Genomic DNA, 72,089 nt, shown 5'->3' on the forward strand with positions numbered 1-72,089 from the left:
CGACAGATAAAACTTAGCCATGCCAAGACTCAGAGTCAACTAACAGCAAAATGTCAGCAAAAAACAAAAAAATAAAAACAGCTTGAATAGTTATTGGTTCATAATTTCTTCTAGTGGAACATATTTCCTTGTCATTTTCTTCTTAAGGCACCTATGTTTAATAAACATAAAAAAGTAATTTTACGAGAGTTTTCATATAGGGATAGTTTTCCTATAGAGGCCTCCAGATCAGAACATCATGTAATGAGCATATATTGGGCCCTCCAGGTCCAATTGCTCATCTTCTGAACATTCTACACACACTTCATTGAAAGTTAATCATTTACAGTGTCATTTACTGTGTGATACAGACTGATCTGTGTTGGCATTCTGACAATATAAGAGGGTAAAGAGTTCTAGAGCTGAGACAACCATATTGTTAACATTTCAAATGGTCATAAAGACAAATGGGGGTTTGTGTAATGAGGAGGGTTTGAACTCTAATCTGTGCAGGAATGCAAAGTCATTCAGAGTTGAGTGTATCAGTATTGTCAGTGTAGCAATGGCTCTGACAGGGATGTACCACACATTCAATTTTTCCATCCCAGCTACCAAAAATGTTCCACTAAAGATATGTTTTACTAAAATTCTCATCAAGTCAAAAAAAAAAAAATGTTACTAGTAACAGTAACATTTAGTAACATTTCAAAATAATAAAATCAAATAAAATCAAATAAACACTAGATGGATTCCAACTAAATCTTTTATGTAAAAAAGTTCCAAGTCTTGATTCTGCATCACTTTTATTGGACTCGTGCTAGGTTATTTAGGTTAGTTCAGTGCTGGTGATGTGGGATTGAGGAAACAGATTTAATTTAGGCTTTATAGATTTATTGACCTTTACTAGACTACAATGCAAGCATTTTGGGTTAAGCATCACAATTGCGCACAATAAATACCAGGAAGATCATTTTGCCCTACACTTTATAGTTCATGAGAACTCTTTCCATTGTATAATTATGAAAATGTGAGGGAATCCAAACAAGTATTGTGATAGGCAGGCAAATCATCATGAGAGATAGCTAGTTGGTATCGTTCCAAGAATGAGAAACAGAACTTCGGAAACTTGCAGCATATGAAAACATTTTATTGTCTAGTTAAAAGAACAGATGTTTACATGCAGAACATTTCATGGGTTTTAATAGTAGGTACTGAAACATGACCTTTCAGGGAGACTTAATGATAGGAGTTAATTAGTTAGAGCACTTTTTCAATGAGTTCAAATTTCTGAAATGTGTCTTTGTTTTGAGAACTGAATGAATGGTTTGGGAAATTGTGCCAACTGAATCAATTATAATGTGTTAGCAATTAAGATAACCTGTAATGTGATTGGAGCGTAACTGAGTTGGAGGAGTGGAGTTTCCCAAATAGTACAAGCAGGTATTGACTTTTTAAACTTTACTCTTAAAGTCAAGTGATCTTACAACATGCATTCATGTGTCTGTGTGTCAGTTGTTACTGGTTATTGGCGTATCACAGGAAGTAAAATGAGGAAACAGAAACAAAAATAATTGTAAAATGGAAGTTCCCTGAAATGTATCAAATACTAGTGCTGTCATTCTTCTTTTATGATGCTCATTGTCTCGTACCTGCAGCTCAAATGCTCTCAATAATAGACTCTATGGAACACATCCGAGCCATTGATTTGATGTCTTTTCCTCGGGGGGTTCTATACCATCAGTAAATGGTGTAAGTGATTGTTCGGCGAGATTACTACGTTTGCATATGTTGCTTGTTCCTAAGATACATGGGACAGAAGTTGTATGTGTGGCCAGTCATTCATCAAAAGAACAGGACACAGAGAACCGGGATAAATCCTTGAGCCTTAAATTAAAGCAGAAGAAAAACAGGAGTAAGTTCTTAAGGTTATGGTAAACTTGACAGCTGTACAGCTGCAGTATTGATTAAAAATATGTACAGCCTATAATAATTTACAAATCAGGGGTGATTTTAATCAAATAATAAAATAATAACCCCATGCATGAATCAGATCAAATAGTTTTGCTTTCGTGTTGTAAAGTAAAACTGTTTTAAAGCATGGGATTCATTCAGTAATAAAACTAGCGGTACACAGTGTACAAAATAAAAAAAAGAAAAGAAAATGAAATGAAAACATTTAAGCTGCTTTTGTTTTAAGAAGGTCGTTGTTTGTTTCTGAATATAACGTTTAATTATTCACTGATGTTGTTATGATATTTGGTAAACAGAAATTAATCATCATATATCTTCACTTCCTTAGGTCAGTTAAAAAAATGCATTCACTGGGAAGTCTTTTTCCAGGACAAGGAAGCCCATTATTTTCACACTAAATATAAAACTTTGTCCTTATTGTTCTGGTTTAAATGGAAGCATCCGTTAATGTAAACAAATAACAAATGGGTGTTGTTAGAAACATTTTTAAAGCATTCTCATGATATTGCATAGTTGACAGACACTTTACTCCATCTCAGTGATACCAACATAATGCAGTATCTCAAGAAAAAATTTATTCCAGTAAAATTTGTTCACTTGAGTTCTATTGGGATATTCTATTATTAGAAAGAGGGCACTGAAATGTAAAAACACAAGGGAGATGAGTATATATATGCAGTCCTATCCTATTACACTGAGCAACAGTCAAACAAAAGTAGACCAGGGATTTCCTCCTAATTTTTACAAAATGGGAAAATATGAATTAAATAGAAAGCATTGCAGCTTGAAGCTCAAAGAGTTTATCGGTGCATAACACTCTCCTTCGTTCAAGTGACAACTCTCTGTTTGATCAGTTGTGCTCAGGACATGATACACCTTTATGGCTTTATAGCATGCAGGTTGCCAGAGTGACAAAGGTTACTTGATCCTCAAATATTTGTTAGAAAGCTGCTCCTTTGGCCACCTTGCTTACTGGGACAGATACTAATTTAGAAACCTACAACTTTCTTGATAAGATGAGTGCTGAAGTTACTTTGAAGAGTTAATTTTCATAGCAGTGTTACCGTGGCCTAATGCGTGACGTAAATGGCTACAAAAGAACAGTTTATGGACTTTGAACCTTTTGAGTGACGTTTAATCTGAGACAATTGAGACAATTCAATAGCAGGTCTCAAATTATTGAAGATTCTTATATACTTGGAAATTGATACATACATATTTGAAAAGTAATATTATGGATGAAAATGTAAAAAAAATAGAGGGACACACCCACCAATTAAAAAAACAGGTCTAACAAATTTTTCATACGCTCAAATGACTTCACTCCTCAAACAAAATGAACAAAGTATCTATTGATTATGAAGCTGAATTTATTACCCAGAAACGAACAGGGCCATACATATCTCTGTTGACTATAATTGTATTAAAACTTCCTTGAAGTTGTAAAATATGAGAAAATGGTTAAAATTAAACATAAAATGGGCCACAGACAAGATTAGGAAATGATAGTGATCTAAATGTCTCATAAACACTTTTAAAATCAAATATTACTATTTTAAATGTAATTTCTTTCTGTGGTGGCAAAGCTGCATTTTTAGCATCATTACTCCAGTCTTCAGTGTCACACAATCCTTCAGAAATCATTTTCAGAACAACATTTGGAATAGAATAGAATTTTTTTGTAACACTATAAATGGGTTTACTGTCCCTTTTGATCAATTTAATGCATCCTCGTTTAACAAAAGCAAAAACCTGTTTGCTAAAGAAAATCAATACTAACCACAAGAGATCCAAAATTAACCAGATTTGTCCTTCATTCACATTCAAGGGCAAGTTGTAACGTGGGAACTGTTGTGAACCTCTAACTTCATAGATAGGCCTTAAAAACCAAGTTGTACAGGGCTGGGTAGAGAGCTATAAAAAACCTCAACACAGTCCACACTCCACCCTGATACAGACATTACCTCATGATGCTGCAAGTGATGAGATACCAGGGGTAAAACACAATACTTTTAGCATTAATTGCTCAATTTTAGAAAAGTTTGCCTCTTTGTAATTACGTTAAGTAATTAGAGTAAGCTAATTGCTCTCATTGTCACCCTAGCAAGTACCTTGATTTATAGTCACCATGATGACAGAGCAAGACTCAAGATTAGATTCATGTTCACCCCTACTTTTGCATTAGTGCTTAAAAGTCCACTTAAGTCTTCAGCTCAAAAAGATATGGTATGTTTACCAAACAAGATACATGATGGGGTGGATCTCTTACAGTACTATATGTAAAAATGTCTTGTAACATCACACACTAAAAATAAATCCATGCGTCCGGACACACTGATCTCAGCATTTTTATTGTTTTTCCTAATCAATAAAGTCAAAATGGACAGGTATAGTCCTGTGTATCAGATCACAAGAATCTGTAATAAAATAAGACAGGAGAGAAAAAGATCATTAGCTACAAATTTGGCATGGTGACAAAAAAAAAAAAAAGGGGGGGGGCATAAAAAATTTACATGCAAAAAAAAAAAAAAGTAGTGTTATTAACTATGTAAACAAAATAAATACTTTCAGGAATATACAGCAAGAAGCCAAAAAAGAGAGAGAAAAATAGAACCTTATGGCGGCAACCACTGACAGATTGATGGCTGGCATTATTCAAGCCACACAGGATATCATTCAAGGCTTAACAGTGTCTGCGGGGCTTTACACATTGAACCAGAAATTATATTTCAGCTGTGCTTCACATCAAATCATAAAACAAATTACAGAACAAAACTGCAGGGCACAGGATGAATTTAAAACAAAAATAAATGCAAAGTTAATTGACATTTGAATAAAATTCGTTTTCAAATCATCGCATCTTTGGATCTCCTTGACCTTAGTTATTGAAACAATACTAAAGTGACCAACGTCAAGAATCTTTCAGAAGTTCAGAAAATTGTCTCTGAAAAGGAAAGAAAACAGGAAATCCTACAATAAAAAAAAAGACAAGATTAATGGCAAAGGGACTATTTGAGGCGTTTTTTTAACGGTAGCCACATCAGTCATGCTACATACAGTCACTCTTTGATATCTATCCCTGCTTCGGTGACCAGTGATACGAGGTATAAAAACATCAGCTGTGATGATTTCATTTTAGTCATCACACTCCTCATTAATGTGATTATTATTACTACCACTGTTGTGAACGGAGTACCCCAACCTTCCTAAATGAGTCCTAGTGGTCAGTTTGTGTTCCCTAAGAGCCGTTCGCCTGTCAAACAATCTTGCATGTGGTTCTGTCCTTTTAGGGATCGGTAGGTAAAACAGTAATTCAAGGACAGTGTAACAGCAGCCAACAGCGCTGATGGAAGACAGTTATTGATCGTAAAAAAAAAAAAAATTACAATAATACTTGTACAGTACAAAATCAAACATATAAAAATGTAGTTCAAGGTAATACTTTGCCCTGCATGCACACTGCAATAAGTTTTCTGAATTCCTTTTGGGCTGTTCAGTTGGTATATATTTAGGACCAATACTATATAAATTACTAAGAGCGGGACTTTTTACAAGTCGCCTCTGGTGAAAGGCTTGGTACAACAGGGGCCATTTTAACACAAAGCACATTTTCAAATACTTTTGAAATAAAACAAAAAGAGGAAAAATCCGCCTCTATAACCTGCCCTACATCCATTAGAACCTGGGAATAAAATATAAAAAAAAAAGACCCTACGCGCCCACCCCAAGAGAAGCCCACCCTTAATTCCAGCAAACACATCCCATTGAAACTAAAGTTTTCCATTAGAAAGACCTCATCGTTGGTCTTTTCAACATAATCTGCACTTCCTAAAATGAATCCCACCCCTTTTCTGTCCACTGCCTCCTTTTAAAAACAGCATGTCAGTTACATAGTTCACATTCTGTGTGATCAGCCTGGGTAGTTTCATTCACCGTGTAAAATAAACAGGATCAAAAAAGTGCTAAATGGGATTCTTTCTGACGAAGAAGGGAAAGGAGGAGTGGACGGAGGGAGAGAAGGATGAGCAAGCAAGACAGGCGCAGAAGAATCCCATCATCTGGCCTGTGCCAAGAGGCACTTACACGCTCACATGCAGCGCCCTCTAGTGTATAGCCCTTGGCTTCGCAGTCCAAGGGAAAAAAAGAAGGACAGGGTGAAGGGGGTTTATGTGCTGTCAGTCACAGGCCTCCCTTCACAAGCTCAATCCCTCTTTATCTCCCCTCCAAGTCACCTGCCAGTCTCAAGAAAGAGTATGTTATTTTACATACAGATATTCTTATAAATATATATTTATATATATATATATATGGCCCTTACTGAAAGAAAATGTGAGCATTTCACATTGACAAAAGTACCATAATCTCTATACAGCTAAGTGGAAAGTGGTGTCAGTGTAATTTAACAGGCAGCAATTTGTCTTCTACTTGTTGCACTTATTCAGAAGAATTAAGAAAAATAAATCTCTCCTGAAAAAGCTCTTTGTATTTGCAAAATGTCTGCCTCTTGGATGAATGCTTGCTACCCTTCTAGATTTGCCGTCCACACGTTTTCCTGAGTAATACTTGAATCACTGTAACAGACGATTTCAGTTCTAGGCAACTCCCTGCCATTGCTTTTTCATAGTTATTTTTACACGCTTGTGAAGTCAATTGCTAAAATGTACATGAATGACTTTTGGAAAAAAGTAAGCAGAACTAATTTCGCTTGCGTTTTCGTCTATTGATCAACAGAGCAGGACTAAAAGTCTACGGAGCATTTCCGAAGGAAATTGAAAAAAAGAAGAACGTAATAATGGAAAATGTATCGCAGGCCAAAGGAGGGTGAAATTTCATATGAACATAATGGCAGTGAGAACAACATTACTTAAAAACATGACAATTTCATTGAAGTAGGAGAACTAAACAACAATATTAATAATAACAATAACAACAACAACAACAAAGACAGCACGACAAAATAAAAATAGGGAACCTCCATCTGAGCATCTAGGCACATGAGCCCATTCACCTGTAGCTTTGGCTTGTTGGGGTTTTGGAGCCACTGCTGACTGGGTCACTGGCATCAGCCAAGAGATTGCTATACCCTGAGAATTCAGAGACTGATGTCTGTAAGCGGTGAGTCACCTCTCCCCCCGAGTCACTGCTGAAGGCCAGGGACACACGGCCCCCTTTAAACTGCGCCCCGAAAGCCTGGGCAAAGTTCTCGATCTGATAAGGAGCCTTGGCTGGGTCCAGCGTGGCCAGGTCCTGGGACGCAGCCAGGGAGAATCCTGCAGTGGTGGCTGCGGCTCCGTTTTTCGGCCCTTGTGGTTCCTTCGGACCACCCAGGTCGGGAGGCTGAGGTGTGATCTGGTAGGTGTTGGTGTTGGGGGTGTGTGGAGGCGGCGGAGGGGAGGTGTGCTGCTTGTCCAGCTGTTCGGTGAGCTCCTGGGAAGGTGTGAGCTGCTGCGTGTGTGCAGACGGCTCCAGGCTGCTCAAGTGGAAGCCCGTTGGAGGCGATGAGCCCTCGAGAAGACCAAAGTGGGACTTTGGCACAGACGAAAGGGAGGGTGAAGATGACACAGGTTGAGAGAACGAGTACTCGAGAGGTGAGGAATTATACACATGCTTGTCTGACAAAAGCGGGCTAGGGCCTGTAAATGGTCCCGTGGTAGTCACGGCAGAACCAGGACTGGAACCCAACGGGAAGCTTGCACTGTGACTGGTCCTCTCTAATGCCTGTAGGAGAAAACGCGAGTACTCATGCATGATTACGGATTTGTCGCCACTGTTGGGACTCGTGGGGGTGTCCTCGGTTCCCAGTGGGTCTGCAGCATCTGTGGCGGCTGGCTGGAGCTCGATGTGATGAGGATCGGTGATGTCGAATGTCACATCAGGCTTGTGAGCGTAGTGGTCCAACAAGCTCTGGAGAACCTCATCTGGGATACCAGACTTGTCCTGCTTTATATCTCCCAGAGGGGACGAGTCCAGGAGGCCCAGTGTGGCGTCGCCATCTAGGACCCCAGAAACGACACCCTGGATGACCGTTGGTTGTGACTGCAGGTGACTGACGCCTACGTCGTAGTCTGAAGCTCCAGAAGCAGCGCCCCCATTGTTCGGCACATGGAGGTATCGCCTCTTCTTCAGAAACTGCATGGCATCATCATAGTTACTGCTGCTGGGACCAACTTTGGCCCCAGGACCTGGAAGAAGCCTGAGGCCGTCCAAGACTCCTCCTGTGGGCAACTCCATGCCTCCTGGTTTGGACTGATCCATGGGGTGAGTATTTTTCTCCAGGGATTTCCTGTTTCCCTTCTTAAAGGCCATCTTGGGAGCCCGGCCGTGTTCACTGTGCATGCTGGGGCCTGGCTGGGCTGAAGATGAAGTTGTTGATACCCCGAAGTCATGCATCCCGTAACCATCCGCTCCCTGACTATGCGTCGCTCCCATAGACCCGGATGACTTTTTACGTTTTCGCTCACCCCCCTCACCAGCATTTTTTGTCTTGCCCCGTTTGCGGCTGGGCATAGCTGCATTTCCCTGAGAGATTCCGTAGCTGCCGTGTTCTCCGTCGCCTGCTGAGCCCAACTCGTGCTCTGCTCCATCCACACCCTTTTTAATCGCATCTCCACATGTCCGCTTGTGCTTCAGCAACCGGTCCGTTCTGGAAAAATACTGAAGGAGGAACACAAGTGTGAGAACATAGTACTGCTAAACAGAACCGGTCGAAAGTCATGCATGAAACGCACCTGTTGGCAGGTGTCACACTTATATGGCTTTTCTCCACTGTGAGTTCTCTTGTGTCTTTCCATGTGATACTTCTGAATAAAACGCATGTTGCACTGGTCACAGCTGAATGGCTTCTCTCCTGGCAACCAGACATGCAAAAAGGAAAATTAAGTTAAGGATCAAAACAAATTTGGTTTGTAAATTTTATAATAAAAACAGAAGTGGCTGTGAAGCATGATCGACATCTTGATAACAAACAAGCCATAAATGAGGAAATGAAAGCTGAAGTTGGTGTGAACTTGAGGAACTTACCACTGTGGATCTTCTCGTGTCTCTGTAAGAGGTATTTCTGAATGAAGCTCATGTTACACTGAGTGCAGCGGAAAGGCCTCTCACCTGTAAATGACATGGAGTGTCAAGCATTGATGCGTTTATAGTGACTACAAAGGCAGCAATACAACATGGTGGTTTTTAATGGGGCCAATACCACCCCTAAGTATGAGTAAAATAATTGTATCAATTACAACTGAATCTGAAGTATACATTAGCAAACCTATTTGGCTGCTGTTAAAGCAGTGGTTCTGAACGTTTTTGACTCCAAGGGCCTTGGTTTGTACAATATACTTTTTTGTCAAATAAAATAATATAATATAAATAGATGGATATGAAAAGTTTATTTGCAAAACAATTTTTTTTAAATTTTCAAAAACCATGTTTTTGTGTTTTATTGTGTTAGTTAGCTGTATTTTTAGTTATTTTTTAATCTAATAATAAAAAGCAGTTTGATTGAATTAATTGGAATGCAAAATGAAAAAAACTTGATCTTTTATCTGTTTTTGCTAATGAACTCTAATATATAAAAAGTTAAAGTAACTTTTTTTGGTTAAAAACACCAGCCAGTGTTCAAAACTATCGCCTTACTTTAGCCCGATTCACAGCGGTTACCTTATAAGAATGTTTTCTAATTTGAGTGGTACGGGTAGGTTTTTTTCGCAGGAAATTCGAGCATGGCACTACGTCACGTCTGAAGTTGTCCCGGCTACTTGGCTATCGCACGTGAGGATGCTGCAGGAGGCGAATCGTTTATAGCCTTTTCTCACAGCAGCTAGAATAACTAAATGTATCGGATTGTAATCCAGAAAGGATTATGTGTTTATGAAACACGTGAATGAAATTAAATTATATTCCAGTTTTAAATGTGCTTCTGATTACAGATAGCCTGGGATTACACAAGATTTGTATTTTAAAGACAACCAGTTCGAAGGGAGCATAGTTTGCTTTTGGGGTTAAAAGAATTTCTTAATATGAAATTTGAATGGTATGACAATTGGAGATTAGACAGAAATTTAAATCTACAATTTAAAATACACACTATACTCAGTCACGCAATGCTGATGTTGCTAACATTAATAATTTCAGAATAAAGTATAACGATCATAATTTGCACAGTTTGATGTGATATGAGCTAACCGATTGTTAGATTTAATCACCATTGGTAGCACAATTTATGGTAATGCTTTTTTCCTCAGTTAGGCAGAACAAACGTGGCAGACTTGTTACTTGTTCAAATGGCAATATACTGTGAAAATTCTTATTTGGGTCATATATTCCAAGACATAGGCTAGAATCTGTGATTCCTAAGTACAGTATCCACACCGATGCGGTGACTGACTGCCACACATACTCCTCAAAACATTAGATTTAGCTGCGCTGAAGCCGAGCCAGAGTACAGCCCACGCAAGCAAGATAATTCCACAAGAAACTGCAATTCCATTTTCTCAAACAGAGATGGCGACAGAGGCAAAACTTACAGACTGCAACTTTAAGAAAAAAATAAAATAAAATAATAATAATATATATATATATATATATATATATATATATATATATATATATATATATATATATATATACACAAATCTGATTGGCTGATATGAGTGCGATATTACAATGATAACAGAGCTGCTCCAACTGTTTCACCATTTGTGTCAGTCTGCTTGCCGTTTTTCTCACTGCGAATGCCGTGGCAGATGCCCAGATCTACCATAATTTAAAAATACTATCTCCATATATATCTCTTTCGCAAACCTATTTTCATGATAAATCATTTAAAATCTTTAAAAAATTATTCAAACAGTTTATCCAAGTACGAAACATTTTCTTTGTGTAATACAAAAATAGTTTTGCCGTTTTGTGAACTTGACAAACCAGCTATTTTAGAGTGCAAGTACCCTTAATCTCTACTTAATACTGGCTGTTAATCCTTGGAACAAATTGTTTTGTGATGACACTGTGTGCACAGGCCAATCTCTACTAACATATGCACGCACTTGTGTAAGTGTACACGCATGCTGACCTGTGTGTATAAGCACATGTCTGCGTAAATGATAGGAGCTCCGGAACGCTGCATTGCAGTGCTCACAGATGTGCGGTTTGGAGTTTGGAGACAAGCTTCCTCCATCTGGATCCAGCATCATTGACTGCAGGGAAAACAATTCTCAGCATTAGACAACACTAATATTATTTTATAAAGGGAAATCCTTTTTAAATTTTAACAATAAGCACAGCAGTGAATTATAAATACATTTTATGTTAATGAAGTGTTTGTTTGCACCTTCGACTCTCCTCGTTTCCTCCGTGTCTTGCCCTCCTGTCCCTCACAGTTTGACCTTCGACCTTTCCTCCCTGAGGATTCCTTTATCAGCCGTCCTGACAGCTGGAAGGATAACAAAGATAGAATGGGATTGGGAGCAGACTATATAAAAGACCACAAAATCCCATTCATTCACACAACATTTGTGAAGCACAAATCTGTTTTTCATTTTATATGTATGGCATATTTAGACTTGTGAATCAGAGACACTTTGTGCCTTGGATTTAAAAAAATAATAATTTAATTGAAACAAACGCAGATACAGAAATCTGACAACTCTATATGCACATACTAGATGAGAAACTAGTTTGAATATTGAAAGTATTGGCTAATGTGTATGTGGCAGAAGGCAGGGTGGGAAATCTGTTATTTATGAGCCTCTATATCTATCCCAAAATCAATGACACTTTCCCTTTTCCACATCCATCTATGGAAAAACACCATATGCACATCTGAATATAGTCTCACACTTGAGCAGTATAAAACAACAGAACGGCGAGAAATACACACAAAAAACCTGTTGAATGGAGATTAAAATATGAATTGTCAATTTGACACTCATTGTTCTGAAGGCTATGGCATATTTGACAAAAGAGAAAACTAGAGCGAGAAAGGTATGAAATTTTAAATTGCACCCAAGGCTAGCCAACACAAATTTTACTCTTTGCTCTAGTCTGATGTCTTTAAAATGACCTCTCCTTTAACAAAAAAAAAAAAAAAAAAAAAAAAAAAAAAAAAAGCATGAGGAAGAGTAAATGGGAGAGAGTCAATCCAACCAACCACAAAATAAAAGACAGAACAAAGACATCTTGCATGTTATTTCTTGGCGTGCCACTAGAAATAATCACAAATTAGCACGAGCCATCATTTTCTTAATGTAATCACAGCTGCCTTTGGCTACTGCACAAAGACAGAGCCAGATGCAGTCTCAATGCTTCAGCCTGACTTCCTTTCAGTCATCGGTGCGGATGAGATGATCAATAACCCTTATAATGATTAAATGGGTTCACTGCCCTTATAACCTCAGAAAGGACTTAATTATCACAGTATGAGAAGCAAAGGTGCTGTTTTGCATTTCCGCACACACAACTGCATGAGTCCTGTTGCATTTGACCTAGTCAAACCCCTCACTCATGCACAGAAATGAGAAGACATCACTGACAGAAAGGACAATTTCTGCCCTACAGTATTATTGCGGAGTCTGCATTCAGCTCAGCTTGGGATAGAGACTTCCACGGACCTTAAACACAAATATGGCTTAACTCAAGAGTCTAGGGAATTTGGATATTTAGATATCAAAAGAAAAGTACTATAATAATACAATATGACAAAAAGAAAAAAAAAACCCCTATGCACTCCAAAATTAAAAAAATATGACCATTACATTACTGGATGCAGGACACCCACTACTAACACAGTGAGTGAGTGAGTGAATTCATTTTTATAGGACCCTTGCTCAGGGCTGAGGCTGAAGGCCATTAGCTATATTTAATTCATAACGTGTGCTGTTATTGACTAGGGAAAACACTATGATACCTTATTAAATATCTGAGACTATATAACAATCTCTGAAAATCTCTCTTTTAAAGGTGCCATAGAATGAAAAACTGTCTTTACCCTGGCATATTTAAATAATAACAGTTCTGTACATGGAAATGACATACATTGAGCCTCAAACACCATAGTTTCCTCCTTCATATGTAAATCTCGTGATTAAAAAAGACCACTGAAAAACAGGCGAATCAGAACATAACACCGACTGTGACGCAACAGTCGGGATCACTACGCCCCCAACATTTGCATAAACCCGCCCTTGTTCTAAGCCGGCCGAACCATCAGAAGCTCTGCAGGTATTGTAAATAAACAAGCGCGGACAACAGCGAAAATAACAAAATAAATTTTATGTTCCAGGCCGTGCAGGGGGTGTGAAGTGCAGGGATGGGTTGGTGTCTGTATTCAGAAAGGCACAGAAAGCAAATAACGCGAGCCACTAAAGGGACATGGTTAGCTCCTTGCTAGCGGTAGCCTGTTACAGTACATAAGATTTCACTCTCAGTAAGGAGAGATGAGGATGATGGCGAATGACTTACAGATCCTGAGCACCACTGACAAGCATCTGATCTTGTGAAATGTGTGGTAAGTACTGTTGCTCCATAATGTAAACATAGTTTGTGTGATCGCGTCTCTTGAAAGTGAAACTATAACGCGATCGATGGATCGTTCAAAAGCAGTTTCAATGCCTCGCATATTAATAACGGCTCCCTGATGCCCGCGTTTTATATACAGTATAATTACCCGACGATATAACTGCGAGAGAAAGTATTTAAATATATATTTTCCTCCCTGTGCTTCCTTCTTGCTGATGAGCCGTACTGTGAAACAGCCAATCAGAGCAGAGCTCATTATTATTCATGACCCTGCCAAATAAGCCAATAACAGACCGTTTCATTCTAGGGAGAAATCCTAGGGTTGTAAATGGACATGTAAAATCGTTTCTGGAGTTTTTTTGCCCTTACCTAAGCCACATACCTTCTGTGTAGATATCAGAGAACAATTTAAAATACTGTATCAATGCATTCTATGGCACCTTTAATACTTTCTTTAATTTAGCCCCAAAGGCTATGCAAATGGCAAGAACAGAATTAAAAAAAAAACAATGACAAACTATAATCAGATATTAAAAAAAAAATCATTATACATGGGCACACTTACGTTTCCCAGACTGAGGTCGTGCACCACCAGGTTCTGATGGTTGCCCAGCGAGACCTCCAGCAACTCTCCTCCACTTCGTACTCCAGTTCCAGCTCCACCTCCCGGGTAGAGAGGCAGCCTGTAATCATGTTCAGATATCTTCTCCTGTTTAATGCCCATGGCATGAACGTAATCTCCCACGCTTCCCATCATCCCTCCTATGCCACCTCCACTACCCATGCCTCCAGCACTCAGCCCTCCTCCTCCACAGTCCGGCGAGTCCCTCTCCTTCTTCAAGATCATCTCGTGGGGCTGCAGGTCAGCCATAACGGTTTGACTGGCCAGCCGGGTGAAGCTAGTAACAGGGGGCAGGTGACTGAACATGAGCATGCCTGGACCGAAGCCTGGCTCCATGCCACCGTTAGAGCGGAGGAACTCATTGCCAAGTTTGTCCTGGATCAGGCTCATGTTGAAGGGGCAAGGCTCAGAGTGTTATCACACTGACGCTGATGCTGGAACGGGGGGCGACGGGGTCTGTTTCAATGCAAGGCCACCTCACTCATCCTAAAGACATAAAAAGAGACCAAATAATGATGCGACATTCTTTATATACATGAAGTTCTCACAACTGTGCCTGATTACCCAAGTAGTAACAGTTATTTTTAATATGTAACATACTGAGTAATAAAAGAAAATAATTTCCTGTTTTTTTTTCATTCACAAATATAATAATATAACAAGTGGGAGGCACATATGCAAACTGTTGTAATTCCTACACCGTTCTCCTGATTTGGATGTAAATACCCTCAAATTAAAGCTGACAGTCTGCAGTTAAAGCACATCTTGTTCGTTTCATTTGAAATCCATTGTGGTGGTGTATAGAGTCAAAAATGTTAGAATTGTGTCAATGTCCCTATATATATATATATATATATATATATATATATATATATATATATATATATATATATATATATATATATATATATATATATATATATATATATATATATATATATATATATATATATACATATATACACACACACACACACACACACACACATACATATGAATGCCATTCTGCAGTATCAGTGTCAGCAATTAAAAAAAATTACATTACAAATTCAATCCCGCCATTATTATTTTAAAGCAGCAATGAAATCTTGGCACAACAATAGAAAGGTTTTAAAAGCTGAAATTTAAGTTTCAAAAGCTGCAAGAGTGTGAATGTGTCATGGGCAACCACATCAGTCATGTGAGTGCTAAGACTCTGACTGCCTATTGCATCTATTTTTGAACGTTAAGGATTAAGAGCCTGTTATAAATACAAACACCGATGTTGTGCCCTGTGAACCCGTCTAGCATTAGGAATGTTAGTGGATTGTGGCCTGTGGGATATTCCTCTTAAACGTTTATGTCCAGTGCAATACGTGTGTGTGAGTGAGTGAGTGAGTGAGAGAGAGAGAGAGAGACATTTGTTATTAAGCCTACAATCAGTTGTGGTGGTTATTTTAAACGCAAGTATTATAAAGTTTGAGGTCTGAAGACCGGACATCCTGCTCTGACTAATTATAGTTGATGTATAATGAAGTATAATGACTGAGTCAGATGATGATTCAGTAACTGCTCTGAATGACCTAATGTATGCATGCATACCAGCAAACAAGTCTCAGTTTGTTTGTGGATTGGATTGGATTAGACTGGTCGCACCTTACATAGGTTTTTGCATGCAACCTTGACTATAATCAATGTAATAGCAAGATGCGTTTGTGGAATATAATCAAAATTTCATTACATTAAACTGACTTACGACTTGGGTAAAATATGGTCAATAAAAGATACGAAGAATAAAAAAGATAGTGTAAAGAACATTGACTTCCATTATATTGTACAAACAAACAAACTAAAAAAAAAAACCACTAAGACATTTCTCAAAATATCTTCTCGGGGCTCACAAAATTTCTAAATCCCTGGTAGTCTTCAGATTTGGGTAGCCCGAAAATGTATTTAACTAGCCCAAATTAAAAAAAAAAGACCATAAATGTCAATACACAAATATCAATGAACAAAGAAAGAGTTTTATTTGACTATTTACATTTTTAAATTTTTTAAAATCGATTTAAAGCAATTTTTAAGAGCTGCACAAGTAAAATGAACACCGTATGAGCGGGGTTAGACATATCAAGCCATAAAATGACATGATTTACAATTTGGATACAGGTTTTCACAAAAACAAAAATCTTATAAAATGGTATTTCAGCCTTTAAATCATTTTTATGTAAAGGGACAAGTCAAACATATGAATTATTAGATTAATTTAAAACATAAATATAACTGTCTAAACTGTTTCGATCTTTAGAAGGCACATTAGCTTCTTTAACATTTACAGCTCTGTGTGTTTGCTGCATAAAAACATGGGTCAATATGCACAACTGGGCATTGATCTAAACAGAAGACAGGCTTTTTGGAAATGCAAATTCATTCTGTCACGAGGTGGCGCTTTAAGGTCTCGCTGTAGTCAAATATTTTATCCCTTAAAACTTTGATCATCAAAATGACATATTTAAATGTTTTTCCTTGTGAAAATTATTTTCTCATGCCTTAAAATAGCTTTAATGTAACTCAACATCCTTGCCTCATTTACTATACGCGGATCTATGAATATGCAAATTAGCCCCGAATCCACTGAACTGTAGTAAACACAAAACAATGGCATACACGGATAATGACTGATAAAAACTTATGTTTGGTTTTGGTATATTTTGCATGCTAGTGATAAGAATCGATCCCTTGACGATCCCTCATATACGCTGTTTTATCAATATACTAGACGCCTTATTAGCGACTGTTTCTATGGACCGCTATACGTAAGCCGTCCGCCATATTGCAGCGCTGAACTTGACCTCATTCACCATAGTAACCACTGAACATTCGAAAGATGCCACAATCCTGCACAGAACGGCTCTCTGCGAACCTACAGTATGGTGAATGACGTCAAAAATACCGTTCCAAGATGGCGGCCGCATATACGTGCCTGGAGCGGTCGAATGGTTTTATCAGGCAAGATTAAATTAAAAAGCCAACGAAACGTTTCTGAGGACAGTCGGTTCTCTTCAGAGATACATTCACAAAGACATCCGTGCTGTGTTTTGATATAATTGCCTTTTGAAGTTTAATCCAGCCATATCACGATTCTTGCCTTTCCACCCCCAACTGCAAGACCTCTTGAAATTATAATTAAGACTTTTCTTATACCATGTAACATATTTAAAACTCTTCAATTTAGTTGTATCAAATTTAAGCACCCGTGGGAGCCCTGCTTCTTTTATGTTACATTAAAGAAAGCAAGTCATACAGGTTTGGAGTAAATGACACTTTTCATTTTGTGTTGAACTATCCTTTTAACTGGAGCATTATTACTCATCATTGCCATTTAAAAATAAAATGGAATAAAATAAAAAAAAGCTTCCCATCAATGTATGTTTGCCATAATAAAATACAGTGGTTTTAAAATTGTAAACGAGAACTGGTATTTTGCAGAAATGTTTGCATGTAAATTATGACGAGCACTATAGATTGGTTTCCACATCTCTCACATCTGCAGAGGGTACATCATGTTTCCGGGAAGTCAATGGCCAATTGCTCTTCTTTAGCTCTTCCTGCGCCATCCGATGATTCATACTAATTCATTTCCCCTCAAAAGGCTGCTGGATCTGAACCAGATGCTCTAGCATTAGTCAGAAACACGCCATCCACATTCAAGGAAAAGATGAAGTCTAACTTCAAGAACCAGTAGGAGCCCGTTCATGTCCAACATTTAATTATTAGATTCAAAACATGTCTATTTTTCTTGTGGTCCAACATTTACTTATATCAAAAATTTTGAGGTGGAATATGGGTAATGTTAGTGGCAGGATTCACAGTATGATTAGGTTAAGAGTAGGTTTAGGATTAACAATGTAAACACAGAAATTAAAGATTTTTATATAAATGCAACCTAGAACATGCATGCGCAATAAGTGCCCTGCATCAAACGATTGATTTAAATGTTAGTCCATAGCGATAAAAGACACTTAATATAAAGTGGGTTCAAACATATCGTGGAATAAAGAAATGCGAAATAAAGGAACACTTTGTCCCAGTAGAGGCGTCTTTTATCTTGTTTAGCAGCACACAGCTCGCGCCTCTTTGTGTTGAGAGTGCGCGCAGACGGCACGCGACGCAGATGGTATGTAAATAGCGTGCATACGTTAGCCAACGGAGCTAGCGCATCAATCAAAGACATAAATCATTTATTTCACACGTTCAAATCAACGAGAGTCCCAACTCGGGACGCAGTGGCCACATTGGCCAGAAAAACAACACGACTTCGTGGCACGGGACCCTGAAGTCTATATACTGTGGACGTGGGAGATTTAAGTTTTTGTTAGTAAGGCAGGACCGTTATGGTGGGATCCATATTAATAACTTCATGCCGACTCACAAAGGGCCTCGCTGCTAACGCGCTAGCTAACCGGCTAAGCGACGCTTAATAAATAAATTAACAGTTAACAGTTACACTTGCGAAGTGCAGAGCATGGAACGTATGATCACAAAAAATAACAAAACATCTGCAATAATTTATTAAAAATCACTTTGCAAAGTGTGCCTTTGTTTTACACCACAAGTTCGCAACAAAAAATGAAGGCATATAGAATATGCACAATGGCATATTACCCATAATAAACAGCCCCATGCAACTCCAACGAACAATTGATGCTCCGCGTCAAGCTACGCGGCTACATGCTACACTGCGCTGCGCTTTGTTGTCTGCCCCGCTTGCGTGCGCCTCTCCGGCGCTTCAAACTTCAGGCAAAGCTGATCTCAGGATTTCGCTTACCAGTGCATGTCCACTGTTGGCTCTCTGTGTGTGTATTTTTCCCCCTCGATCGTTTCTTTTAACGTTCAGAGTCCAAACATTGTTCTCCCGCAGCTGCTGCGTTCCTCCATCTTGTCTGAGCGCGGGGAACTGTGGGTAGCGCCGACGGGTCCTGCGAGGAGACAGACTGACGCTGTGATCCAGGGCATTGGAGCAGCGTCCGATAGTGAACTATCGCACAGAGGAACACACACTAGACCTAGTGGGTGCTATTGGGAAGATTTTCAACTCATTCACTTTTGCATTATAGATTGTATCAACGCTCACAACATCCACTGTGAACAATTCTCATAGGCTACTTTTTTGTGGCAACTTTATCGCATCCGTGCATTCATAGAAGACGTCTGCATTGACTGCTTTTCATATTTTTCTCTTTGAAAATCTGTTGAAGTTTCTATTCCCCGTCTTATTCTCTCAGACGGTGTTTGTCTCTCAGAAATATGGTGGTATCCCGTTGGGTCTCCCAAAATTAGGACACAGCACATCCTACCGTGTAATATGGCTCTCAAATTAATAGGATGGCTGTGGCACAATTCATTAGGCTAAAGAAAAAAAAACAATTCCTCAAATAGCCTCTTAATTAACTTGACTATCCTAATTGCAAGCGGAGACGGTGACACTAAGAAAAGATCCAGAGAGAATCAAAGAAAGAGACAAAATAATAAAACAAAATAAGCTAAAAAATTATGTGTTTTGGAGAACAGAGGCATTGGTTGATGAAAAACATTTACCCAAAAAGCTGACAATACCAAAACAATCTACAACAACAACAAAAATAAAAAATTATTTGAGGTATTTGTATAAGGAACATATAACCTCAAACAACAGGCCCTGGCATGAAGGTCCAACCCTAAATCTGTCAATATGACATAAAAAGATTGTATGTAAACATAGCCTACGATACATATGAGACTTTACAAATTCATTCGAATTAGTCCATTAATGACAATTTGTGACTAATTTATGTTTTGGTGAACTGACAGTTAGGATGGGGTAGGAGTGGACCTTCATGCTTACCTTCCTAAAAATTATACATTTCCATCACCATACAAATGTGTACAATATCACCACCTTCTAAAATAGTTTTTTTTTTCTTATGAGATGGAGTTGGTTGCATTTCCTACAATAATTGTCTGTTTTATGACCCATTTATTCCAGACTGAGAGAAATGATGGATAGACTGACACTTTTAAAGGTAAAGGTTTTAAATGTTATATTATTATGATAGTCTTTACACTTAGGAAAACAAATAACCACTTGGATTCTCAGAACGACAGTAAACAGTTCTTTAATAAATTCTTAGAATATTATAATAATCAAAAGAACCTTTTGGCATTATAAAGAAACTTTTGTACATTAAAGGTTCTTCATAGAACCATCAATGCCAATACAAAAATAATACTTTTTTTTAAGTCTAAGATAATTTTTTTCATTCTCTTCTTGCAATTTCCACAAAATGACAAACTATTGCAGCCAATATTTGTGTTTTTTATTTTATAATTTGCTTTTTAAATGCCTGAAAAATGTATGTGACATTACTGCATTTGTTGCAGTTTCAATATAGGGATAATAAATTCTTTCAATCTGAAAGTGTAGGATTTTTCTTCTTCTTATTCTGTGAATGTCATGTGTGCGAGGAGAGGTGTTTATTTATTTCTCTATACCGGCGTCTATGAAATCTCTCCCATCTCTGGACTGGTTAAATATACATTGAACATTCTTTTCAAATGTTATAGTCTGACAGTGTTCTATCACAGAGTGATCTGTGTGTTCATATGTATTTAATACTTCACTGTATAATTCATTTGAAACATTATTATGACTAGGATCAGACAGTAGTACAATAACCAACCACAACAAGCTAATTATAGAAAGACCTTTAGGCTCCAGACTAATCTTATCACAGACTTATTGTTCTCTTTTACATTAACGTATATGCAACAGAATTAAAATGCAATTATTACATAGTTAATCAGAAGCTGTACTATGATAAAGTTACTGCTAAAGGTTGTCAGATGTGTATACAATTATTTTACAAAGATTAGGTACATATTATTATTATTTTTTATTAATCAAATTTATTACATAGCCTTCAGCTATAAGATACACAGAAGAAATGGAATAAAAATAACAATGTACTTTATGTTTGCCAAATGTTTCCAATGTTGTAGCTATTATTGTAGCTCAGGGTTCCTCAAATCTTACCCTGGAGGTCCAATCTGCTGCAGAGTTTAGCTCCAACCCTGATCAAACTCACCTACCTGTGATTTTCTAATGATCCTGAAGACACTGATTAGCATGCTCAGGTGTGTTTGATTAGGGTTAGAGCTAAACTCTGCAGGAAAGTGGATCTCATGGGCCAGATTTGAGGATCCCTGTTGTAGCTGTTTAATTTTGAACGTACGGCTCATGACTGGTATTTAAGAAAACAGGTCATGTGATATTATGTAGATGTCATCAATTCTTAGACCTCATTCATTATTCAAGAGCTAGCGTGTATTAATACACTCACTATTTCCATCTCTGCCTTTCTCCTTCTTTTTTACATTTCCAAATCTGAAGAGCATTGTAACTGCAACTGGTGTTCTAATACTATATTGTGTTATTTAGTTATCATGGAGAAGAATATATATCAATCCCACACTTCTATGCATCATCCACATGGGGCCAGTGAGAATCTGGAGGGGGGCGAAACTGTTCCTGTCAATCATAAAGAGAAGACCCTGATTTTTTTCCAGCACTGTTTTCTTCACTGTTGTTTAGTTATGTGTGCTTGAGCCTTGGCTATTGGATCACACTATATATGATCAAAGACATGTTGAAACGATCACATAAATCATTGTAGTTTGCATATTAGTTCAAAATAAAACTAAATATTCTATAACAATGTTCATGGGCACCAACAGGCCCCCATAATAAAAATACCAGACACTGCTCCATATTTCATTACTGCTATATCTCATTCCCCTGATAAATGTGTTTAATAATGTTTTTAATCCAAGACAGAGACAAATACACAGTGCCTCCACTAACAAGAGAGATGTTTTTTCATCTGTGTTCAATATTCCTCAGAGCCAGAAGAGTTGTCATTACGAGGGACTATAATGATTTTTAATATAACGCACAAATAGATATACTGGCCTGATGGCTGCCCATGTATTTGAGATTCCCCAAAGGAGCAAACAGAGAGAGGAAGAGCATGCAGTTTCAAATTTCTCTGCAGTGAATAACTGCACAATAACCAAAAAATAAACATGCCATTAGACTGGTGGGAATATTATGCTCATGTGTTTCCACTGCTCAGAGCTATAAGTTACAGCCACTTATAAAAAAGACAGACAGTGCCTTTCTGTTAGCATTAACACCATCAGACTCAGCACTTTCTGACTGGCTGACTTTTTACACGCTTTTTATACGCTAGCTCAAATTTAGGAAATGTTTTGATGATGTTACTGATGGCATTGTTTAGACACTCTGCAAGCAGTTTGTTTAACCCTTTCCAAATAATCAAGAAAAAGAGCATTAAAAATAAAATAAATAAATTCAGCTAAGGGTGCTTTATATGTCTTCTAAAAGCACACTTAAAGTAGTTGGAGAATGAATAAATGAATGAATAATTGTGCCTTATATATATATATATATATATATATATATATATATATATATATATTAAATTTATTATTATTATTGTGCATTTCTAATAAGAATAAAAATAAATGCAAGAAAACGATGTTAAATTTCTTAAAGTTATAAAGTCACAAATATTTATAAGAGGCAGAATATTTTTATTTTATTTTATTTTATTAAGACAAATAACTTTCAGATCGTTTTGTTTTGACTTTCTTTGAGACTACTTATTATAGGAATAAAATCTCGTAATAAAATCTCGTAAAACCTGAATGAATGAATGAATGAATGAATGAATGAATGAATGAATGAATGAATGAACGAATGAATTAAAAGCTATAGTTTGTTTCAGTGAATGGTGTACTCACGCATCTCAGTCAGCAGATGGCGCTGTTAGTATGATTAATTGACTGCGGAATAACGTTCAGCTTTGAAAGGAAATTATGATTTTATTTTTGGCTTTAATCACAGAAAAAGACACTTTTAATATTAATACTAACATGACAATATAAAATAATCTGTCCGCTTTAACAGGACACCAAAGTAGTCGACTGAGTAGCGGATATTGATTTCAACATTGAACTGGAAATCCAGTCTTCTTCCCAATGCCGGGGAACACACAACACCCACACACACACAAGAATCTTTTCCAGTGTAGAAAATAGTATTTCGCTCACCCAAGCCCCCCTCCTCCCACCCACTCTCTTTCTCTCTTATTCTCCTGTTCATGCCATATTATGTGCAGAGGAGCACAGACAACACAACCCGTGCATTTCACACGGACATCCAGAGAAGAAGAGAGACTAGTTCAGAGATCCTACAGTAAACTGACACGCGTCTTCCGGACTACATTTACAGTCCAGATTTACACAAGAAAAAAAAAGTTGGCAGAGAGACCTTGTCCTGCCTCGCGAGCTTTTGTCATCTACTTTTGAAAGTGCAAAGGCACCGAAGCCATGCTACAGAGAAAGTAAGTTTCCTTTTTATATTTTAAAGATAATAAACTCCCAAATGCGCTGAAGTTATGGCAGCGCTAAGGCGTAAATTTGGAGAGGACTACCAGGTGGTGAACACGAACAGAGGCGCGACTTTCCCGAGCGCGCCGGTGAAGAAGAAGCGCCAGCGCTTCGTGGACAAGAACGGACGCTGCAACGTCCAGCACGGGAATCTCGGCGGAGAGACCAGCCGCTATTTATCTGACCTGTTCACCACGCTGGTGGACTTGAAGTGGCGCTGGAACCTTCTCATTTTCACCCTCACCTACACCATCGCCTGGCTGGTCATGGCCTCGATGTGGTGGATCATCGCGTATATAAGAGGGGACTTGAATCATGGCCATGACGCTTCGTACACTCCGTGCGTCGCCAATGTTTACAACTTCCCTTCGGCGTTTCTCTTTTTCATTGAAACCGAGGCGACCATTGGCTACGGTTACCGCTATATAACTGAGAAGTGCCCTGAGGGCATCATCCTGTTTCTGTTCCAGTCTCTGCTGGGCTCCATAGTAGACGCGTTCCTCATCGGCTGTATGTTCATTAAGATGTCCCAGCCCAAGAAGCGCGCGGAGACGCTCATGTTCAGTCAGGACGCGGTGATCTCACAGCGAGACGGAAAACTCTGCTTAATGTTCCGCGTGGGCAATCTGAGGAACAGCCATATGGTGTCCGCGCAAATCAGGTGTAAACTCATAAAGGTGAAAACACACACTGCACACCTACAGCTCTACTTGGCCTTTAATACATCTAATTATTACACAAAACACAACCAAACACAAAGAGTGCAAATAACAAATTTTTAAGAAAGGCACTAGTTTAGACTTAGGATATTTTCACTCGTTTTTTTTTTAATCATATTATAATTTTCTTTAACCTCAGCCATTTGACTGCAAAAATAGTAGGCTACATTTAGCCTATAAAGCTGGCAGCTTACAGAACATTACGAGATTGTATTGTGGTGACTGTATAGCCTATTCCACAGTTCCATTTGGTCATTAAAATAGCCTGTATAATGTCAATTCCAACCTATTTATATCTAAATATCCCAAAATGTACTACCAGTAGGCCTACTAGGTAGCCTGAAGACAGCATGCAAAATACCATTAGTAACACAAAATTCTCCAATATAATGCAGAACAAATTTAAATTTTAAGGCTGGGAATTAAAATAATGTGCTTTTATATTTTTTATTTATAAAACATTTGTGACAATATTTTACTGTAATATGATGCGTTTGATATGGTAGTGACTTACAGTTAACCAACCAACAGGATTTTACTAATTTATTATAAAATTACTTAAATTTTTACACTGTATGTTCAACAAATTGTTGCTTGTGTTTAAATCACCAAGCTGTTTAAGAACCATTCCTTTACATTTCTATTCATTCATTCATTCATTCATTGTTTTTTTTTATGTGCCAAGATGCAATACTAAGACCTCCTAGTTATTAATCCTACTATTCACTTTTAATGTTGTTGTTGCTGTCAGTATGCACATAAATAGGCTATGCTGCAGTTTATTTATTTGTATTATTTTTATTTTACTTTATTACTCTTTAGCTATTTAGCAGTGTTGTATCATTAAGTTTTATCTAGCTTATTTATTTATCTCTTTTTTTAAGAGTTATGTGTATTTTGCTATATTTAAATATGGTATGTGTTGTAGGTAAGGGAATCCCTTTTGATTGTCAGAAATTCAGTGAGCTTTAGTGGTGCTTCACTATAGCAAAGTTTGTCTATGAAAAATATTTAACACGGGTAAGTGGTGAGGCAGCATTAAACCTTAAACAGAATGTGCGTCAGTTGTGGAAATTCATATATTTACACCAAGCTGGCAATATGTTTTTTCATTTTGTGTAAAGCATTGAACTTCAGAAATATCAGAAAATAATTATAATTTCAGAAAGTTATTATTTGCTTTTCTTTTTACCAGGAAAAGAGGATTATTCTTGCATATAATTTAATAATATTTTGCATTGTTGAAATCAATAATGTGCCAACAAGTTAAATGATTAAAATAGTAACTTTTTAATTTTAATCATTGATATTGAGTTTCTCTGGAATGGTAGTATATTTGAATATTTTTTCATATTTGAATTTTTCCTCAGAAATGTGCTGTCGTCTTTCACAGAAAGCATACCGAGCAAACATTTTTCAGAATAAGTGACAATCAAGGGACCTGTGAAATGTGATTTAGCAGAAAGTCAGTACAGCTGAGAATTCGAGACGTGTGGGTACACCTTTCACAACTGATTACCAGTTACATGAAAAGGCTTGAAATTTTATTATTGTAATCTCGACATGGACAGCCATCGTCACAGCTGAACAAGATGAGACTCCATTGACAAAAGGCTCAGATAAGAGAGTTTTACAGATGGCTAATTGTGTCCAACATCTGTCACTCATAACCAGTGACATTTAACCCGACCTGCTCGCTAATTGGAAGGCGGTTCCAAGTCAGCGAAATTTCTCTCGGTTTTAGAGGGTTTGTTCCAAAGTGCAAAGAGAAAAGACAATGTCTCTGGGTTTTGAGCTCATAAACCTCTCTAAGACTCCTCTGGGAGCTGAGGTCACAGCCAGAGAGATGCCAGAAAATTTGCATTTGCACACTTGTGAAGGAGGACTTTTTGTGGCTTACAGCCTCAGGAAATAACTTTCAGAGCCTTAGAAAATGTAGTAGAATAATTTATAGAAGTGCACGTGAGACCACTGCTAGAGTTGTACAAAATATATTCTGAGGGGGAGAGGAGTTGCTCTTGTCAATGGAAGATTTTTTCTAGAAGAAGATGCTTACATAACAGCTCTAGTAGAAACATCCTATGCGTTTTTACACTGCTCTTTGATGCTACTGTGTGAGTGTGTCTGCTGTTCCATATCAGCTCGGTCAACGGAAAGGCTTAAAATGAAATGAATAAGGCATGAAAAGTTGACACAAGGACAACACACTCACACAATAGGAATTCCTCCTAGAAACTGATGAATAAGACTGTCAGTCAAAGGTTGCTGATAAGGTGAACAAAGAGGTCAGAGTAATAGAACTGACCTTTTATGGCCCATATGCTTTAAAATTGTCTGATCATCTGAATCTATCCAGTATAATAACTGATCTCAGCCTACAGAACAATTATAGAGTTAAATCCGGTGAATATTCTTCAAAGATACGGATGGATGACCTTTCAGTCCCACTCCAAAAATATTTTGCAGAGCTCACACTAATTATCTAGTGCCAAGTGAATGCTGTGATTGATTACGAGTCTTTGGTCAATGGCGTCTGACTTAATGAAGCAGACTGTCAGTATAAGCTATGCTGAAGTTTTTCTCTCCATGAGAGAAGAGCAAGGGGAATAGAGCATAAACAAGGAAGGCAGAGTAAGTTAGTGAGGGACAGTGTAAGGTTTTCCCATAATGGAATAAGGTTGGGACGGAATCAGGGAACACAAACAAAATAGACAGTGAGAGAAAGAGAATTGGATTTATTGGAAGTAAAAGAAGCAGAAAACTGACTCAATAAAAAGAAGAGAGTGATGAAATGTGAACATAAATTGGAAAGAAGAAATCTCTTTCTCTCATATAACCCTAAATCTTTTCTCATCAGTAGTTTTTCCTTGTGCTTCAGGGCTATTTAAGCAGCCAAGAGTTTTTTGTTTTTTTCATCTTTAAAGATCCCACAGCCAGAGCACCGAAGATGTGGAATATGAATACAGAAATAACCTCCATAGTTCTCAGAACAATTGTAGAAAAGAAGTGGTTACAGAACAAATATAATACACAAATCCATAATATAATATAAAATAATATATGCATGCTATTTGTGCCTGGACTACTATTCTATTCAAATAATATAAATTTATATAATTTTATATTATAAATAAATAAATAAATAAATATATATATATATAAAATAACAATCTAGCTGAATGTGCACTAGAGGGGCTTGCCTATAACTGTGTTTAACTGCTGAAGGAGGCTACTTGACACTTAAGAGCACTTAACATATACCTATCTAAGCTGGCATTGCTTTCTGTGTTTTAATCACATACAAACCAGCTCTCTCTCTCTCTCTCTCTCTCTTTCTCTCTCTTTTTCCATCCTGCCAATTTTTTTGTTAAAGCCGGCATATCCAGTCCATTTATATTCAGTCGCCCACACACGCTCACACACAGTCTCAGTCATTCCCAGTCACCTTTTGTCAGATCATGTTTCATCAAGCCAGATAAACAAAGCAGAAACATTTCAATTGTGCTTTGATAATATTGATCATGCATTTATAATTTCAACTGTGAGATGCACACTTAAAGGGACATGCTTAAATGTTATAATTGAACATGAAGATTTACATTAGATGCAAGACATGTATGGTGTGGTGTTTTGTGTGTGTGTACTTGTTGTACATCATTCACTGGAGATGCAAATAACACACTAGAAACGGTCATACCAGACGGACCCTCTCACGGTTCATCTTATATTCTCTCTAATATGCAAACATAGAGACATAGCACTAACCCTAAATTCTCTTTTAAAGGAAGAGTCCACTTAAAAATTCTCTTTACTCACTCTCATGCCATTGAAAACATTATGCTATATTTTATGTAAAATAATGACAGAATTACCTATCCCTGTAATACTTTTTGCTTGTTCTATTGCTTATTGCTGTCTTTCCGTGTCCTCCAATTTGAAAGAGGCATTGCCATATTAATTTTTTCCATCTTTTATTGTATCTTCAGTTTCTATAACAGTCCACTATAACCATCCTCTCACCTAATTCCAGTTCTGAGTCACTGTCTCTATTGTTTGTGAATTGATTGAACAGAGAATACATAGAGAGGGTAGAGAGAAGAGAAAAAAGGACAGATGAAAAGAGCAGAAAGATTAAAGGAGACAAAGATCGTTATCATAAGGGACAAAAAAAGAGAAAATACAAGACATGAGTTGGGAAAGAGTGGGAGACCGAGATAGAATTCAGCCTTCTGTTTCAGGAAGACACAAGAGCATTCTAATGCAACATGGTAGAAATGAGGAACAATGAATATCTCTCTGTCTTGTGTGAAGGTCTGGGTGAGCTGAGCAAGGAAACATGAGCAAGATGAGAGGACATTGGACACGCGAGAGTACCACAATATGAATAGAATAGAATAGAATAGAATAGAGTAATTAAATGTGATAGACACTTGAGATTATCACAAGAATAGAATAGAATAGAATAGAATAGAACAAATGCAGTAGACATTTGAGAGTATCACAAGAATTAGAATAAATAAATGCAATAGACACTTTAGATTGTCACAAGAATAGAATAGAATAGAATAGAGTAATTAAATGCAATAGACACTTGAGATTATCACAAGATAGAATAGAATAGACTAATTAAATGCAATAGACACTTGAGATTATCACAAGATAGAATAGAATAGACTAATTAAATGCAATAGACACTTGAGAGTATCACAAGATAGAATAGAATATTAGAATACTATTTAAGTCAGGGTTTCCCAGACTAGTTCATGAAAGAACTGTTTACGAGCTGATGAAAACCTAATAATAACACTTAAAAATGTAAAACATAAATGAAAAAAGAAACACTTACTAAACAAAGACAAACCATTTTATTTGTTAATCTGCATGTCATGTGATCATTAACCACCATTAGAAAACCGTGAGCATGTACGTGTTGTTAAATTATTGAAATACTCAATTCTATACAATTATGAAACAGACACATTATGTTTTTACATTTTTATGTGGCTCCAGAAGTAATAACTATAATGAATAGTACAAATATAAAAAATATGCAGTAAAAGCATTTTGTGTAGCTTTTATCTGTTAATACTAATCGAAGGTGAGTGTGCACCCTTAATTTACATGAGCAAAACCTCATTTTTTTGCCTTCTTAGGAAATGCCCCTTCTGCACACACAGATTTGCACCCATTCATTCTCACATTTGAGGTGATGTGATTACCCAGAGAGAAAACCCATTTACATTGTACGACTGAATATTCTTATCTAAACACACACACACACACACACACACAATGATCGTGATGATAACAAAGCGCTAATTGTGCAGCGAGAACAGATGTTTGCTGTTGTGGAGATAGTCACATGTGCACTGTGATGAATGAGTTAATTGCTGATAATTCGATTACAGGAGACAGGCTTTGACTCAGGTTGACTGTGTGGGTGTGTAGTGTGTAAAGGTCGTTATGTGCTTATGTGTTGCTCTCTTTTGTGAGCATAAAGGTCTATTTTCAATTAGTGTGTGTGTGTTTATGCTTGGCAGTATGTTTGACATGAAAGAAAAGGTTTAGAATTATTTATAAGGTTCATGCACATAACCTCAAACCGCTTGAATGTATGTTCATAGGACACAGACATGCTGGGACCTATTTATGCCTTTGTATGAATATGTATGCTTTGGTGTGTTGTGTTGTGTGTGTGTATGTGTGTTGCAGGGCTGGCAGTGATGCAGGAAATGTGAGGTGGACAGCATGTTATTTGTCTTGTCACTGACAAGATGGCGCCGCTGTGTTCGGACGCCGTTCGGGTCGCTCCGCTGAGATTTTGCTTTAACTTTCTTTTTTACTTACTTTTACTTTCTCTTTTTACACATTTCACGTCGGCACTGATCACCTACAACATAGAAACACTTTTGGACATTGGAAACCGCTACACCAACCTGTTTAAGGACACTTTATCCACGAAACCTGTGTGGCCTCTGGAGATTCTTCGGAACGCGGAGATAAACAATAACCCCCCGAGGCGACGGATCAAGAAAAACCGCGGGAAGCGCGCTGGAATTCGAGTCAGACTCAGGAAAAGGGCTCACAGTCCTCCTCTTCCAAGCATTCTCCTCGCTAATGTTCAATCCTTGGAGAATAAGATGGACGATCTTAGAGCCAGGATTAGTTTCCAACGGGACATAAGGGACTGTAACATTCTTTGTTTGTCAGAAACGTGGCTTTCGTCCTCGGTCCCGGACACTGCTGTAATGCCGAGTGATAACTTCTCTTTCGGACGGACAGAACAGCAGAGGCCGGTAAATCCAGGGGTGGAGGAGTATGTTTCATGATCAACAAGAAATGGTGTGATCCCAGGAATATCTCCATTCTGTCACGTTCCTGCTCGCCTCATCTGGAACATCTTTCCATTATTTGCCGTCCATTTTATCTACCCCGGGAGTTCTCATCGATCATTGTTACTGCTGTGTACATTCCACCACAAGCAGACACCGGCTTGGCTTTGTCTAAGCTTCACGATGTGCTCAGCGGCTACATTAACAAACATCCTGATGCTGCCTTTATCATCACGGGGGACTTTAACAAAGCCAACCTCAGGCAGGTCATGCCGAACTTCCATCAACACGTATCCTGTCCAACTAGAGGACCAAACACACTGGATCATTGCTACACTCAGTTCAAGGATGCCTACAAAGCCTGCTCACTACCGGCTTTTGACAAATCGGACCATACCGCCATTTTCCTAACACTGGGATATAAACAAAGGCTCATTCAGGATCCTCCGGTGCAGAGAGTAGTGACGCGCTGGTCCTCCCACTCAGAGACAATGCTGCAGGCGGCGCTTGATGACGTCGACAGGGACATGTTCCGGGCGAGTTCTTCTGACGTCAGCGAGTTCACGGATGTAGCATCAAGCTTTGTAAACACGCTAACTGAGCAAGCTACAGAAACAATAACGATAAGGACATTCTCCAATCAGAAACCGTGGGTGGACAGAACAATCCGTGCTGCAGTTAACACACACACTGCCGCTTACAATGAGGCTCTTCTGTCTGGGAATACGAGCGAGTACAAAGCATCGTGCTATGCTCTCCGACACGCAATATGAGCCGCCAAACACAGATACAGAGAGAGAATTGAGTCTCATTTCCAGCTCAACGACGGATGTGGCAGGGACTGAGGACCATCTGTAACTTCGGAAACAAATCCTCCGCAGAGGTGAGAGCAGATCCGTTGCTGGCCGACGAGATAAACATCTTCTACGGCCGCTTCAATTGCAACGGCGGCGGCGCGTCTCTGCCGACCAGCGCATCAGGAAGCAGCAGGCAGAGCAGTGATGATCCTGTAATCACCGTGTCGGAGGATGAGGTTCGGAGGGCGCTAAAGAGAGTCACATCTTGCCCTCACATCTATAGTCATGAAGGTTTTTGAGAGACTTGTAAAGAGCCACATTTGCTCCTCCATACCTGATACTCTGGACCCTCTTCAGTTTCATCGCCCAAACAGATCCACGGACGATGCCATTTCTCACGTCCTCCACTCTTCCCTCACACACATGGACAGCAACAATGGGAATTATGTAAGGCTGCTATTCATTGATTATAGCTCAGCTTTCAACACTATAGTCCCCATCAAGCTGGCATCTAAACTCACAGACCTCGGCCTAAACTCCTCACTCTGTGACTGGATTCAAGACTTCCTCACCGGCAGACCTCAAATGGTGAAAGTTGGCCAGTTCACCTCAAACTCCATCACTCTGAACATACAGTAGGTGCCCCACAGGGCTGTGTCCTGAGTCCCCTGCTCTACTCTCTCTACACGCATGACTGCGTGTCCTCTCACAGCTCCACATCTATTGTCAAATTCGCTGATGACACTGTGGTTCTGGGCCTCATCTCCAACAATGATGAGACCGCATACTTGGATGAGGTAGAGAGTCTCACATCATGGCGCCAGGACAACTGTCTCTCTCTGAATGTGAGCAAAACTAAAGAGCTGATCATGGACTTTAGGAAGAGACAGCAGCAGCCCTACACTCCTCTTATGATCAGTGGGACCCCTGTGGAGAGGGTGAGTAGCTTCAAGTACCTCGGTGTAAACATCTCCGAGAACCTGACTTGGACTACACACATCCAAACACAGGTTAAGAAAGCCAGGCAAAGACTGTACCATCTGCGTCAGCTGAGGAAATTCAGGGTCTCACCAGCAATCCTGAAAACTTTCTATTCAGGGACCATAGAAAGTGTATTGACTCAGTGCATCTCAGTGTGGTATGGAAACAGCTCCAATCAGGACTGCAAAGCACTACAGAGAGTTGTGCGCTTAGCTGAGCGCATCTCAGGGTCTGCTCTCCCCTCTCTGCAGGACATCTACCTCAAACGCTGCAAAAATAGAGCTGTTAAAATCTTCAAGGACTCAAATCACCCTGGTAACCGTCTATTCACTTTGCTTCCATCTGGTAAGCGCTTCCGTAGCCTGATGGCAAAAACTGAGAGGCTTAGGAGGAGCTTCTTCCCCCAGGCCATCAGGCTCCTAAACTCTAACTCTGTGTCATAACATAACTTGACTCCATGTAAATATCACCATATCAATAAGATATTCATAATTTTTCTCCATGTAAATATCATATATCAATAAGCTATTCATAATTTTTCTCCATGTAAATATCATATATCAATAAGCTATTCATAATTTTTCTCTACCTCATATTGCTGCTATTTAAATACCCTGTACAACTTTTTTGCACATTATTTTTGCACATTCCTCTTATTACTATTTAAGTCAACAACATACTGACCTGCACATTTATATTTATATTTTTTATCTTATCTTATCTTTTATTTTATTTTATTTTATTCTTTTATTTTATTTTTTCTACTTTTATTTTTCTTAATATTTGTATACTTTATAATTGCACTGTCCTTGGAGCGGACCTGACCTACATTTCACTGCTGGTTATACTCTGTATAATTGTGTATGTGACAAATAAAAACTCTTGAATCTTGAATCTTGAATTTCAGAAGATTGTTTTTCAAATAATATGCTGTTCTTTTAAACTTTGTTCATCTAAGAATCCTGAAAAAAATATATACAGTGCCCTCCAAAAGTATTGGAACAGTAAAGACAAATTGCTTTGTTTGCTGTGGAGTCAAGACATTTACAAATATGCTTAAAAGATGAATATGAGACAAAACTACAGAATGTCACATTTTATTATTGGGTGATTCAACACAGATGTTTTACCAGCTAAGAAGTTCAGCACTTTTAGAGTTTCATCCCCCTATCTGATGTGAGCATAAGTTTTGGAACAGTTGCCTCACAGGTCTTTCTAAGTGATCAGCTGTGTCCTGTTGCATTAATTCTTCAGATATTAAAAGCAGGGAATGTGTCGTATCAGTTATATCCATTACTTCTGCTTTCTGAATCTTGCATTTGATGATGACACACACAAACCAGGATGAAGATGAGGGAGCTGACTTTGAGAGAAAAGCAAGCAATTTGGATGCTAAAAGAAAAGAGGAAGTCAATTAGAGCTCTAGCAAAAATAAAGGGTATGGAGAAGTCAAGAGTTTGGAAACCACCAACAACCAACAATGACCTGATCAGCTGAGAAAACCAGTAGTCGATGACAGACAAATCATAAAAGCTGTGAAAATGAACCCTAAAAGACGTGTCTGTAAAAAACAGCTTCCAGAAAGCTGGGGTGATGCTCTGACAATCTAGTCAAGTCAAGTCAAGTCAAGTCTGCTTTATTGTCAATTCTTCCACATGTACATACATACATACAGAGAATTGAAATTGCGTTACTCTCAGACCCTTGGTGCATACAGTTAACATTTAAAACACTGACAGTAGACGTTCAAATACAGATAAATACAGTTTAAACATATGTACATACAACTATACAGATATACAAATGAGGACATTGTAGAAAAATAAAGAAAGAGATAGATAAAGTGGCATAAGGCACATGGCAGATAGAGTGCAAACCAGTTAAATGGGGGGGGGGGGGGCAAGGACGGGAGGGAGTTCAGCTTCCTGACAGCCTGATGTATGAAGCTGTCCTTCAGTCTGCTGGTCCTCACCTGGAGACTCCGCAGTCTCCTCCCTGAAGGCAGCAGAATGAAGAAGCTGTGTGTCGGGTGGGTGGGATCATCTGCAAAGCGGAGGGCTTTGCGGGTGAGACGGGTGCTGTAGATGTCCTGGAGGGAGGGGAGAGAGACACCAACGATCTTCTCAGCTGCTCTCACTATGCGTTGAAGTGACTTGCGGCAGGATGCGTTGCAAGCGCCATACCACACAGAGATGCAGCTAGTTAGGATGCTCTCAATGGTGCCTCTGTAGAAGGTGCACGTGATGGAGGCCGGGGCTCTGGCTCTTCTAAGTTTGCGGAGGAAGTAGAGACGTTGCTATGCTTTCTTGGCCAGTGCTACAGTGTTGTTAGTCCAGGAGAGGTCCTCTGTGATGTGCACACCCAGGAACTTGGTGCTGCTCACTCTCTCCACAGTCGCGCCATTGATGGTCAGAGGGGCATGCTGAGTGTGTACTCTCCTGAAGTCAACAGCAATCTCCTTCGTCTTCTCCACATTCAGAGAGAGATTGTTGTCACTGCACCACCCGGCCAGGCGGCTCACCTCGCTCCTGTAGTTTGTCTCATCTCTGTTGCTAATGAGAGCCACCACAGTCATGTCATCCGCAAACTTAATGAAAAGGTTGGAGTTGTGTGACGGTGTGCAGTCGTGGGTCAGCAGAGTGAAGAGGAGGGGGCTCAGCACACATCCTTGGGGGGCCCCAGTGTTCAGTGTGATGGTGCTGGATGTGTTAATGCCGACCCATACTGCCTGAGGTCTCCCGGTCAGGAAGTCCAACAGCCAGTTGCACAGAGAGGTGTTGAGCCCCAGCTGGACCAGTTTGTGAGTGAGCTGTTGAGGGATGATTGTGTTGAATGCTGAACTGAAGTCTACGAACAGCATCCTGACATATGAGTCTTTTTTGTCCAGATGTGTGAGGGCTGGGTGGAGGGCACTGGCGATGGCATCATCGGTCGAGCGGTTGGACCTATATGCAAACTGGAAGGGGTCCAGGGAGGGGGGGAGGACAGACTTGATGTGGTGCATGACTAGCCGTTTAAAGCACTTGATGAGAATAGGAGTGAGTGCTATTGGACGGTAGTCATTAAAGCAGGATGGAGATGACTTCTTCGGGACTGGAATGATGGTGGTAGCTTTGAAGCATGTGGGGACAACGGCCTGATTTAGCGAGATGTTGAAAATGTCTGTGAAGACTTCACTGAGTTCCACTGCACAGTCTCTCAGTACACGCCCAGGAATGTTGTCAGGACCCGGAGCTTTGCGTGCATTGATCCTTCTGAGGGATCTTCTCACACTGGCCAGGGACAGCGTCATCACCTGGTCGCCGGGAGGAGGTGGAGTCTTCTGTGCAGTGGTGCTGTTTTGTGCCTCAAAGCGAGCAAAGAAGGCATTCAGCTCGTTCAGCAGGGGATGGTGCTGTCACAGGTCTGTGGTGGGGGCTTGTAGTCCGTAATGGTCTGTATCCCCTGCCACAGGCTCCGAGTGTCTCTGCTGTCGCTGAAACGATGAGCTATCCTCCTGGAGTACCGTCTCTTGGCCTCTCTGATGCCGCAGGAAAGGTTGGCGCTAGCTGTCTTCAGGCCCTCCTCATCTCCAGCTCTAAAGGCAGCGTTCCGAGCCTTCAGAAGTCTGTAGACCTCCCCTGTCAGCCACGGCTTCTGGTTGGCCCTGACAGTGATGGACTTTGTGACCGTTACATCATCAATGCACTTGGTGATGTAGGCAGTGACAGTCTCTGAGTACTCTTGGAGGTCTGTAGTGTTATTGTATGTGGCAGCCTGTTTAAACATATTCCAGTCAGTGGTGTCAAAACAGTCTTGAAGTGCCTCTGACGACCCTTCCGGCCACACTTGTATCTGTTTGTGTATTGGTTTGATGGCTTTAACGAGCGGTCTGTATGCAGGCATTAGCATGACAGTGATGTGGTCTGAGGCTCCGAGGTGGGAAGGGGAGGGCCTTGTAAGCTCCTCTCTGGGTGGTGTAAACAAAGTCCAGAGTATTTTTTCCCCTTGTTGGAAAGTCTATGTGTTGGTGTATTTTTGGGAACACACTCCTTAAGTCTGCGTGGTTGAAATCCCCAGCCAAGATGAGAAAAGCATCTGGGTGGGCTGTCTGCTGCTCACTGGTGTGCTGGTACAGATCATTTAGTGGCTCACTCCTGTTGTTGTTGTTGGAGCTGGGAGGGATGTATACAGCAACGAGCAGTATGGCTGTATATTCCCTCGGTAGATAGAACGGCCGGCACTTAATAATCATAAACTCCACCAAGGGTGAGCAGTGTTTGCAGACTACAACAGCGTCGCGGCACCATGCATCATTGATGTAAACACAAAGCCCGCCGCCGCGGATCTTACCTCCCTCGACGAGAGCTCTGTCAGCTCGATAGCATGTTAGCTGGTCGAGCTGTATGGCGCAGTCCGGTACGCTGTTGTTAAGCCATGTTTCTGTAAACACAAAAAAAAAAAAGTCTCTTACAGTCCTCTGAGTAGAGCGAAGTAGTCGGATGTAGTCCAGTTTATTGTCCAAAGTGCGTACGTTCGCCAGTACGATGGTGGGGATAGCTGGCTTGTGTGGGTTGGCCGCTAGCCTAGCTCGGATACCTCCACGCTTACCCCTCTTCTGCTTCCTCTCACGCCGCTTGTAGCGCCTCCGCTGTGGGCGAGATGCAGTAGTGGGGGTCGGTGATGGAGTAGGCCTTCGGAGCAGACCGAGGTCCCACAGCTCTTCGGCGTGCGCTGAGTTTAACTCTTAAAAATGTGATTCTGCCGACATCGAGCAGAAACTCACGACTGTATGTGCGCTTAGAGACAGGTAGACGTGACGAATATGTACAAAAACATTGTGACTTACGAGAGAAGCCGCTGCGTCTGTGCGCGCCACCATGTTGTAGTCATATCTACTGTCCTCAGGAGAACTGCTCTACTGTCCTCAGGAGACTTTGACACAGAATTGCAGATGCTACACAGCAAGATGCAAACCTCTGAGCAGCACCAAAAATAGAAAGGCAAGATTAGAGTTTGCAAAAAAGCACAAAGGTGAGCCAGAAGAGTTTTGGAACTGTGTTTATGGACCGGTGAGACCTTTATCTAAGTGATGGGAAAGCAAAAATGTGGAGAAAAAAAGGGAACTGCAAATGATCCCAAGCATACAGCCTCATCTGTAAAGCATGGTGGAGGTGGTGTCATGGCATGGGCATGCATGGCTGCCTCTGGAACAGACCCTCTCAACTTTACTGATGACTTAATGTATGATGACAGTAGCAGAATGAATTTGGAAGGGTACAAAACCATCTTACCTACCAATATTCAAGAAAATGCCATCAGATTAATTGGGAAGTGCTTCATATTGCATCAGGACAATTACCCCAAAACACCCTGCCAGTTCAGTCAAGGAATTTATAAGGGCAAAGAAATGGAAAGTCTTAGATTGTCAATCTCCAGATTTAATCCGTTTGAACATGAATTTCACCAGCTGAAGAAGAGAGTAAAGGCAGAAACTCCCCAAAACAAGCAACAAATGGAATTGGCTGCATTAAAGGCTGGGAAAAGCATTTCAAAGGATGAGACCAAGAGTCTGGTGATGTCTATGGGTCACAGACTCACTGCTGTGATTGTGTGCAAGGGATCTGCAACTAAATAATAGCTTTTAATCTTTTATATCTGCCTTATGTTCAACTGTCCCAATACTTATGCTCACATCAATGAGTGGGATGAACTCTAAAAGTGCTGTTCTTTTTATTTGGTAAAACATGTATGTGTTGAAACGGCTAATAATAAAATGTGACATTCTGTAGTTTTGTCTCATATTCATCTTTTAATCATATTTGCAAATGTCTTGACTCCACAGCCAACAGAGCAATTTTGTCTTTACTGTTCCAATACTTTTGGAGGGCACTGTATATCATGGTTTCCACAATAAATATATAAATAAATTAATAAAGTAGAAAAACTTTTTTCGTTTTCGTTTTCGATATTAAAATAAAAAAAAGTTAATTGTGATAATAGTTCACAATATTAGTGTTTTACTCTATATCTCATCAAATAAACCTTGGTGAGCAAAAGAGACTTAAACATTCAAATTAAAATGTTACAAAAATCCACCCCAAATATTTTAACATCAACGTAAATAAATGAACCATTTACTTCGAAAACTTAAAGGGGTCATATGATGCGATTTCAAGTTTTGCTTTCTCTTTGGAGTGTTACAAGCTGATTGTGCATAGATAAGATCCCTGAAGTTGCAAAGACTAAAGTCTCAAACCCAAAGATATATTCATTATCAAAGTTAAGACTCGTCCACGCCTCCCTAAAAGGACTCGTTCAAACACGCCCCCACATCTTGACGTCACGATGTGGAAATATTTGCATAATGCAATGTTGACGCGAGGAAAGAAGGCTAACTGCAGTTAGTGTTGGTGCAGCCATGACAGGGAGCTGTGTGTTTCTAGGTGAAAGCAAAAGCATTTTATGGATGACTGTTTCCTGAACCTAGGAGAGGAGGTAATTCTGACTTTGCTCTGACAATCTGGTGCTTCTGAATCAGAGACCGTATGTTTTGTTATTAGTTTAAGTATTTACTATTGACTGTTTAAATGCGGAATTTTGCGCGTCTTGTGTGTGTTTGTGTGAGAGAGAGATAGAGGGAGATGGTCACACAATCGCGGCTTGTGTTCAAACACATATGAGCTTCATCACTGTGTCTGTCACGCGACTCTGTTCCCCTCTCGGGCTTGAACTGATGGTAAAACTAAGGACATTATTAACTGTCTTTCTTTACTATAATTTTGAAAGCTGAGGTTTGCGATTGTGGAAAGGGGCGTTACGCTTATGGTGTTCGGCCAATCACAATGCACTGTGACAGTTGGCCAATCAGAACAGACTGTGCTTGTCGGTTCAAAGCTGTAGAAAACAAAGCTTTTTAAGAGAGGCGGGGCATAGAGGACCTACAATAATGTACAGTATTTGAAAAATAATGTGTTTTTTGAACAATAAAACGTCAACATTTTCTGTTACACCAAATACACAAAATAATGATCTTTAAAAAAGCATAATATGACCCCTTTAAATCCAGGTGCTGCATTACATTTTTAAGTATAATCAAATTGGCTCTACAAGTCATTTCAAATTAAAAATATATTAAAACTGAAAAAAGGGCTGAATTATGTATTGTAACTTAAAAAATTAAATTGGAATTGGTTAAATTAATTTAATGTGTTAAAGTAGTGTGAAAACATATGTTGACTGCATTTATTGATCAAATCATTTTTACAGTGTTGCATAAAACAGAATTAAATATAATATCATATTTTACTCTATTCTGTTGCGTTCAATATATTAGAATAGAATAGATGTGTTATTCTGCTGAATCCTATCTTATTCTGAAAGACTGAAGACTATCTTACACTGGAAGACTGAATACATCATATATTTCTATCTTAGAGTTTAATTTTGGTTATAGTATCATCCTGCTGACGGTGTGAAAGTCCCATCTATTTGCTTCTGAGTACCCCTCCCCTCCTCAAAGCTCTGCTGTTAAAGCCACTGTGAGTCAGAGGAAGGCAAAGGAGTGAAATCCCAGCTTTTATTTACCCATGAACATGACTGAAGTGGTTTCGATCCACCTCCTCCTGTTTTCCCTCTTCTTTAAGACTCTCTCCTTTCTATCTCTCCTCTCTTTCCTGTAGGATATGACGAAGAATGACAGGTTTGATCTGGCAGCTCTTTAGTCTACAAGGCACACATAAACACACACAGATAAATGTTCAGGCACATTTGAATGATAGCTTTTTAACTTCAATCACAGAGGTGTTGTTTTTAAGATTGCTTTGGCTCTGTGTAGCTGTGTGGCTTAAAAGCCAATGGATACTGAATTAAGACAAGTACAGCCTTTAGCTTGACATCAGTCAGCGTTAAGCATTAGTTGTAAGCATTAGAGCTCATCAGACCCATGCAAACATCTCATCACTTAACATCTTATTCAAATTAAGTAACTCGCTCATCTTAAACAGTTTAAGATTATCACCACTACCCACTGTGATTTGGTGTGAATGTGTGTATTTAGCTGCATTTTCCTGAAATGTGTGGGAAAGACGATGTGTACGATTTGCTGGTCTGTTTCTTGAACTCAGTAATCTGTCTTTTCAAGCTTAACTTAAAGAGACAGGAGTAAAACATTTGTGCTTCAAAACAGCCTGCTGGAAAATAGTGTAATCCCATTCATACTCAATACCACAAACCTCCCAATGAACCCCACATCATGTGTATGGCAATGATGGCTTGAGTCTCATGCATTGTGTATTTTAGTAACATGACCGGGAGGAATCTGAACATCAGAGCATTAATCAAAGGAATGCTGACAGGTTTGAAAAGGAGGTGATGTTCTTAAATATTTTAGTTTCTCATTGTTGTGATAATCTTTCTGCCCCAGCATTTGTGTTCAAAATACATTGGAAGGAGAGCTCAGGGCATCAATATCCTCCTTCTAACAGACCAAAAATAGCAAAGATGGCATTATGTTTTAGTAGGCAGAAGTACCCTGTCCAGGCTATTGTTAGAGAAATAACTACGATAACACTTTAGTATAGGGAACAATTCTCACGATTAATCAGATGCTTATTAGCATGCATATTATAGCATAGTGGCTGTTTATTTTAGCTTATAAAGCACATATTCTACATGACCATATTCTACATCCATACCTAAACATAACTAATTAGCAGTAATTAGGAGTTTACTGAGGCAAAAGTCGTGGCTAGTTAGTTAATGGACCTTAAAATAAAGTGTGACCACAACTATTTCCAAAAATCTTCCCAAAAATGGAATTTCTGTCAATACTTACCTTCATGTCATTCCAAATCTGCAGAAAGAAAGGAAGAAAAAGAAAGAAAGAAAGTGAATGTAGGAGCCACATGTCTTTATTTGAATTGTTTACAAACAACATTAAAGCCGATAATATAATATTTTGGTCTGTTTCTTCAAAATATCTTTGTGTACCTCAGAAGAAAGGAAATCATACTGGTTTGGAATGAGGATGAATAAATGACGAAAAGTGTCATTCTGGCATGAACTATTACTTTTTTTAAAAAAGGGAAAAAAAGCATTTTAAAAAATAAAAGTAAAAAATAACACAAAGTAATAGCGATGGCTAACTTGTAGCTAACAAGATATTCATGGTAAAACTATTTTGATAGTAATGTTGAACAAAAATGATTACATAATCAGAGTAATTCTTATCTGCTGCAAAAAAATGGTGATCAACTTTATATTAAAAGTTAAAAACATTAGCTGACACTCAAATTACTATGTTAAGAACATGGTAAAATGTAACATTTAACTTCATAAAAGCAGAGGTTCACTGCCATTCAAAAGTTTTTTTAAAGAAGTCTCTTGTGCTCACCGCGAATGCATTTAAAGTATACAGTAAAACAATAATATTGTGAAATATTATCACAATTTAAAATAACTTTTTTCTAATGTAATATCTTAACATATAATTAACATGTAAGCTGAATTTTCAGCATCATTACTCCAGTCTTCATTGTCACATGATTCTTCGGAAATCATTCTAATATGCTGATTTGCTGCTCAAGAAACTTTTTGTTTTATCAATTTTGTTTTATCAAACTTAATATTTTTTGTGGAAACTGATATCTTTTTCAGGATTCTTTGTTGAATAGAAAGTTGAAAAGAACAGCATTTTCTCTAAAATGAATGGTACCTCCTAGTACTAATTACATTACACAATTTTTGCCATACTGCTTCGTTACTGCTTGGCAAGTAGTTGTTTGTTTTTTTGTTTGTTTGTTTTTTTTACTGTAAATGTTTCTATATTTTAAAGCAACTTAGTTACTGACACACTACTACAAAAATAGTCAAGTTAATATGACTACTTTTTTGGGGAGAGCCGTTTACTCCCCAAAACCAGTCAATGCTAGACTGATATAGTGTGGGATGGAAGACAGGAGAGCTGCTAAATAAAAAGCAGTAGGCACGTCGATTTTTGGCAGGGATGTTTGTGTGTGTGTGAGCAGGGATTCACTACTGGATATAGGTAGTTGGTGTGATGCAACTTCACGGTGGAAGTGTTCCTTGTGGGTTGATAGAGAGTTGAGGAGACATTTAGTGCTGCTGCTCCAGAACCTTTGTGTGGGTGAAGGTTGTGTATCTGTGTGTGTGTGTGTGTGTGTGTGGGATGGTCTGATTTCAAAAGTATGTTTATATTCTTGATCTCTCATTCTGAGGCGGAAATGTTTGCACAGCAGAATCTACTGTATGTGTAGAAATGTGTATGTTTGTGTACGAGGTTAAAATAAGTTTTACATCAAAATATCACCTTGTATATCACCTTTGAGCAAATAAATAACAGTTAACACTCAATATGTAGTTTTTTTAATTGTTGATGTGTTCATTTTTCATGCTGCAATCAATATAACCAATCAATGGATCAACCAGCCTTACTGGTTACTGGATCAATTCCACATTAAAGCCTTAATCAAGTCAATTGACAATTCAGTACATCTGATCAATGTAGGGCTAGTGGTTCTGGCACAAAAAACAAAAACACAGCTGCTATCATATACTGCCATGAAAATTAGACATATTTTCAGAGTTTGATCTGTGTGTGTCGTCTTGTGGTGAAATTTCCCTCACTGTTAGCCTTGTCAAGAATGTGTTTGCAAGAGAAAGTACAAAAGAGAGAAGGAGCAATAAGAGTGAGATGGAGAAAATAATGGGGTAAGAGAGAGATAGAGAAATGTCATACTGTGTCTGTATGAGAACTATTAAATTTTTCTGCTTGGGCGCACTGGACGTAGGAGTGATAGGTCCTGTCCAGCAAGCCTTCCCTGCAACCAGAGTTCAAACTCACCTAGCAACTCGATAGATTCACATGATATTAAATAAATATTCACCTTACTCGCCATATTGGCTTCAGTTTATTGATCAGCTGATATCAGATTTGGATTTGAATCAGCTATGTACAGATCTCACAGTCAGTTAGCAAAGGTGGGCCGTTTTAGCTAATTTGTGTTTATGTAATGTCTAAACATGCAAATATGTCTGCTTAAATATATATAGTATATCAACTATTATTAAGATTCATTATTAAATATTAAGTCTCTTACTCATCAAGGTTGTATTTATTTGATCATAAATACAGTAAAAACAGTATATAATATTGCAAAATATTGCTAAAATTAGAAGTTTTTTTAATGGTATTCTATTTTAATATATTTTTTTCCTGTGATGACCAGGATGCATTAAATTGCTCAAAAATGAGTGTGAAGACATTTAAAATGTTACAAAAAATAATGTTTTATATTTCAAATAAATTATGTTCAAGGAACTTTCTACTTATTGAAACATGAAAAAAAAATGTATCATAGTTTTCACAAAAAAAATAAGATAATAATAAGAAGAATCATTATTAATAGAGTACCAATAATAAATAATAATAGAGCACCAAATCAGCATATCAGATTTCTGAAGGTTCATGTGACACGTCGATTTTTGCCAGGGATGTTTGTGTGTGTGTGAGCAGGGATTCACTGGATATAGGTAGTTGGTGTGATGCAACTTCACGGTGGAAGTGTTCCTTGTGGGTTGATAGAGAGTTGAGGAGACATTTAGTGCTGCTGCAAAAGTCTGAAACACTGAATGACTGCTGAAAAATCAGCTTTTCCATAACAAGAATAAATTACATATTAAAATAAATTAAAGTGGTAACACTTTATTTTAGGGTCTCTTAACTAGTTGCTTATTAGCATGCATATTATTAGAATATTAGCCATTTACTAGTAGTGATTAAGCACATATTAATGCCTCATTCTACATGACCTTATTCTACATCCCCAATCCTACCCAATAACTAAACTTAACAACTACCTTACTAACTATTAATAAGCAACAAATTAGGAATTTATTGAGGGAAAATTCGTAGTTAATAGTGAATAATTGTTCCCTATTCTAAAGTGTTATCATTAAAGTAGAAAATAGTTATTTTAGCCTGTAATAACATTTCACAATTTTACTGTTTTTATTGTATTTTTTAATCAAATAAATGCAGCCTTGATGAACATGTGCATTCTGTTTTGTTATAATACAGAATTGTATGACTTAAATTTAATAATAAAAATGAAAAATACTTAAAAATAGTGTTAAAACAGTATAAACTACAGGAAGGTTAATCAAGAGAAGAAAGAAGGAAGAATAAAATGACAATTATAAATTCTTAGTTATCATCCTTTCACCTTTGTAGCTCTTAATGCACGTTGGCTCTATTTAGAGATAGCAATAAACATTAAAATAAATTAAAATAGAAAATAGTTATTTTAGACTGTAGAAATATTTGCAATTTTACTATTTTTACTGTATTTTTAAATCAAAATAAATGCAAATGAACGTGTATTCTATTTGTTATCAAACTGAATTGTATGACTTAAATTTAATAATAATAATTTAATTTAGGAAGTTTATTCAAAAGAAGAAAGAAGGAAGAATAAAATGACAATTCTAAGTTCTAAGTTATCATCCTTTCATCTTTGTAGCTCTTAATGCACTTTGGCTGTATTTAGAGACTGAAAATTCTTCCCCAGTTTTGTGTAGTTTACATGGAATATGATTCCACGTGGAAGCTTTTAATGCCCCACTGAGTTCCAGTGTTTTGAGTAATGGGCCTATTTATAGAGGGTTGTTGGTTTACATCCCATGAGGCTGTTCTACAGCTGTAGGGCCCTTTGGAGATGCTCCTAGCCTAAACAGCTCCAGTAAGACCACTGCACAGAGTGGATGATATGGAGACTTAAGTGAGAGGACATTCGCTGAATGTTAGAATGCTTCCCCCCCACTTGGTATTCAGAGCAACATTTTTGAGAAGAAAATTAGCGTGTGCTGCTTCATCCTCTGCCTTTCCACATACAAACCCAAACCCCATGTGTAGAAAAACATAATCCTCACACTGGAGTTTCCTTCTCTTTTTCAGTTTGACATCGCCCTGTAAATCATCCGTTCTGAAATTTCACTAGCTCTCTGAAGATTCACTCTTTTTTAAATTATAGCTGATACAGTGCTTTGTAGGCATTTTCTTATCTCACCCCAGCCTCCTCCTTTGCTCCGTCTGTGTTTTATTTCACTGTTCTGAGCACTCATGCTTGTCAGAATTCCCCATTCACTCCTTGCCAGCCACAAACACTCTCTCTCTCTCTCTCTCTCTCTCTCTCTCTCTCTCTCTCTCTCTCTACTTGCCTAAAGAGGAATATTTCTCTCACACACTAAACGGCATGAATATTTCCCCCAATTTCAATATATTCTGTTATTTTGGGTCTGATTACCATAAACTCTATACAGCAGAAAAATTGTAAATATACATGCTGACATTCTTCTTTCAATTTCTTATTTCCATCTCCATTTCTCATCATCCTTGATTATCTTTTTTTTCAGATTGATTTTTCCTGCTGTAATCTGTCTCAGATATTGATGTTTTTGATGTGATGACTGCTATGATGATGATGACTTCACTATCTCACACCAGTCTCGTCAGACCCCGGAGGGCGAGTTCCTGCCATTGGATCAGTGTGAACTGGATGTGGGCTTCGGAACAGGCGCTGACCAACTCTTCCTGGTCTCTCCCCTCACCATCTGCCACGAGATCAATCCCAAGAGCCCTTTCTTCGACCTGTCCCAACGCTCGCTCATGAACGAGCAGTTTGAGATTGTCGTCATCTTGGAGGGCATTGTAGAGACAACGGGTGGGTAGCATCTTTCACTACAATCTCCATTTCTTTTGGAACAATATCTGGCTTAACGCAATTGTTTATTTACAGTGTTGCTCGAATCCCTTCAGTTATTTTGCGCAGTCATTTTTTTAAGTTTTCATGTAAATAATATCAGTAACACTTTACAATATGGTCCATATATGGTCCAAATACAACTGTTTATTGTTGGATCATATTTATGGAAGTCAAATTAAAAAAGTGACTTTTTATCTCAAAATCCAATTTTATATTTCACAATTTCTCATAATTCTGTTTTCTTGTTTCTGCCACAGAATGAAATATAAAAAGGTAATTGTGACTTTTTTCCCTCAGATTTGAGTTGTAATTCCTTTTTTCCCCCCTTCCACTGAATAAAAAATGTAATAGCGATTTTTGTTATTTGAAGAATAGTCAGGAACTCACTGTGTCTTCAGAATAGTCCAAAAGAGATACGTAGACCAAAAAATAAATAAATAAATACAAAATTCCAATAAGTAGAAAGAGTCTGTACACTCTACCAAAAAAGGTAATCAAGTTCAAGACAGAATCAGTATAGATTTTATTGTATTGATTTTATCTTGCACTTGATGACTTGTTTTTTTTCTCTCACAATTCTCAATTCTTTTAAAAACCTATAAGCTCAGAATTGAGATATGAAGTAAGAATTATGAGATAAAAAGTCTGAATTACCTATTCATTCATTCATCCATTCATCCATTCATCCAACCATTTATTCATTCATTCAATATATGGGAAATAAGATCCTCAATGGTGGTAAGAATTTCGGACATCGGAAATTGAAATATGTCTGCATGTATATTTACAAGTTTTCTGCTGTATGAAATGAATGGCAGTCACACCTAAAATAACAGAATGTATTAATAAATGCTTTAAACATTTATATTGTAAGTTCTTTTTAACTAATGTTAACAAACGGAGCCTTATTGTAAAGTGTTACCAAATTATTAATTATTGTTATAAAACAATAAAAATATTCCCTAAAAAACAAGATGAATATAAGATTTCTTTTCACACTTTTTTTTTGACAAAAACAAAACAAATGTGCCAATGACAATTTAATTTTGTTCAAGATGTATTCTCTGAGAACAAGTCTCATGCAAATTTGCTTCCCAAGTAAATTTATCTTGTTTTAATGACGTTAAGATTTTAATGGAAAACATGACACAATTACTAATTAAGAAAATAATTGTTTCTTCATTCTTCATTTGTCATCATTCATCTTCATTTATCAGATCTAATTGAACATATCACTTTTCTCATACTTTCTTTGTATGTTTTTACCTTGTAAACTGTGAATACTTCTCTGTATTCTTCCTGACACCCCTCAGTCTGAATGGATGCAGTAGGTACAGTCAGGTCAGTAGGGGTGATGAGTGGGTTGTGAAAGAGTGTCTCTCTCATTGCATTATCAGGCCTGTGCTGTTAGCAGCGCCTTCTGCATAATAATTTTTTATTTATTTATTTTTTGTCACATGCTTGTCAGTTTGATGTATGAGCTGCAAACCTCACTCGAGTTCGATCTGTTCCTGGTGTCTTTTATGCAGGCAGAGTGTGAGGAAGTTAAGTAACTGAAGAAGGCAGGATGGGATTTTCTTTTGAGGATGTAAGAGTAAGAGAAAGCGAGAGCCGTTCTTTAGCATTCTTTTTCACTGTATAATTAAACAGAAATATAGTTAGAATTTCCTTTCCTGTCTCATTCTCACCCTTTCAATCAAATATGATTATCATTGTAATTTTATTGGTGTTTTCTAAGCATCGCTATTCCAAGTGGCCATATTTAGGGTTGGTGATTTGAACAGTTGCCCTAAGTAATAACTTTGATCCATAACTCATCTGACACAGTTTCTGCAACAAGGAGGACACTTCAAATCATTGGAGTGGTGCATGCTATTAATTGCGTTTCTAAATGATATGATTCATCTAACCATAAAATTCAATATAAAAACATGAAGTACCCCCAGTACTGCACATTTTATATGTCTTCCTATATCTGACACACCCACTTCAGGTCTTGTAGTCTCCACTAATGAGCTGATGAGTTGAATCAGGTGTGACAGATGAGGGAGACATACAAAATGTGCAGTACTGGGGGTACTCCAGGTCAGGTTTGAGAACCATTGCCTTACATTCCCTGCGTCCCAGTGTGCATACTATCCACCCTATCTGCCCTAAATAGTATTGAAAATTACTACTATCACATAGAATTTAGGGTGGATAGTATGCACATTGGGACGTTGGTATTATCTCGTTCTTCTGACTTGAGCTAGTAAGCGACATTGATATTTTGGTAGCATTTCAATTGTATTTTTATTTATACTAGCATTTATTAATATGCTGAATTTGCTTTCATTTTTTATTTATGTTTATTTGATATTTATTTTTTTCAGTTTTATTTCTATAGTTGAATTTTTCAATTTTAGTTATTACTTTTAAAAAAAACTAAACAAAATAAATATTGTCTGGGCAGCTAACAAAAATAAAATATGTTATTAGCCAATTTTTTATTTTTTTATTTAAACTTTATTTCAATTAAAGAAATACATATTTAATTCTATTGCATTTTTATATTGAGAATAATGCATAAAAGGGGCAATAATAACAAAGTATTAACAAGGAAAATAAATAAATAAATAAATATATAAAGACAGTAAGCAACCATATATTAATAATTATTAATATATTTAGAATTATTTTTGTTGGTTCTTTCACACTATCTAACCTTTCAGAAGAAAACAGGAAATTTAATTCAGCTTCATGCGTTATTAGTTGTTTCATTGTAAATTACCTCTGATAAAATGGAACAACTTGCAGAGGGCCTTTCAATTTGAACTCTCGCTCTCTCCGGGAAATGATATGAGATGGAGACAAAGCGAGGAAGGGTATTACATAGCCTCTGTGTCAGTGATGCCCATTATTACAGGTGTAACAGCAGTGATAGACACACACACACTTACACGCACACTTATCAAGCGTATCAGTGCACACTAGAGGAAGGCTCCTGGTAAACCATTTATTCATTCACTCTTTCATTCAGTAATTAATTTCTTGTCAGGCCAGTGATGGGTCATATAGTGATTTAAAACAGTTAACCACCCTGCTGACCGAGAGCTGAGGCCTGTCATGTACTCATAAGTGCTTATTGATCCACTGAAGCCCTGGACACAGACAGAAATGTCAAGTTAATCATTTTACACAGTGGTACAAGACAAAGCAACAGCTCTGTATCACTTTAAGGGCTTTGGATGAATATTTGCAGCTCACAGAATTAAAAAGTCTAATTTTAATTAGCATCTTCTCTTTGTAAACCCTAATAAGAAACAACAAAGAAAGAAATATGTGCAATTTAGTCAAATAGACTAAACGCATATGTGAAAGTGGGAAGCATGAGACTTTATTTAATCAATATCATAGATCAGACGAAAGGGGACGACAAACAGACTCTAATTATGTATGCCGACAGAGTATTGCACAATCAAGAGTCTTACTGTGAAGACTGAAATTTGGCTTGCTTTAAATGAGAGCTTAAAAAGCTACTTTCAGCTGAACTGCAGTAAAGCCATTGATACGTTCGCAAAACCTCTTCCAGCATTGATCCATCATTTAAGCCTTTAGATGAAGCCATGCCACCCCATTGCTCCCGCTCAGCACAATCACTCTGGCAGCAAAATATGGGATTTTCAGTATGATTAATTTCACATAAACTGGTTTAATTACATGGGATGATGTAGTGCCAGCAGAAACGCTCTTAGAGAGTGAGTTGTTGTGATCTTCATCCTTCATTTTTGAAAACTGAGGCTTGTTCATGTTTCATATTAGGTGCTGCTAATTAGTAGGCTATTTAATGATAATTATTTAATCATGAGCAGGCCCACACAGAAGCTCTGCAGACACCTGCCACTGATGATTTTTTACATATCCCCTGCCTTTGCATATTTGCCTATTACATATTTGGCTAATTCGATGCTTATGTAATACACCCAAGGCCAGTTTAATGCATTTTATAATTTTTACATTCAATGGAAATATGCAGATTTTTCTTTTATAATAATTGCTAAAACTGTTAAAAGACTGCAAAAGCCTGGGCCTGATTATGAATAAATAACTGTACAGTATCACAATAGCAAGAGTTCTGACACATTGAATATCACTAATGATGTTCATGCCAACAAAACCTGTGCTCATGTGATATTGCTTTTAAACAGTTTAATAAACTATAAGTAACTTACGTTTTAGATAATATTTCTGGAAACTTGGTGTATATTTGATCTATCAACAGAAATGAATCAGTGGTTTCAACAAATCATTTGAATAAATAATTCAGTGTCTCACTCATCACTTTCTTCATTCATGAATCAGTGTTTTTAATAAAAATGTTGAGTGAATGATTCAATGACTCAGACATGATCACTTGTTCGGTACAGGAATGAATCAGTGTTTTGAGTAAGTGATTCATTGACTCACTCATAATCACTTGTTTTGTTTGATAATGAATCAGTGTTTTAAACAAATCATTTGAATCACAATTTTACAGATCAGTGGAGTGAATGATTCAATGACTCCCTCATAAGCACTTTTTCATTCATGAATGAATCAGTGTTTTTAATATAAAAAAAGTTGAGTGAATGATTCAGTGAATCACTCATGATCACATCTTAGGCACAGGAATGAATCAGTGTTTTGAATAAAAATGTTGAGTGAATGATTCAATGACTCGCTCATAATCACTTGTTTTGTTTGATAATGAATCAGTGTTTTAAATAGACCAGTTGCATGAATGATTTAGTGACTCACTCAAAATCACTTGTTTTGTTAATAAACAAATCATTTGAGTGAATGATTCAATGACTTACTCATAATCAGTAGTTTTGTTCAGTCATGAGTCAGTGTTTTGATCAAATCATTTGAGTGTAAATATTATTTAATGACTCACTTATGATCACTTGTTTTGGTCCTGAATATTTCAGTGACACACTCATAAGACACTAAACAACCTACTGGCATATGGACATAACCAGCAAAAACAAAGACACTGCAATAGCCCCAACACTACACAGACTAACAGCCTCAGCCAATTAAATCTGAGGACTGGATCTATTGCATAATATAAGCATATAGCCTAAACACCATTTTGTTTCCAATGATACAAATGTTACTTCAGCATGACAGCATACATTTTCCAGCTCTATTTTTATTTACTAGTTTGTGCCCATGAAAATAATAATTCCAGTTCTGCAGAAAATTAAAACAACAAAACACAATGCATTCCATAGGTAGCTGTTGGCAGTTGTTTAGTGATTTCTCTATTGATTGTTTTTAATTTTATTGTGGAACAGATTGGATTTTCAGTCTTCCTGGCCGTGTTATAAGCGAAAGAGCCTGGCCTTGTAAAGCTATGGCTCGGGCTGTGTTTATGACTCACTGAATGGCCCTCTGGCTAAATTATGATTGTCCTAAAACTCTGCCTTGCATGGCCTTCTCACGCACATTATGTACTGAGAGTCTGTAAATCACATTCTTGGAAGACAAAGGTACAGGGCAGTATAAATCATTCTCATGGCCAGGCTAACCTGACAATGAAAGCCTCCTTATTTGTAATACACTGACCACAAACCTTTCCTCTCCATTGTAATGCTTGTTTATTATATGCTGTTTCTCACAGGTATGACATGTCAAGCTCGTACCTCGTATACAGAAGATGAGGTGTTGTGGGGTCACCGTTTCCTGCCCGTCATGTCTCTGGAAGAGGGCTTCTTTCGGGTGGACTACTCCCAGTTTCACAGCACCTTTGAGGTTCCCACTCCACCCTACAGCGTGAAAGAATACGAGGAGAAATCCTCGCTCCCCTCCCCACTGGTCACGCCGCATCGGGAGCGAGTGTTTTCCATGGACTGCCTGGAAGCAGGTGAGGAAGGGGTGCATCCTGGAAGCGCTTCTTGTAAGCTGCCCAGCAAACTCCAGAAAATGAGCTCGTCTGGTAGAGAAGGTCTGCAGATGAAGGTGCTACGCTTGAGCTTGCAGCAGTCCGAAAAGGCTTCGAGCACGGGGGACCTTCCTCTTAAATTACAGCGACTCTGCTCCAGCCCTGAACAGGTTGACGGAGAGGCACGATTCCACCTCAAAGCCCTCAAGGTGGGTTTCCAGCCCATGGCCATGTCCACGGGGGACCTCCACCAGAGAAGTCTGCCTCCCACCCCAGCTGCCATCCCCACACACACCCACGGTCCTCCACACACACCTGGTGGCCGTCCAGAGGACAACCTGCCTCTCAAATTAAGGAAGATGAATGCAGATCGCTGACCTAGAAGTGCTTTTAAAACTTTCTCCTAATCTGAGAGCAGTTTTCTGTGTTGATGTACAATGAGCACAGACAACTACGTCCAGATTAGAGCAAAAGTTTTGTTTTGTTTGGAACTAAATAAGGACTCTTGTAGAGTAATGGCAACATGTCAGGAATTAGCTTTCTGACTGCACAATGAAAAAAATAACTTATTTTTAATTAGTATTTTTGACTTCTTTTACATTAAAGGATCTAAAAATCCTTGAAAAACAAAATATTTATTTAAAAAAATCAAATGCCTAAAGATTCGGGAAACAAAATAAACCAGATAAAAACACTTGAAACAACATTTACAAAGACAACACATAATATACCACGTATACTAAAAGTTTGGTGTCAGTAAGATGTCTTGTTTTGTTTTGTTGTTTTATTTTGTTTTTTGTAAGAAATTAATACTTTTATTCAGCACTGATGCATTAAATTGATTAAAAGTAACTGTGAAGAAATTTGTTACAAAAGTATTCCATTTCAAATAAATGCCGTTGTGGTGAACTTTTTGAATCTGAATCCTAAAAAAAAATAAGTATTGCGGTATCCATTCAATACCGATTGCGGTAACAAATATTGAAATAATATATCCCAATAGTGCTGTTTTTACTGAATTTTTGCTCAAATAAATGTTAGCAAAAAAAGCTTCTTTTAAAAAAATCTTTACTGATCCCAAACCTGATACACCTAGATTTAAGGTATTTTCTTTGAAAACAAGTCTGAGCATCTTATATGCATTGTTGATTTTCAAACAATGTTTGATTGTTTCAATGATTTTATTTGAGATATTTTAGCTGTAAAATTACTTGTTAAAAATAGAATGTTTTGCAGTGTGAGAACTAGTTGGAGGTACATAACTAGTAGAAAGCACGAGAGGCAACATTTAATTTGTTGTTTTTTTATGATTTTTGTTGTTGTTGTTGTTGTTGTTGGTCTGTTTCTTTCTTTCTTTGAGAAAGCACAAAACTCCAGCTGGAAGTACTGTGATTTGAATTCTTTAGCTGTTTACTGGTGACTATATGGTCACCCAGTGTGTCTCACTCACACACTTAGTAATATCACAAATTACAATATGTGCATGCCTACTTCTCATCTCTAGCTGTGTATCATACAACCCTCTGTTATCCCTAGTTAAAATGAATAAATTCTATTCAGCTGCAACATAGTGTGTGTTTAGTAGTCTCTCTGGTACAGAAGAATCAAAGATAAATGAATTCAGTTTAATAAAGCATATACACCTCTGGTACATACAACTTTAAAGTTTAGTATTTAATAGTATTTTATAAAACGCTCCCTTGTGACATTTTATGCAATGCCCAAAAGTTCATTACATTGCCATTAAAGAGGATGCATTGTTAAATTAATAATTTCATCCTCAAGTCCAAACAGCTTGTTCATTAATAATGTCTGTAGAATCTTGTACTTTAATTAAAAATTAATGCATCTGTAGAAATGTTTAATGACCATTGGATTTTGACACTGGCAAAGAGCGAAATTCTGTAACAAATCATCAAATGGACACAACACACTTCTTGTGGAGTCATACATGTCATGAAAACTAATGCAAAATATTTTCCATCAGAAAATGGAAATGGAATTAATAAATTCAGTCAATACATTAAAATCTGACAATGTAAGGATGCAACCATTAGGCTGGTGACATATTCATATTCAGACAATCTTTCTGTCACCTTGTTTGCTGCGTGAGATGAACTTTCGATGCCATAATCATTATCCATGGTGAGAAAGAACACATTAAATGCCCATTTTGTCTCAAAACGATCCATTAGGAGCTTTCGCTGTGATTGGTTGAGAGGATAATCATTGTGGGTCTTACTGGTGATTGAAAGTGTAGTGATTGGTTGACAGAGTAAGTAATTAAAGGAGTCATCAGGTCAGACAGGAGTGGCAATTCCATCAAAGCACATCAAGATCTGAATGCACATAATGTTTTACTTTTTAAGGAAGAATGATCAAGGAAAGAAAAAGTGTAAAAATAGTAATATTATCCAACCCAATCTAAAAAAATGACTTTAAAACACATCTTTAAAACAAATCTTTGCATTCATAATGGTTTGATAAAATATTTAGATTTTTTAAAAAACATGTATACTTTGCTAAGCGAGCACGTTGATTAAATGCCTCTTAAAATTTCAAGTGTTGTTACCATTAATCATGAACTAAAAAACTGACTAAGCAGATTGAATACACTTAGCACATGCTCATCGTTATTTTTCAAATGTTAGAAATAAAACTCATAAAAATCTGGAATATTGACCTGAACTAACCCTGCCTTTTCATAAAAAGGTCATAACTGTCACGGTCTCTGTGCAGTGCATACACAATAGTCACACGATGATGACGGTTGAAGAGAATAATGCTTTTAATCTAATTCAAAGATGAAGAAGTCTAACACGCAGGGTAACATAAGCAATAACCGACACACTAGAATTCAATGGACAGGAACTAATATAGGGCAGATAACGAGGGGCAGACAGGTGGACACAATGAAGATGATTAACTAATAATTAGACACTGAAATAATTAGAACAGGAACAGAACCAAATATGGGCAAACAGGAAGGGAACACAGGCAGACGACAAAACATGAGTTCAATGGGTTGAGACAATAACATTTAATAATAATAATAACTTACCTTGATACACAGTCCTAAAGGTTAAATAGGTCACACTGACTTTGATTCAGTTGGCAAAAGTCTTTCTATTATTATTATTGTTGTTGTTGTTGTAAAATAATAAAATTATACTAAATTACTAAATTATTATACTAAATTCCAAAGGTTTTATAAGCTTCTTATGCGAGTTTTTATTTGTGATAATATATGGACATGTACAACAGAAGAAAGAAAGAAAGAAAGAAAGAAAGAAAGCGTGGTTTCAGCACCATGGACAGGACTCTTTGATGACTGCTTGAATGAAAAGCATGTCCATTTAACACCTCTGCTCTGTAGAAAATAAGAGAGAGAGAAAAGCTGAAAAGACACTGAGAAGTGTTGAAAGGTAAAGATTGAAATACAGGAGGGACATAGAGAAAAAGAGGTCTCCAGACAGAGCTCAGATGGTGAATGAGTTTCAGGTTCCACTGCAAAAGTGACATATTGCCGGGACGCAGAGAGCTAAAACGTGAGAATGAAAGATAGAAGACTCCCAGTTTTCCCGGGGGGGGGGGGGATCTATGCATTTGTATTTATGGAAAAGAAATAAAAATAAAAAACAAGTCGCATGTGTTAGATTATCAAAAAGGAAGAAATCACCTCCTATATGTGGTAATTGACCATGCAGGAGCATAAACACACAGACATAAATAACTAGAGAAACTCATGTCATGCTATTTCATATCTTCGCACCTTTCATATTTAAACAGGTGCAGAACTTCATTCTTGAGAGACTATCCAGACTATATCATGTTACTCTTTTCATCTTTTCACATCTGAGTTTCAGAAATGACAGTTTTCTCCAGCTCATCTCTCACAGTGTCTAAAAGCTGAGGAGACTAATAACACTGACAGACTGCTGGTATAAAAATACTTCTGACATTAAAGTTTCAGAAGAACTTAGAAGGGTGAAGGAAAGGAATAGGACATGAAGAGTCAAACTCTCAGAAAGATTTGATGAAGGTGAAGGATTAATCTAGACAAAGAGACAGCAGCGTCCAGCAGCAGACGCTCCAGCAGCCTGATTACCTGAATGTCTCTCAGGAGTAGTTAATAATCAAGACCAGTAATGATTAACACCATCTATTACACAGTGCTCTGGAACATTCAATACCGATTGGTCAGTCGCGATATTTGGTATCTTTAATATTAATCGTCCATGGCAACACTGATTATAGAGTCAGACTTGTGTCTTGTTGCTAGGCTGATTGTTTTGTACACTGTAGTGGATTTCTTTTGTTAACAAAAGTGGATTTCTTAGCTGTTCATTGTTGCAAAACAATATAGGCCTGATTAAAGGAATAGTTAAGTTTACCCAAAAATTAAACTTGTACTCTAAAAATGTACTCACTCCAAGTGAGTATCTTCCAAGATGTAGATATTTTTTTTTTCTTCAGAACAGAATCAAAACAGATTCAACATTACATCACTTGCTCACCAATGGATGTTGGTGGCAGTGAATGGGTGCCATCAGAATGAGAGTTCAAACAGCTGATAAAAACATCAGTTAATGTCTTATGAAGTGTGTGTTTGCAATAAAAGTTGCATGTTTGTAAAAAAAAATAAAAAATACGTCAGACTAACTTCAAACTGTTGCTTCCAGCTAAACAGTTTTAAACAAATATGTCAGTTTATACATTTATATACATTTTGATTAGAGTACAACAAGGGATGGACTTTTTCACTAGAACATAATGTTTACTAGACTTGTATTTTGGCCAGAAGCAAAGTTTAAAGTTAAAACATCTTAATGATGGATTTGCTTTTCATAAACACACAGCTTTTTACTTCGCAAACCCCCAGTGATGGACTGGAGTCATGTGGACTATTGAATTATTGCAATGTTTTTATCAGCTGTTTGGACTCTCATTCTGACGGCACCCATTCACTGCAAAGCATCCATTGGTGAGCAAGTGATGTAATGCTAAATTTCTCCAAATCCATTCCAATGAAGAAACAAACCCATCTACGGGTATATCTTGGATGGCCTGGGAGTGAGTACATTTTTATTTTGGGGTTAACTATTCCATTAATAATATAATTGTATTTATTTATTTTCTTACATCTTATTAATGACTCTACATTCTGTGATCAGAATCCAGTCTTTAAACAACAGCTCCTGCTAAAAGCTAAAATAAGTAAAAATCTGGATTGATATCAGAAGTTTTAACACCAAATGTAGCAATTCTGATAATAAAATGAGAAAACTGTTCTTGCATATGGTTATAGTTAAATTAAACTATTTTGGGGTGAACATCATAGTCTACAAAATTCAGTTTAGAACACAGAAAACCACACTTTGTCCAAAAAAATAAAGATTTACAAGGAATCGTTTCTGGCTTTTATTTTCTTTCTTCGAGAAAAGTCAGCTGTTGTCATACACCTGCCACCCCCACCCCATCCCAAAACAAGTCTGATCATATTTGTGTTCACATCAGTAGAAAAGGATTTATATTTAGTGCACATCTTGTTAGAGCTCTCTGAATGCATGCAGAATTTTATTTTATTTTATTGTAAAATTTTTAGAAAAAACTAGCATGAAGGTCCACCCCTAAATCAAAGGGTCGATGAGGTCGATAAGCAAATCATACAAAAAATATATATACGAATAAGATTGTACAAATTCATATGAAATTGCCACCGATTCATAAAAATGTAAAATAGTTGTGAACTTCCATGAGTATGTTGGTTTTCTAGTTTTGCTAATTGCATTTAATCATAAAATTTAATTTAATGCTTTAAATTCTAGGTAAAACTTTTTAAAGGACCTATTCTCGCTATAAAATAGTTGCTTATTAGCATGCATATTACTAACATATTGGCTGTTCATTAGCATTTATAAACCACATATTAATGCCTTACTCTGCATGACCATATTTTAGATCCCTTAAACCTACCCCATACCTAAACTTAACAACTACCTTAAGTATTAATAAGCAGCAAATTAGGAGTTTATTGAGGGAAAAGTCAAAGTTAATAGTGTATGTGTTCCCTGTTCTAAAGTGTTACCAGATTCTATTTTTTGTTGTGTTAGTTAAATCCTCTGATTGCAGAATTAAACATTTCATCTACATTTATTAAAATTATTCTTAAAATGTATCTACAACTTATTAAAATTGTGTAATCAATTTTATTTATTTTATCCAGCCCTAATCTTTAGGAAAACTATCCAGAATTGATTGTAGTGTTGAAACATGTTAATCTGTTTTGTACTCCAGGGTGTTGTCATCATGAAAACAACTTTCACCTCGCTACAGACATCACCTGCATTAGTGTTACTGAATATCCTGTCAGATTCAGACATAATGATGCATTTGAGCTTCTATACCCCAAGATTTGGAGACTCTAGATTAAAGTCTAGCAGTGCTGATCAGACTGATATTAATATCAGTCAAGGGTTTGTCAGAGTATAATGAAGAAAGCAATCTATCATACAGAAAACAACAATATTAAAGCAACAGTACAGTTTCACTTGTCTGTCTGTTGCCCTCTCCTCCTGTTTCACACACAGAGAGAGAGAGAGAGAGAGAGAGAGAGAGAGAGAGAGAGAGAGTTAATTTAATCAGGTGTTAAATCTGCTTATTTCTATCAGTATAATGAACTTATAATGAATTCACCTAACACTCCTGAAAAAAGGCACATCAATTCATTTTCATCTGCTTTGACTTAGAACTCAAATGTGGAATGGATAATTAGTGAGCTGCATAGACGACTCTGAGACTCAGTTTGATTGATAAGAGTAGGAGGGCAAATGGAACGGGGATGTTATCACCCTTTATTGTTTTTTCCAGGAGGATATATTTATAAAGCTTCAAATAAAATATGACAAAGTGGCCCCCACTGATGTCATCTGACTCACTCTTTCATTTCTCTTTCTGTCTCAGACTGTCTCTTAAGATTGAAGATTCAAAGGCATATTAAAAGCATGCATATACATACACATTTCTCCCTTTCTATAAGTCTTGATGTTGTCTGTGAATCATGCAGCGCTGTGTAAAGCAAGGCGAAGAATATGTCAAGTATTGTTTACATAAGTGGCTTCGACTTTACAAAACACAGACATGCAGATAATGACCACAGTCGGATTCTCTGTCTGCATGTAAACATCAAAACACAGGTGTGCTATTACTCTGCCTGAGTGTGTGTGTGTGTGTGCGCATGATAACCGCTGTGGGTGGATACTGACTGAGCTCATTGTAACTCAAATCAGGTGTGTTTGTCTCGCGTTCATCAAACAAACAAATAAATGAATAAATATTTATCATCCTGACTCATTTCTCCGGCAATTTTAACTGAATGAGATAAAACAGAACTATTGATGATGCATGTCAGTGTTTGCACTATTAAATATAAAGGTTCCAAAAGGAACTTGTCGCAGAGATGGTCAAAAAGAACCATTTTTGGTTCTTCAAAGAACGTTTCAAGTACTTCTTAAAAGAAACACCTTTTTCTTAATGTGAAGAACATTTTAAAAAAATGTAAAGAACCTTCTTACAATATAAAGAACCTTTTGTGGAATTGAAAGGTTCCATGACTGGTAAATGTTCTTTATAGAACCATTAAAGTGAATAAAGAACATTTAATTTAAGGGTGTGTGGTAGGAGAAATATGAAGAACATTTTTGAGAGGAGGCTTTACTCTAGGTTACGCAAGCTGAAATAATTAAAATGGCTCTCTTTAATTATTTTCTATTCCATTAGTCGTGGAAGTGGCTGTCCATAAGAACACTCTGATTCTTTGCTGGATCCGGAAGAGTGAAGGATGGCTACCTGAAAACCAGCCTTGATGCATTATTCATCACAGCACTCACCTCTTTTCATTTGGAAAAAAATACCATGATTTGAGGCCTTTGTCACGTAGCACTTGAGCAAGGAGCGAGGAGACACGGAGATATCCCATTCAGAGTTTTATTCAGAATCCAATAACATGGACCGTGGAGCTTGGGGGATGGACGAACAATACAGGACACGGGAGACAGGGAGACACAGGGCTTAAGAACACTAGGAAATCAACGAGGAAGAACAGAAACAGGTGGGGAGTAATTAAACACAGGGCTAGGGACTAATCAACTAATGAACATGGAACGAGGACAGGAACAGGAAGGCCAAATATGGACACGAGAGGCGGGGAAACACGAGACAGACTGACAGCCTTTTATGTCTAGGGTCATCTAAAATCAAAGATAGAGCCCTATTGAAACAGAAGGTCTGACAGATGTCAAACTTGGTTCCTATTGCAACAGAAAATTTGAGGTTTAAATGGAGAAACAAAGAACAATACAGTTGGTTTAAACCCTTCAATTAGTAATTTGCTTGTTTTTCTTATGTTTTCTGTTTAATTGTGTTTTTCTTTTTAGCCCAGGGCTTTTTGCCATAGTCTGGGAGCTTTGGCAAATATCACACAGTGAAGCCATTTTTGGTCGTCAAAGTCAGCTTTAGAATTTTAGTATTAAGATCTGTCTAGTTTCATTGTTAAAAATAAAGTTGAGAAGGCAAAGAAAGAAGGAAAGAGAGAATTTACGGTGAATGAGAGGTGGTTTGAAAAGGGGGAATTAAGATTAAGAAATAAACCAGGACTGGCCGGAGAGTTGCCATGGTGTTTTGAAGAGGGCACTCAAGCTATTTTTTCACACTCTGCTCGGATAAGCTGAAAGGATCTTTTTCACAATGGAGGGAATCAGCTGTTTTCCTCATTGTGTGCATGTACATGACTGTGTGTGTGTGTGTGTGTGTGCATGTTTATGTGGTTTATGAGGACACAAATTTGTATAATGACATGGGTATGCCAGAGGTATTACAATGTGAAGGTGGTTTATGAGGACACTGCCTATGTCCCCGTAATTCAAAAGGCTTAAAAAAACATACTAAATGGTGTTTTTTTGAAAATCAAAAAATGCACAAAGTCTCCTGTGAGGGCGAAGTTTAGATGTAGGGTTGGTGTAGGGCAATAGCACACACAGTTTTTTCAGTATAAAAACCATTACGCCTATGGAGAGTCCCCATAAACCACAAAAACCAACATGTGTGTGTGTGTGTGTGTGTGAGCGAGAGAGAGAGAGAGAGAGAGAGAGAGAGAGAGAGAGAAATATTTTGTGTTTAACACAGCTCCATCTAATTAGAGATCCTGGGTTCAGGTTCACATTCCAGGACCTAGTTTATGGCGGAGCCCCTCTCTGACCACTATAGTGGACAAAAGTTTGCTACATTTTGATTGGATCTTGGTGGACTAACATAAGCAAACTGTCCAACACCAACAGATAAAGATGCCAGGACAACAGCCAGACACCTCTTAGAGGGCAAGAAGAAAACCTTTGGTACAAAGCCCGGGAAGGACAGGATTTCTCATTGGTCAAAATGCAGTTTCTGTCCTTCACCCATCAACAGACTGATTCCTAAGGTTTTGGCCTGTGACCGCCAAAACAATTCCTTAGGACCTCTGGATGCAGCAGCAGTGGTTGAAACAAAGAGAGACTCAGAACTAAGACTAAGACTCAGAGAAATAAGTATTCTCAGTGACAGCGACGTGTAATGCAACATATTGCACAAACTCAGCTGTTGATGGACAAATGAATGCATGCATGACAGTTCAATCTTCTTCCATCATGTTTGGACTTAATGTGTTCGTAACATTGCCAAAGGTATTCTGGTTGTGGTTTGGTAAGTGAATGATGCATTGGTAAAACTTTAGTGACATTTTTCTAAATGTGTGTTTGGACTATGCAAATAAGTTCCACAGGAGGAAAGAAGAGTGGGCCACACCGTGTCCCCCACTCTGATGGAAACAGCTAATCACAGCCTGGAAATTGAGAAGTGTCAGATTCCAATTTCCTCCTCACTGGAAAAGGATAAACGTACCTTCCCAAAAGACACTCCTTGTTCTAAGTCCCGAAAGGGAGAGACACGAACAGAAACACTGAAGTTCTGAGTCTCCGGCGCGTCCAGTGAGACAATAGCAGATCAACCTACGTTCTGAGTCTGAGTCCTGTTAACAGGAAGGCAGCAACAGAAACGTCTCGGTTACGTATGTAACCCTCGTTCCCTGATGGAGGGAACGGAGACATTATATCGTGACGACATAGGGGATTTACTTGGAAGCCCCAAACATCTCTGACTTAAGAGAAAACGGCAATGAAATTGGCTAGTGGATTTTGCATACCTGAGCCACTCCCCATACATACGGGTATAAAAGGGCGACAGGTGCATCCACTCATCAGGTTTTCCCGCTGAGGAGCCAAGAACGAGTCCTAGGCAACCAGCGATGGTTCAAGATTGTGCCATGGGGACATAACGTCTCCATTTCCTCCATCAGGGAACGAGGGTTACGTACGTAACCGAGACGTTACGTACGTAACCCATGTGGAGACACTGATATGGACTGACCCAGGCCTGGGGCAGTACTACATACGACTGGACCCTGGGGCAGATCCTACATAGGAGTAGGGAGGAGGGCTGCCAGCAGGGCCTGACAGAGAGCTCTATCAAAGGGAAGACACGGGTTTACCGTGAGGGTAACCGTACCGTGGACGAATACACGTGTGGGATTACCCGAAGGGAATCAGGCCATACGGACACCTAGCCGAGTACCGGGGCTGACCGGAGACCCGGGCGAGCTAGCACCAGTACTGGGCCTGGCGTCAGACTGCTCTGCCTAGTCTGACTGCCGGGGGTGCTGGAGGACTCCACCAGGGTTCGCCGTCTGGGGAACTGAACTGGAGGAGGAAAAAAGGCGCTCATATCTCCGGGTGAGGGGTAATGGTGCAGCAAGCGTGACACCGGCCAACTCTTCCCGCCACTTACCTGTTACCCAACACACGGGAAGAGACTGGCTCGACGCAGAGACTGTAAAATCTCGCGAAGGTGTTCGGTGTCGCCCAGCACGCAGCTCTACAGATGTCTGCCAAAGAGGCGCCGTGCGCCAATGCATAGGATGAGGCAACACTCCGTGTGGAAAGTTCACTACAGTTATTATATAGGTTTTTGCATTATTATTTCTACAGTCAACCCTGAATACAGAAAGCATTTTGTTACACAAAACATTCAAACTCTATAAAAATTTTACAAAAATGAACAGGAATGCTTTATCACAACCTAATCCTTCTGGGTCTGATCTGATTTCAACCTCTTATTTCAGTCTTCTAACTCAATTTGGCTATATGGTTATAGCCATACTAATTCATTTGAGTGTGTATAATTGTGTGTGTGTGTCTGTGAGTGTATGTAAGTGAGTCTGTGTGAGTAGATGTATCTATTTCACACTCTTCAAGCAGTTTTACACTCAAAGCAGCAAAAGTGCAATACAATATGAACACAATAAGTACATTGTACTTATTTTTTGATGTAAGTACATAGTATTTAAGGCCACCTAATATAAAGTGTGACCAATAAATATATGAAGTTAAACATAACTTTGTGCTCAGCGAAAACGATATGACCAGGAACAAATAATAGATTCATGAGACCACGAATGCCTGTTAAATATACCCAAAATGAATTGTATCTCATGTTTAATCACTACAGAGACATCAGAGCCAGTGGCAAATGTCGGAAGGACTAGCCGAACTTAAGGCTGCTCTAGGTGGATACATGAGCACTGAGCGCCTGGTGATCCCCTGGAGCTCCAAAATCGGCATAGCAAATTATAGGCACTATCTTTATAAATAAACTGCAGATTTGAGTTTTAAACAACTACATTCTCGCCTGAAAAACTCTTAAAACTACATTTCATGACACAATAACAGTAATATTTTTTAAATTGCACAGGTTTTTGGGCAATGACGTTTCACAAGTCCACAAGAACAGACAAGAACGCATATTGAGAAACTGCTATTGTCTGTGTGAAAATATAAAATTATAAAATACACTGTTATATTTTTGTGTTTGCGCAATCTGATGTCAATATGCAAAGCGGAACAAGCGAAGGAGAAGCTTTATACCCTTGTATCACGCAAAAGTGACGATTCTAGTCAACCAATCAATGTTCTGCAGTGAGTTTAGCTCCACCCTTTTGGTACACTTTGCTGTGTTAGGTATCCCAACAGAAGGGTACCAAAAAAGTGGTACAGTACAGTTTGCTATTTTGGTACCATTCACAACTTCTGACAGAGGAAACGGAAATAATTGCATACCGTACCATATTGTACCGAACCCGTACCGCTCAGTAGAAACGAGGTGTCTGTGTACAAGTGAGTGTGTGTGTTTGTGTGTGTGAGTGGATGTGTTGATTTTCCAAGTTAGTAATTTGAATATTATAAATACTTAATTAAGTGTAATTTAAGTGTTTATATACAAATAAGTTCATTTTAACCTTCAATATTATAATAATGCAGTACCAACCAACTGTCGTGTATATTTTACAGCATTAGTTGAAATATTTTTTTCCATGTATATATACAAAATAATTAAAATTGAATCGAAATTGAACTAAATTGCAAGATTGTGAAGCAGGATGAAATCTAATCGTGAAATTTGTGTCAATCCAGCCCTACTAAAGAGGCACAATGAAAACTTAAGAGGTTCGAGACAGATATTATGGAAAAGATATGATACTCTGATGTGAAATGACAGCTGAGAAATTACATGTCCTATTCAGCCATTCATATTGTAGAACTGATCTGTTTTAGAAAGAAAAGAGTTCCAGTGGGAACATAGCAAATATCACCCTGTGCCAACTGAGGAGGCCTTATCACTGATCCACCACAATAAAATGTTTTCTGGCAGCAAAGGTTAATATATTATATAATTTCCTGTTGGCAGATGTTTTGTGTATCTGCTTGGAAAGCCAAAAACTAATGACAATGAATCTAATTTAAATTAGATGCCAAAATTTTTTACAGTACTTCCAGAAGCACTTGAAATCATTACTTTTGTAATTTAGCCACATGCAATGCATTACAGTTGACAAAAATTGCCATATGCAATACATTTACTTAAAGATTGAATGTATATCTGATTAAATCAAACAGAGCCACAATGAATGTAAGTTTGCTAAAACGAGGGTTAAATCACTACTTTTAAATAAGTGACATTCTCTGTCTATCTATCTATCTACTAATTTACTGTAGTGAATCACACAAGGTGGATTTTGATTTCACATTGACTAGGTTTCATATTTCAGTTTCACATTCACAATGCTGGCTCCTCCACACACACACACTTGTGTTGTAGGCCAATGCCTCCATAAGATCAGTGTCTCCACATGGTGTTATTTCAGCTGTTAATCACATACTTCTCACACCCAGACACCCTTCAGAGAGATAAGTAGTTGTTGCAGACCTCCACAGAAATAGCATGGCATATGTGCCAAGCTGGCAAGCAAAAGACATAAACTTTGTGTGTGTGTGCCTGATTTTGTCATGATTACACATGCTTAATTTGTTACAGGAAATACATTAGCATGTGGATGTGACTGTGTATTTACACAGATTTTAGAGGTTTTAGAGGTGAGAAATAGTTTTGTGTGGGTTTCATCATCGTGATTCTCACCTGCAGTAATAAGTGTTAGCACGGCACTCTCCTGTTCTCCTCCTCTCTTCCTTCATTACCATCCTATCAACCATCCTTCTCTGTCCAGGGAAGCACGGAGACAGCGCGCAGGAACGCACATACTTGCACACCACTTAACAGCCATCTCCACATCCCCCCGCATGTCACATGAACTTCATGTAATACAGAATCTGCTTGATAATACCGCAGAGAATTATCACAAATCCTTTTCTATTACTTTTCTATCTTTTCTAAATTGGTATTCATTCATTGGTATTTAGCATCCCTTTCTCTGATTTTTTTTTATTTTTTATTCAGTCTCTTTCCAATTATATTTCATCTAGTTATTATACATAAATTTATTCATTTATTTTTCTCGGCAGGGCACTGAAGACACAAAGGTGTTAATTTCCAGAAGAGCAGATTAACATGAATCAATAAAAAAAAACAACTTTGCATTAACATGCAAGTTAGAAGGTCATAGGCCTACATATTTTACCATTCAGACATTTGAGGTCAGTAATTAAGCGTTTTGAACAAAGTCTCTTATGCTCACTAAGGCTGCATTCATTTGATAAAGAAAAAAATACAATAAAAAATCAGTAGATTATTAGAATTTAAAATAACTTTTCTCTTTCAATATATTTTAAAATGTCATTTATTCCTGTGATGGCAAAGCTGAATTTTCGGCTAGGGCTGGGTATTGAGTTTGATACTTTTTAGGCACCAACCGAATTGCCTCGATACCACCGAGTATTGAAAAAACGTCTTGTTGTTCGGTACCAAATTTCGATACCTAAGGAGTTGATCTCATCAACGTCAGTGAGCCAATAAGCCTGCAGCACTAGGTGAGTTCGACTAGAAACGGCGACACGGCGGACGCGCACGCTCGCGGTGATTTCAGCGTCTGCCGTCTCACTAAATGAGGACATAAACACATTAACAACATCTCCAGAACTGCTCTGAGAGTCACTTCATGAGCATTTTACCATTTGTTTTGAGTAAAACTAGCGTCATATCATCTACACAGAACTGTAAAGATATTTGCGGCAACACGTCAAAATAACAATTCGGCTTAATGTGGAAGACACTGCGGCCGAAATATACTATTGTTCAGCAGACAGTACATACTGCTACTATTAAAATTATTAAGGCTGTATCCGAAATCGCCCCCTATACCCTCATTCACTATTCCCTACATTAGTTCACTCATACAGTTCACTTGAAGGAGTGAATGAAAACGAGTGAGTGAATTCGGACACAGTGCACCGGAAGGACTGCCGCTTTTGCATAGTTTGCTTGCTGTTTAATAATCATTTGATACGGGCAGCTCCAGTAGTAAGATTGAAGGAATTATCTTGAACTCTGTCACGGAATTTATGTATAAACCCTAATAGTCAATTTACAATTAATTTTGTACCTGTGTTGTATTACGCTGTATTACGCCGTCAATGAATGGATGATTCAGCTGCGGGTGTCATCTTCTGGCGAGGGAATTCACTCGGCACGCGACTCTCACAGTGCATTCTGGGGATTCTCTAACCGATGTACACTCGTTTTTGCGGTGCATTGTGGGATTGAATGAGTGCACTCGAGAACATCCACTATGGTTTCGAACACCACCTAAAATAGCTGTCCCCTCAAATAATGCACTATTTGAGGGTATAGTGGGCGATTTCGGATACAGCCTAAAACTTTTTTTTTTTAGTAATGATCACACAAAATTTCTTCCATGTTTTAATTTAATAGTAAACCCACTTTGTTTGCCAAAAGAAATAAATAAACTTTGATTTTCAATCATTTAAAGATAAATTCTTTTTTTTTTTTTTATGCCTTCATTTGAAAACCAGACACAGAACTCAGGATTTCTGAGGAAAATAAAACATTTCATAAGGCTATTTTTAGAATAAATTTGAATAAACTAAGTTGTTTTTATGCATTTAAATAATTAGACATAGTACACCATAATTTAATAACAATAAAATATATGGTGAAAGAAAATAAAACACCCACTTATGGGCTGGATAAAGATTTTCAATTTCTTGAAGTTTTTAACAACCTAGAATAAATGAATAGAAATGATTATTTTTTTTAGATAATGTAATCTTGTTAAAACTGATTTCATAAAATTGGTATCGAAAAAAGTATCGTTCAGGAAAACCGGTATCAAACTCAAGGTATCGGTATCTGTATCGATATCGAACATTTTTGAACGATAACCAGTCCTATTTTCAGCATCATTACTCCAGTCTTCAGTGTTACATGATCCTTCAAAATCATTTTAATATGCTGATTGGTGCTCAAGAAACTTTTCTCCTTATTACTAGTGTAGTGCTTCTTAATTTAATTATTTAGGATACTTTAATGAAAAGAAAGTTCAATAGAACAGCATTTATTTGAAACAGAAATTGTCTGTAACATTATAAATGTCTTTATTGTCACTTTTGGTCACTTTTGATCACTTTTCCTCTGTGATCCTTTTCCTTTTGATCACCTAAACCTCTGAAGAGTAGTGTATAAATAGATGACCTGTTAATATGAAGAATCAGAACTTTAAAGTAGCCTACTCATTTCATTAACCTCATGTAGAACTTCAAAATGTTTCAAAATGTAAGGTCTGTTTTGGGTTTTGTTTCTTGTTCATGTTTTCATGTCTTTTATTTTGAAGTTTGGTCATGGTTCCTGTTTTGTCATGCTTCCCTTGCCCTCATGTTTCATTGCTATTGGTTCCTTTGTTCTATGTGTCATGTTCTGATTGGTTGTTCTTGTCATGTGACCCTCATAGTTTTGTATAAGTTTGCTAGTTAGTGTAATTGTGCCTTGTCGTGTATTATCGTTGTAACCTGCTGTTGGTAAGTTTAGTTTGTTCATGCCACGTCAAGCCTGTTCATGTCAAGTCTGTCTCAAGTCAAGTCTGCATCTGTTTGGATCATGTTTGGATTATGTTTATTCACTTTGTAAATAAACTGCACTTGGGTTCATACTACACTCGCCTTCAGTGGACTCCCTCGTTACAGAATACACGACCCCTACAATGAACCCAGCAGTTGGACGTCTCCTCTGCCTGCGTCAGGGCAACTGGGCTATAGAGGAGTATGTTGCTGATTTTTGTGAACTTTGCTATTTGGTGGATTTTAATGACGTGACCCTAAAAGACATTTTTCGTTCTGGTGTCGACGAACCACTTCGTTCCAGTCTGCCAGGGGGAACTATTTGTTGGTCACTGGACCGATACATTGACTTTGTTCTTGTGTTGGCCGGGTCACCACTGACTGTGGGTATTATGGATAGGGAGCCTGTTAACGTCATGCCTGCTGCTCCAAGACATGCTCAAATCTTGCCAGGGCCTGATCACGTCATGCTGGCTAATCAAGAGCTTCTGCATAACATGGCTGCCATTCAAGAGCTGCGTTGCAAGATGGCCGCCACTCAAGAATCTCTTCGGCAAATGGCCGCAGTTCTAGAGTCTGCTCACGTCATGCCTGGCCAGCCAGAGTCTGCTCACGTCATGCCTGGCCAGCCAGAGTCTGCTCACGTCATGCCTGGCCAGCCAGAGTCTGCTCACGTCATGCCTGGCCAGCCAGAGTCTGCTCACGTCATGCCTGGCCAGCCAGAGTCTGCTCACGTCATGCCTGGCCAGCCAGAGTCTGCTCACGTCATGCCTGGCCAGCCAGAGTCTGCTCACGTCATGCCTGGCCAGCCAGAGTCTGCTCACGCCATGCCTGCCCAGCCCGAGTCTACGGGGCCTGCTCACGCCATGCCTGCCCAGCCCGAGTCTACGGGGCCTGCTCACGCCACGCCTGAGTCCCCGGCCAAGATGGCCGCCACGCCTGAGTCCCCGGCCAAGATGGCTGCCACCAAAATTTCCCCAAGGAATTTTTTTGGGGGGGCCTATAGTACCGAAGCTCCTGCTAATGCGGAGCTTGGGTCTGGAGCTAATGGATGCATGGTTGGCGTATCTGACCTCCCATTGAATACCGCACTGTCTGTGATGGCGGTTGCCATTGTGTGCGTGTGGGCTGCACACTGTGCTCCTGAATCCTCGTCCTGCTCTGTCACGGCTATGGAGGCCGTGTGTGAATCCTTGTCCTGCCCAGTCATGGCTATGGAGGCCGTATGTGAATCCTTGTCCTGCCCAGTCACGGCTATAGTGTCCGCGCTTCAAGAGTGCCCTCAAGTGCCCGCTCCTCCTGAGCGCCCTCAAGTGCCCGCTCCTCCAGAGCAAACTTTTGTATAAGTTTGCTAGTTAGTGCAATTGTGCCTTGTCGTGTATTATCGTTGTAACCTGCTATTGGTGAGTTTAGTTTGTTCATGCCACGTCAAGCCTGTTCATGTCAAGTCTGCATCTGTTTGGATTGTTTATTCACTTCGTAAATAAACTGCACTTGGGTTCATACTACACTCGCCTTCAGTGGACTCCCTCGTTACACAAAATTTTCAATTCATGACCAAACATTCTTTTAAGTCTTTTATTCCTTCAATTAATTTGTTGATCTGGTTCACAGAACTGGGGCCCGTTTCAATAAGGAGGTTCAACCAACTCTGAGTTTAAACATGAACTCAGAGTTGACTTACTCTGAGACAGGAAACTCTGAGTTTTCGGTTACAAAACAGCTGAACTGAGTTAGTTTACTCAACTCTGAGTAGGTTGACTCTGAGTTAAGCTCGTGCACCATGACTATGAAAAGTCATGATCAGCGGAGTGCCGAAATTACGATTCACCATGGCAACAGCTCCCGCCAAAAAGACATCAGCGTGCGTACTTCCGTCAATGCATAACTTTAATTCTTAATAACTGCCAATAACTTAATAACTTTTATAATATCAGAGGTGAAAACTATAAATTATTGAACTAAAATTCATTTTAATGGTATCTCATGATCACAAAAAAAAGAAAGAAAAAGACAGAAAAAAGAAACAAGAACGTGGCAGCAGCTAAAAATGAAGTATAAAAACACAATTCAATCAAGGTAAAGCTTTAAACATGAAAGGTTTATGGGTGTGGGCTACATGACTTTTGACATTAAATATCATTCAGTGTCTATTTCAATGCGCTGCAGCTTTTTTCACATAATTAAATATTCTCTAATCCAACCTGTTACATTTCTTAATTACAGTAATAAAATTAACTACTGACTTGTCGACAGCAAGAAGGCAGAGGCTCCCAAAAAGGGGGGAGAACCTGCACCTGCACCACTGACAGATGAAGAGGAGATGGTCAAGTATTGGAAGATTTCTAAAATCCAAAAGTAACTTATAAAAATAACTTTTTCTTTTGTATTAGGAAATAAAGATGACCAAAAAATTGTGACTAATTTGTTTATTTAACAGCTGTGGTGGTGGTTATGGCTTATACTACCCTTCCATCTGGCATCCTTCCTCTAATCGGTTTCATTTTCAGAAGGGGTGATGGTGGGGATATGCTTGTCATCAGTGCATTCAAGCTTCCACACTGGAAGTCCTGAAGGAAATTCGGATTATTACTTATTCGGATTATTTTAAAATTCGGATTATTTTAAAGTTACTTCCAGACGTCACAGAATGATGTTATCAAGTGAACATCATTTATCAGATCAGCCTCATTTAAACCAATTTTTATACCACTGACTTACAGTCCTGTGAAACCCCTCTTTGACGGATTTGTGCCCAGGAAAAAATTCTCAAAATGGGTGTGAGAGGGATGCACACTTTCCTTAGAATCTGCATACAGTGGATTTATAATGTGCTCCGATGTTTTAAAGTGCATTTTTCTTATTTTGCAAATTATCTTCCAATAGGGTAAGAAATTAAAAGTATTCTTGTTTCCGTTTGCATTAAGATTATTTTTCTTACCCTATGGCGGACAATTTTACTTGTTTTATGTAAAAGGCACTTAAAAGGAAAATCCCCCAGGAAAAAAAGACTAAATATAGACAATTATGTAAGATGCATATTAAGAATTTTTTTATATTTGTACTTGAAATAAGACAAAAATACTTAGTAAGAAAATCTATTTTGCAGCATGAGTGAATGAATGAATAAGGTATTTAAACTTCGCTAACACTATAAAAAGGGGGAGGAGACCGAAAGAAACTCTGGGTTTACCGAAGAAAACCTGCTCCCGACCAGGTTAGGTTCACAGAGTAAGTTACTACGGTAACTGACTCGGAATATAAGTTACCTCTCTTTCAGAAACGGGCTTGACTTACCCTGCTTTCTCGGGTTTGACAAACCTCCCATTTTGAAACCGAAAACCCAGAGTTTCCCTGATTTCAGGGTTAACATACTCAGAGTTTTCACTTAAACTCCTTTCTGAAACGGGCCCCTGGTCTAAGCAATTCATTCACAAATCAAACTGATCCAGTTTTAAAGTTCAATACAATGGCTTTTTGAACAAGTTACAAGCTGCTATAGCAACAAGATTATCAATAAAAAAAATCAATAAATAAAAAATCCTTCACACGTAGCTATCTTATGACTTTAGAAG

General features: G+C 38.1%; 2 protein-coding genes across 2 annotated transcripts; one reads left to right on the forward strand and one right to left on the reverse strand.

Moving 5' to 3' along the window:
• Nucleotides 1-6,265: 6,265 nt before the first annotated feature.
• Nucleotides 6,266-18,989, reverse strand: znf281a (zinc finger protein 281a). The gene is made up of 7 exons (XM_079384920.1): nucleotides 18,885-18,989; nucleotides 14,024-14,566; nucleotides 11,273-11,374; nucleotides 11,015-11,138; nucleotides 8,971-9,054; nucleotides 8,679-8,797; nucleotides 6,266-8,604 (listed from the first exon to the last, which is right to left on the reverse strand). Exons 2-7 carry the CDS (start codon nucleotides 14,468-14,470, stop codon nucleotides 6,955-6,957), a joined length of 2,526 nt encoding a protein of 841 aa, XP_079241046.1. The 5' UTR covers nucleotides 14,471-14,566; nucleotides 18,885-18,989; the 3' UTR covers nucleotides 6,266-6,954.
• A 4,302-nt stretch (nucleotides 18,990-23,291) lies between these two features.
• On the forward strand, nucleotides 23,292-53,915 carry LOC306848204 (G protein-activated inward rectifier potassium channel 1-like). Its single transcript, XM_079382606.1, has 3 exons — nucleotides 23,292-24,243; nucleotides 45,900-46,116; nucleotides 51,803-53,915. Exons 1-3 carry the CDS (start codon nucleotides 23,575-23,577, stop codon nucleotides 52,438-52,440), a joined length of 1,524 nt encoding a protein of 507 aa, XP_079238732.1. The 5' UTR covers nucleotides 23,292-23,574; the 3' UTR covers nucleotides 52,441-53,915.
• The last annotated feature ends 18,174 nt before the right edge of the window (nucleotides 53,916-72,089 follow it).

This window comes from Barbus barbus (assembly GCF_936440315.1).
Source record: "Barbus barbus genome assembly, chromosome: 3".
Taxonomy (NCBI): domain Eukaryota; kingdom Metazoa; phylum Chordata; class Actinopteri; order Cypriniformes; family Cyprinidae; genus Barbus; species Barbus barbus.

Coding starts and splice junctions, on each gene's coding strand:
- znf281a (XM_079384920.1), bottom strand. CDS start 14,470: ATGAGCCTGATCCAGGACAAACTTGGCAATGAGTTCCTCCGCTCTAAC. Junction 8,798..8,970: donor ACACGAGAAGATCCACAGTG/GTAAGTTCCTCA, acceptor TCTGGTTGCCAG/GAGAGAAGCCATTCAGCTGT. Junction 8,605..8,678: donor AGTGTGACACCTGCCAACAG/GTGCGTTTCATG, acceptor TTCCTCCTTCAG/TATTTTTCCAGAACGGACCG.
- LOC306848204 (XM_079382606.1), top strand. CDS start 23,575: ATGGCAGCGCTAAGGCGTAAATTTGGAGAGGACTACCAGGTGGTGAAC. Junction 24,244..45,899: donor TCAGGTGTAAACTCATAAAG/GTGAAAACACAC, acceptor ATCTCACACCAG/TCTCGTCAGACCCCGGAGGG. Junction 46,117..51,802: donor GGGCATTGTAGAGACAACGG/GTGGGTAGCATC, acceptor TGTTTCTCACAG/GTATGACATGTCAAGCTCGT.